A 72,089-nucleotide genomic window follows, 5' to 3' on the forward strand; every position below is an offset into this window, starting at 1 on the left:
AGCAGTTGCGAGTCCACGTTTGACTAGAACAGGACATGTCACGGCTGTCTCCGCGACTTCGTGGGGCAACAAAAAAAGACATGCTTAATGCTAGCAATGCTAGTAGTAGCTATCGTTGGTAGCTGATTCAGCAGTCATCAATCTCCATGAGTCAAAAATTGTACATTCTTCAGCTTTAAAATACATCCCATGTTTTACACATTAGCTACACGTCTAACGCTAGCCACAGACGACAGGCTAATGACAAGCAAGCACTTTTTGAGGAGTCAGAGTCCCCGTTTGACGAGAACACGACATGTCACAGCTCTCTCTGCGACTACGCAGGCCAACAAGAAAAGACATGCATATGCTAGCAGTGCTAGTAGTAGCTAGCGTTGGTAACTGATTCAGCAGTCGTCAAGCTCCATGAGTCAAAAACGGTACATTACATTGAGCACTTTCTGCGTCTAACTTTCGACCGCATTAGGCTCGCCATTATTGCTAGCGTGCTCTCGTAGTCTTGCCCGTAGCCGTCATATTCTCGCGCGCTCTCCCAGACATTTCATGTATCCAAAATTTGGCACCGATTCATTGAATGTGAACCAATACTCGGTAGTACCGACGCAAATGGGTACCAAGTACAGAAACTACCGGCTTTTGGTAGCCAACCCTCGTGCCGAGTCATGGTCCATCTGAATTTAGTGCCCAGCTTCACTGCAAAGTTGATGCAGCACTCGCTTTCAAAACTGAATAGTGGTTCCTGTGCCGGTTCGGGTTTTCCACAACAGTTAACCAAGTCATGACATTACACCAGAGAGAGACGGCTTTTTAATTAGGACCTAAGGCTTCCTAATGAAAATCTTCAAGCTAATTCGATTCATGCAGCCTTAGCCTGACATGAGTGGCTTGGAAGTGTGTGTCAAAAAATAACTGCCGCACTCCGGAGCGTAAGGGAATTACTCCGAGTTTGGATTATGAATGCGTTGAAGAAAAATAAAGACGTGCAGTGACGTGTCGAGAGACTTGGTATCATTTGCCGCGTGCTAACTGTGTGCAGATGCTTCCGCAAAGCTAATTTCTTCCATTTTTTTCATTTTTTCCACCCAAGAAAAATGCACATAGGGGGAGGTTAGCATCGCTGCAGCCCTGTCCAGGTTCACCTCCCTTTAGCTACCACAGTGGACACTTAAACTAATATTTCTGTAGGTGATGGATTACCCGTTGGAATGTCTGTTCAGATTATTTTCTACTCTTCTGCTGGTGTTTTTTAGTCTTGCGTCAGCCTGGATTTTTGTAACTCCTCCTCCTCCTCCTCCTCCTCCACTCTCCTCTTTTATTCCAGGTGCTGAAGAAGATATCGGGCTACGTCCAAGAGCAGAACGAGAAGATCTACGCTCCTCGAGGTCTGCTGCTCACAGACCCCGTAGAGAGAGGAATGAGGGTTGTATCCTTTACTCAACAACTGCTGCTGCCCTGGCAGCAACGAACGCCCCAGAATCAAACATAAATAAGACTTAATGCATGGTGGCAGTAGTTTAGACGCTGGTAACTTCGGACTCAGTGAGTGGAAGTAAACAGTTAGGACCGAAATAGCACGAAACATCTGAATCAGTCAAAGGAATGAAGACACTTTAACTCCAGCTATGCTTCATCAAATGTCCTGATAAGAGAGTGTAGAGCAGGAGTCTGTGGTGAGTTATTATTATTATTACCAAAGGAGGAAAATTCTGTTTGTCAATTAGACTGAAAACTAATACAGTTGCTCAGAAAGAGAGAATGTGGCTAATGGAGCGTCACATTGGGCCAAGCTAATACCAGTTTTTATTATTGATTAATACAATCCTATACAACACAGTCTTCATCACAGAGTATGTTTGGTGTCGTTTGCATGATCTTTTAGTCTGATATTCCATAATATTCTGACAAATTTGAGTAAATCAATGCATTATTTGAAGCTAGCTGTAAAATACTGTAAATAAAGTGTTATCAGCGGTTACAGTTCAACAAGAGCTGATAAATAACAAACTGATTGTCGTTAATGGGGACTATACTCGTTAGCGCTGGTGATAATAACTCATAAACTGTGCGACTTGTGTGTATCTGTGCATGTGCTTCCCTCCTGGGATGTAAAGATAACTTTTTGTCGTTAGCCATAAACCATAAATAAAGGCTAACAATCAAGCTGCGTGACAGTCAGGCGACGCTTTACTGTAAAGCTGTCTTTACTGTCCATCAGGTCATAGGCGTCAGTCATTTGGTTGTTATCAGTAGCGACTTGGGACTCGTCTCTGTGTGTAGCTGTAGCTAAGTGTAGAAGAATGTACACACACTTCTTTGAGTGTGTGTGCCGAGTAGGTTTAGCTACCGTTCATAATTAAAACGATACGATACTGATACCAAAGGGTACCTTATTATATTAGGGGTCGTACCTATGTTCCCCGGGTCCTATGTTCCCCGTTTTTCCCAAAAAAGGTCCTATGTTCCCCACTTTGTATGTGACAGGGGAACATGGGACCCTTTTTTTAAAAAAAGGGTAGGGTTAGGGTTAGGGTTAGGGTTAGAGAAAGGGTCCTATGTTCCCCGGTCACATACAAAGTGGGGAACATACGTTCCCTTATATTATTAGCCACACGGCTAATGCTAGCCACAGATGGCAGGCTAACGACAAGCAAACACTTTTTGATGAGTCGCGAGTGAGAGGCCCTGTTCTAGAACGCGACATGTCACGGCTCTCTCCGCGACAACGTAGGGCAACAAAAAGACACGGAAATGCTAGCAGTGCTAGCGTTGGTTGCTGATGTAGCAGTTATCATGTTCTATTAGTTAAAAAACGGTACATTCTTCCGCTTTTAAATAAATACCTTATTTGACTGATTAGCCACACGGCTATAGCTAGCCACAAACGGCAGGCTAACGACAAGCAAGCACTTTAGCTAGGTTTAGCTAGGTGCCATGTCCTCAACTAAAACCAGCAGAGATGAACGTGCTTTTTGTCACCCAGAGAATCTCCCACTGCGTTCTGCAGAACCAATTCCCCTTAGCTTTTCCAATTTGTTAGACGTTAGGTGACGAGATGCTATTATATTTAATTTATGGCTTCTATTTGTGCTCTGCAATCTTAAATTTCCAACTGGTTTGATGTTAAAGCCAAAAGCTTTTGCTTGAATATTGCAGTTTTTTAGCAGCAGGTAGGTTGTGCAACAGCTCATTAGCATGCAAACATTCAGACTTTTCAGTTTTTGCTTCCAACTTTACACTTTTTGAGTCGTGAATGGATGTGACAGGATCCATGGCTCTTGTTTGGGACTGTGGAAGAACTTAATCAGACTCTACGCAACGACCCTTAACCTCGATTCACAGCTGGAGATCAGCGTTTTTGAAGACCGGGGCTCGGGCAGCTCCAGTCCCAGCAGCAGCAGCAGCGCGTCGTCATCGGCAGGCAGCAGTGCCCGATGACTGGAGGGCCAGCACCAGGCGTACGGGTACCACCACAGGGGCAGCGGGACACTCACCAACATCCGCATGCTGAAACACGAGAGCACAAGATTCTAAACAAACAAATGTAAGAAGGTGACGGACAGCATTCACACACTCTCCCTGCAGCAGTCTACCTGGAAAACAGGAGCTGGCTTACACAAACACACTGGATATGTAACAGAATCAACACGCAGCGCAACAGAACCCACACATAGACTGCAGACACACGTCCAAGCCAACATTCACAATGTCTGTGAGGGAATCGATTTCACTTTCCAGCTGCTCTCCAAACCAAAATAATCTTTTTTTTTTTTTTTCTTCTTGTTTTCGGTTCCAATTTTTTTCCATTCACCTTTTCTCTCATTCCTTCACGTCTCGTTTCCACGAGTCACGCCGAGCCGAGTCGGCGGGTCTCGCCCTCGATTGGACTGGACGTCAATGCTCGATTGTTTTCCGAGCGGGGGTGTCACTGTCACCGCTTCTATCTCCCGTTGCATGGGAAAGCGTCGCTCCGAGGATCTGAGGGAGACCCAGTGTTCTCCCGTCTTCTCGCTGAATGAGCGCATTCATGTCGGGCGGTTCGGGGTCAAGCTGCTCTCAATGCCCCCTGCAAATTGGGTCTGCCGTGGTCCGGTGCTCCGTTCACATGCGTTTTTTTGGCTTCGGTATCAAACGGGACACAAGAGCACCTTGGATTATTTATCCCTCTCATTTACAAGAGTGGATGCTAGTGATCCACATCACAGCTGTAGGTCACACACACACACATCCAACACAAGTTGTTCAAAAGAAGACACATAGACACTTACCCTTACTTTAGCCACCGCAACTAAACGCACAAACCTTAACCTTAGTTTAACATAAAACCCTAAAACCTCCGTCTTAATCCCGACAAAGCGTGTAAAAGTTGTGATTCTGTTGACGCTGCAGCCAGACACTGTTCTGTTCTCTGTGGTCTCAGCTCATTGGGTAAGACAAGCAAACCCAGGCCTGGTTAGACCTGTGCTAGTCTCCTTAAAGGCAGAGTACGTCTGTTTCTGCACACTTAATCACATGAGTATGTTTGCATGAAGGGACATTTACAGTGTTAATTACTCTCAATATATCTATCTATATATATGTTATATGTATATATATATATATGTGTGTATATATTATACACACATATTATATATATATATATATATACGTATAAATATATGTGTATAAACATATGCTTATATACAGAGGGTCATGCACTTCCTCAGTCGGACTCTAGAGGGAGCTACAACTGTGTTTGAACGACAAAAAAATCTCTCAATATATGTATGTGTGTGTATATATATATATGTGCATATATATGTATATATATGTGTGCGTATATATATACATATATATATATGTACATGCACTTCCTCAGTCGGACTCTAGAGGGAGCTACAACTGTGTTTGAATGACAAAAAAATATCTCAATATATGTATGTATGTGTGTATATATATATATATGTGCATATATATGTATATATATGTGTGCGTATATATATACATATATATGCATATATCTATATATATACACACATGCATAAATATGTTTTTTTGTGTGTGTATGTATACAGTATATATAGATATATGTATATCTATATATACACACACACATATATGCATATATATATAGCTATATGCATATAGCTATATATATACACACACATATATGCATAAATATGTATATATATATATATATGTGTGTGTATATATACAGTATATATATATATGTATATGCATATATATGTATATATGCATATATATATACACACACACACACATATATGCATATATATATGTGTGTATATACATATACACCTATTGAGTTTAATTAACATTGTATTGAGCTGATAAACAATATTGTTGTCGTTCAAAGACAGTTGTAGCTCCCTCTAGAGTCCGGCTGATGAAGTGCACGACCCTCCTCATCAGAAATCCACCCAAAGGGGATTCAGTTTAAAAATGCAACGCTGATATGATTCACACAATTGTTCTCACTCCTTAATTAAAGTCATATCCGATATCTGAACGCTAATTATGCACATTATGCTGATTTGCTCTGTGGGTAAACTTCACTCTCATCGTTCGAAACATCAGCCCTGAGGAGGAAAAACACTCTGTTAGGAAAACAGTGCGTCCTTTGTGCGATTATCGTGATGTAAGTGAAATAATGACGCTGACGGCAGAAGACAGAACACCCACGTCTAACTGAAGAGAAAACATTAACCACGTCTCACTGTCTGCATCGCATTACGCTTTCCTTTTATCAGTTTGATTTATTTTTGTCATCTCTTATTTTGCCACTTCATTAACAACGAGAGCCCCTGCTTTACCTTAAGTGATGAGAAATGAGAGACACACACACACACACACACACACACACACACACACACACACACACACACACACACACACACACACAGCTGATTTCAGTCGTGCTCGTTGTTCAGCCTCCTGTGCCTTTTTTCTTCGACGCCCTTCATGTTTCACATCCCAGTGGAGTGGATACCCGACCTGGGGCTGACGGACTGACTCCCCAGCTGCCAATAAGCAGAAAATCAAGGACAGAAATAGAGATAAAACGATGACTTTATACACGTCAGAGTGTCCAGTACGGACGAGCTGTAACCCTCTATACGTGCTTGTTAGTCTTTATTTGCACTGACTTTGTAAAGTATGAGGAACGTGAGGTTTGTGCCGTCAACTCACAGAGCAGCGAAAGAAATATATCATGTTTTATTTTGTCCAAAGTGTTGCTGATGTAGCTTGTGATATCTGTAATAGTGGGAGGTAAACAGAAGGGGGCGTATACGTGCAGTATGTAATGTGCCAAATTCAAAGGTTTACTTCTTAACCCTGAGAACACAGAGCATTTAAACTGCATTTTTACTTCCATTACTATGTTTAAACATATACAGTATATACAGAGGCTATTAGTGCACTATAGAGTGTTTTATATCCTTTTTTAACTCTTTAAGGTACGCACCAAGAAAAAAGCAAAGGGAAAATTATTTGCATTTGTTATTATTTTATTTTATGTACTTTAAAATGTACTTTTATGACCCTACAGTATTTCAGATACAGGCCTCTACCAAACGGTTGAGACGTCTGTTCATAACAAACCTGGTTTGCATAATTCATAAAGTAAAGTTAATAAATTAACATTGATAAAGTGACATTAAGTGTGGTCGACCAAATGGTTGAGTTGTACCTTTAAGGGTTATTAACACAATATAGGCAATCTGATGAAAAAAAAAAAACCTGAGCAAAAAGTACTCGAAATGTTTTAAAATCGGATTGAATTTGTGAAATTTGGAAATATGTCATAGGTCAGAGTTCACATGGCTCTTTTTTGTGAACGAAAAGAAAAGAAAAAACAAATATATTTTATGTGACTTCAGCACAATCATTGCTACTTTATAGCACAACTAAAAAAAATGCTATGTATATAACACATAAACACATAAGAAGACAAAGAAAACCTGCATTATTTAAAGCCTTAATAATATGTGACCTATAGCGCCCAGGATGTCCATATAAGGAGTTGTGTATTATTCCCACAGCACATGACCAGGTACAGTAGCTGGGTTTTTGTTATTTAGTTTTTTGTTTGTTGCTTCATTGTCCCCTATATTTATCAATAATTGTAAATAACTTTTGCAATGACTTCTTTCCCCCTATTTTTAGTCCCGTCATCTGGTCAAAGTTGTAATTTGTCCAAAACAACAACCTGCAGAGTATAATAATAATGCTATTTTAATTAGCATGTAGCCTTTGCCAATGTGTGAAAACACTTTATTTATAAGTCTCATTTTTAAGTTTCTTTTAAAAAACACTTTTTGGCCAAACTGTAGAGACGACCTCACAATAAGTATTCTTAACCTTAAGCTTTAGAGATTTAGAGGTTATGTAACGGTCCAGAGATTGAGGATTCTATTATTATTATTATCTTAAAAGATGTATATTGTTCACACTGGGTGCAACTGATGATGTACAGTTTATTTCAGCGTACAAATCCTCAAATGCCACATATATATATATACACATATATTTATCCAGTACTGTATTTTCCGGTGCGTTTAGACACACGAGTCACGACACATGAGCCTCAGTACTGTACACATATATTACGCCGTCACGAGTGAGACGTTGGTCATCGTGCGCGATATCATGTCTTCCTTTAAAAATGAGTTGTTTTCAGTTCGATGTTTTAACGGCTGCGTAAACAAAAGAGAGAAAGAGGAATCCTTGATATTTATGTGTTTACATCACATTTTATTGATTTTTTTTCTCCTTTTTTGTTTGTAAATTGAAGCTGATTATTATTCAAAGCGATGATGATGATGATGATGATGAATAAAGTATGAGATGAAGTGGAAGCAGAGAGAGAGAGAAGAGGATTCTTGTGACTGCGATCTGCTCTTTTATTCATATCTGACAGGCTTCAGTTCATGTATTCATTCAGACTGTAGAGCAGCACAGAGGACACCTGCTGGGTCTTTACTCTGAAGTTCACTCACTCTCTCGCTCGCTAACGTACATTTCTCGGAAAAAAATGCTGCAGTGAAGCCAAGTCATACAAGCAGGAGGCAGGAGCTCCACAATCTCCTCTGCCTGGAAATGAACTGATGGGCGGTTTGGTTGTGATTTAATATTATATTTACAAATTGGTTTATAATAATTTAATGTAGTTGTATAGAGTTTACAAGCCTCTGTTTGTCTGTTTATTCTGTGCAAGTAGCCTTTAACTAACAAATATGTTAGTTATGGAGGTCTACTTACGTACATTAACTTGTTTTTATGCTCAAAAACCTCCTCGTTGCTGTAAACGAGCCGATATAAATCTCTCCTAACTGAAGCTCTCCTCAGCCGCACTGTTTCAGACTGAAATCTCACCCCCAGAAGACAGGACTGTGTTGTGATTGGCCAATACCTGGAAGTGATGTAATTAGCACAACCGCTCTCAGAAGCGCGGCTCCCCCCTCTGGAACGGTGGATGCACTGCAACTCATAATCAAAACATTGTTTTAACAATGTTTAAAAATAGCTTCTTCACGACTCCCCGCCTCAGTCCCTTTTACGACCTTTGACCCAGAGTCAGAAGACGCGAGTGAAACACCTCCACAACGGACGTTATTCTTCTTCTTCTACGGTTCAATGTACGCAACCGGATGTGCCCGGGCTAGTGCCTGGACCAGAAGGATCCGCTGTTTACGTAACTGGACCGGGTTTTTTCAGAAATCTCGTTGCAACAATACAACACAGCGTTCTCAGCAGTGGCTGAACTGTTTGTTTAGAACCTTCAGGGCTTCATAAATGAGGTAATGACGCAGATACACACTAAAAAACAGCGTTAATTGGTACTTCCGTTCTATGGGAGCTTTAAAGGCGCCATATGTAAGAATGTGGCCAAAAACAGTTACTACACTCTAATTCAAAATACCGAGGGTCTTTTAGGTTTCGTTTTCTCCCGCCATTGTAGCTCAGACGTAACTGGCAACCCGTGGTTGCTCGGCAGCTGAGACTCTACTGACTGCAAATATTTGGGAAAGGTGTTTTTAAAGGGTTCTCTGGATCAAAATGGTTCTTACTGGAACCATTAGTGTTACCAAGAACCCTTGAAAAACCCCTTTCTTCTGGAAAAGGGTTTTTCAGAAGCAAATGGTTCCAGGTAGAACCTCAGCCCTTGCAGAAGAACCCTTTTGGAACCCTTATTTCTAAGAGTGTAGCTAATACAAACACTCATGGGTGGTTTATTCAATTCCTGCCAATAAATCAGCCTTAATGTCACACACTGGACGTTTAAAAGTGAGCTGCGCTATTTCATTACCTTGTAAAGTCAGTTTACGGCAATTCATGAGAACCGCAGAGTCGGGTGAGATCCTCTTTCCCCAAACCACGTTGAATTTGGGAATCAAAGGATCGATTACAGCGCATTAAAGGCTTATTTAGACACTTTATCACCATGAGAAAAGAAAAGCAATCATCGAGTGTCATGTAGTGTACGGTAATTATGTGTACGGTAGCTCAGTGAGCTGCCCTAGAGGAGGAGGAGGAGGAGGAGGATGGAGTTCACCACTGGATTTGCCCAAAGTGGAACCAGACTGTACAAATAGATCACTGTCTGTAAACAGTGTGACGTCCAGTAATCAAAGTGTTTTGCCGGGTCCCTCGCCGTCATTGTCGTCGTTTCGCCAAACTGGCCGTTGAATAATCTTCAGAATTCAAAGAGAGAGAGAGAGAGAGAGAGTCTAAAAGTGTGAATCATGAGTATGATTGATGGTTTCTGTAACTGGATTTTATGGAACTTGGGGGCAAACGCGTTCGGTTGTGTGTGGGAGAGAGAGACCACCAACACGGCTGTCAAAGGACGGAATTTATAAGAAGTTGAATTATTTGGCCTCAGTGGAGATAAAAAAAAAAACAGAGCTAAAATGTGTGATTTGTCAGTTTCACACTGTCTGATAGAGCACGTGTCAAACTCAAGGCCCTGGGACCAGATGTGGCCCGCCACGTCGTTTTATGTGGCTAATTGTGATTAATTGGTCTTAAAAATCGGTGTAAAAATAGGTCTTTGCTGCTTTAAGGCGTGCGTTGAACATAAACTACATTTCCCACAATGCATGGCGATTGTGTGACGGCACCGCCACTAGATCACAGTGTATCATTATAGTATATGCATCATGTGACGAGTGAAACTGAATAAGTAATAAATACATAAAGTTATTTAGCAATATGTTACGTAGTAGTTAGCGTAGTTAGCTTAGCTTAGTTTACATTATATTTGGTTACATTTAGTTACATTTATTCTGCATGACAGTTACATCTGGCCCTTTGAGGGTCACAATTATGCTGATGTGATGTTTGACACCCCTGCGATAGAGGCTTAAATTGCTAAATCGTCATGTTTTCATCATCAGTGTTGACTTTACAGGTTGTTAGACCGGCCCCTAGTGGCCAAAGACGGCCTTAACACGTTTTTTTTTTTTTTTTTTTAAGGATGTCCACTTGTGATTTTCACAGCGATGACAGTCTATATTGTGTGTGTGTGTGTGTGTGTGTGTACAGTAGATCCATCACAGCCTCTTCATAAGACCGTGTGATGACGTTCCATCACGTATCAAAGCTTTAATTGAGATCACAGACGTGGACACGGAGGCCAAAGTGCACTGATGTTTTCCCAAAGAAGGCAGAGGAGTGAAAGAAATATGTCCACACCTGCCAGGAAAGGTCACTCTCTTCACTCTTCTCTCGCTCGACAAAGACCTCCTTTCTTCCATTTGACATCTTTTTCCCTCCATCCCTCCATCCTCGCCTCCCGGCTCTGTGCTTCAGGGTTGTTCCTCGCGATTGTTCCATGTTTTTAAAAATTCCATGTTCTCTGGCTGCACGACACTTTTCGCTCTCTCTCTCTTCGACTTCCTCCACACCCTTTCCTGACCTCACATTCCTTGTTCTCTGAACATGGGAGGGGGGAAAAAAAGTGTGTGTTTCCTTTTTATTATTATCATTATTTCGACTTGATTTTTTTTCAAGGACGTGGGTGCAGAAGAGGGGAAAACTGTCACTTTCTCACGATGAATTGCTTGAGAATGTTTAAAGTGACAGAAGGCTCGGTTATCCTGCTGCTGCTGCTGCTGCTGCTGCTGCTGCTGCTGCTGCTGCTGCTGCTGCTGCTGCTGCTGCTGCTGCTGCTGCTGCTGCTGCTGCTGCTGCTGCTGCTGCTGCTGCTGCTGCTGCTGCTGCTGTGTTGTGACTGGCGCTGGTGTCTGGCGTGTGCACGGACCAGTCGTTATGGTGTCGCTAACAGTTTGCTGCGCTTGCATATAACGCAGCAAATGCTGACGTCGAATGAGGATTAATTTATATGGTGACGATTTGTGCTGGCGTCTCTCACACACACACAAACACACATACATTCATTCAATTGATTCCCCAGTTTCAACTCTGGTAATCTTTACCACAGAGTCTCACGAGGCCCCAAAAACATGTATTTCGTTCACATCTGTTGAAATTCAAAATCACATTGACTTACACTGCCGTTCAAAAGTTTGGGGACACTTAGAAAAGTCCTTATTTTGTCAATGAATATAACATTAAATGAATCATAAACACACTCTATACATTGTTAATGTGGTAAACGACTATTCTAGCTGCAAACGTCTGTTTTTTAATGGAATGTGTACACTCTTACTAGAACCATATAAGGTTCTTCGGCTTGTCCTCATATGAGAACCCTTTTTGGAGGGTTCTGCCAAGAACCCTTTTAAAACACTTTATTCAGAAAAGGGGTTTTAAAGGGTTCTCTGGATCAAAATGGTTCTTACTGGAACAATTAGTGTTACCAAGAACCCTTGAACAATCCTTTATTCGGGAAAGGGTTTTTCAGAAGCAAATGGTTCCAGGTAGAACCTCAGCCCCTGTAGAAGAACACTTTTGGAACCCTTATTTCTCAGAGTGTACATAGGTGTATAGAGGCCCATTTCCAGTGTTCTAATGGTACATTGTGTTTGCTAATGGCGTTAGAAGACTATTGGATGATTAGAAAACCCTCGTGCTATGATGTTAGCACAGCTGAAAACAGTTTTGCTGGTTCTTTCTAATCTTGTCAATGTCTCGACTATATTTTCTATTCATTTTCCAACTCTTTTGATGAATAAAAGTCTGACTTTTAACGTAAAACACACAAAAAAATAGTATAGGTGAGCCCAAACTTTTGAACGGTAGTGTATATCTTTACCACGGCGTCTCACGAGGCCCTAAAACATGTATTTTATTGACATCTGTTGAAATTAAAAAAAAAAATCACATTGACCTTATATGACCGTGCATCAAAGCATCAGAGCCAACTTTGATGGCCTGAAAACACAGACGTTTTTGTACACAAACACAGCTCACACAGACTCTTTATGGCTTATTATCTGAACACGATCTGATTTTGAATATTTGTGGAAGAGGAAAGACATGAAATCTTTGTGTGTGTGTCTGTGTGTGTGTGTGTGTTTGACCACACTTGATTTATTGTGCTCCTCTTGGTTTTGGAGATGTTCCTTAAATCTTTGATTTTTCTTTTCCACCCCAGTGCTGCTGCTGCTGCTGCTGCTGCTGCTGCTGCTGCCGCCGCCGCCTGTTGGCTTTGGCAACGGTTCTCCGTTCCGTTTATTTAACCTCCGCGTGATTGACAGCTGTGATTGTGTGTGGTGTTTTGCTGCTGGAGCTAAACCAAGTTTCAGCTCCACGATGATATACATTTAAAAAATAACACCGCGTTATAAAGTCATAAAGCGTCAGGGACCTTGTTTCACACGTGTGCTTCTCGTTAAAACGTCACTCTCGATTCGTCCTCCGCTAATTGTGAAACGGAGGATTGTGTTTCTTCTTCATCTGGAACTAAATCCTCTTCTTAAACAATGGCTCATATTAGAGTTTGCATGTTCAAGATTATTTTTTGCCTTGTGGTTGGGTGAGGTACTGCAGCATGCACTCCATTTGCAGCTACTTAAGTCGATGATATTAACCCTAGAACACCATTGCCGAGTTAAAACGCAAACAAATTCATTTGATTTTCATGAAAACCAAGTTTTCATCTTCATTATTTTTATTTTTTTAAAGAATATTTTTGTTCCCAAATTCCTAATTTTCCAGTAATTTTGGTATTATGGTCCCCTCATGAGGCTTTTCTATCATCATGTTTTGATATATTTTGATGACAAGTACCTTTTATTGGGTGTATTTATGGTGTTTTGGATTTGAGCGATAGTGTTCTAGCAGGGGTTCTCAAAGTTTTGATACCCGGGGGCCAATTTAGGAACCCAACATTGGACTGAGGGCCGTCAAAGGAAAAAAAACCAGAAAGAAATCCCATTTGTAATAATTTTAATGACCAGATTGCAGTTCTACAGTTTAGCGTTAAGTAATATAAGCGTTAATATAATAATGCTTTATAATTTACTGGGTAATTACCCAGTATTTTGGCCATTGTTCTTACCTTCTAATTACAGGTTAATACCAAGTAACACATTTCTGTTACCATATATTTACTGGGTAAATAGCTAGTAATTGGGGGCTGTAGCTACCTGCTTATTACCAGCTTATAACACAATAATACACTAAAATTCACCATATAGAAACCAGGTAAATACCCAGTATTTTTGTTTACACTTATTGGTCTGTATCCAGTAATGTCCAATAAACATTTAACAAGTGTAGTAGCTCCTGGATAAAAACTATCAACTGTAATTCATTGCGGGGCCGCCAGAAATGTTTCTGCGGGCCGCCATTGGCCTGCGGGCCACACTTTGAAAACCAATGTGTTATAGGGTTAAGATAACATATTGACCACTTTCACGTTGCCATTAGACAGCATTTTCTTACAGTTTATCTTGCTTTATATTAATGTGAAAGGAGTGTTTTTTTAATCCAATGTTTCCTCCGTCCAGAGCCGGCAACAAAACATAAGCGAACTAAGCGGCTGCTTGGGGCCTCCAGATCACCAGTTGGGCCCCCCCAAATAGTGTGTGGAGAAAAAAAAAAACATTATGACCATCATGATTTGATTTTATAGCTGTAGAATTATCAAAAAATTAGCGAGTGCTTCTTTCTGCCCCTTTTTCCCCAAGATAACGTTCACTTTCCATATCTGGCACTTATTCAAAGGAATTAAGGAACTGAGAAGCTGAGGTCGAATCTCGTCTGTGATTGGACGGTCGTTCCGTGGAAGGAGGACTTTGAGTATGTGGACGCTCCATTTCTCTACTTCCCGTTATCCATCCATCCATCTTCTACCGCTTTACTGAAAGGGGTTGAGGGTCACACCCTGGATAGATCGCCAGTCCATAGTTTTTTAAATTTTCTAGATATCAAAAAACGAGTTACGTTAATGAGAAGTCTACGCGTGTCGTCAGAAATCGAAATCAATCATTGCATCGATGATAGTCAAGCACCGGCGTTATGGTCCCCATAAAGGCTTGTGCCGGCCCTGCTTCCATCAGTAGGTTTAATAGCTGTGTTATTGTGTGATTTTGCAGTTTAAACTCACTGATTCTCTTCGTATAGTCTTTAGGTTCAGAGAGAGTAAGCGATTTACACAAGATAAAGCCGATAAAGCTGCAAACTTATTGTTCGTAAGACGTCGTCCGCTTTATTAGACGAGACTTTTCTGTTCCCGCTGGCGACACGTCATAAAATCTCAACTTATCGCTTTATTTTCTGCTTAGCGAGTGACTTTTAACACTTTATACTGCGCTGGGAGAATACAGTTGTTGTTATTTACCAGTTGTTTTTTTTTCTGCTTAATTTAGTGTTTTAACACCAATAAAAATAGATTTATATATGAACCAGTCCACGTATTTAATGTTTTTAAAAAGCGTGACCGGAAAATAGCAGCGGCGACGATATTCTCTCAGCTGTTTTTACGGCAGCCGTGGAGCGTTCATGCTCACGTTGCTGCTGAAGCAGCTTAATCTCTTTTAATGTCACAGACTCTTTATTTTTTTTTTACTTTCAGTGTTTAATCACGGTGAAATTAGTCAAACTAATTAAAATCATAATTCCTTTAAATGTGCCGAGGCAATTACAAGCGAGGATGATGTGAGTGAAGCGGTGAGTACGTCAAACTTTGATGATCTGAAGACACTGATGAACCATTTTACTTTACTGGACTTTTATTTTGTAATTTGTGTTTTTTTAAAAATGCACACGGAGCAGACTGAGTATTGTCTTTCAGGTTTTAATTTCTACGTCTCTGCGTCTCTACATTCAAATTCAAAATACAGAGGTCTTTAACGTTTCGTTTTCTGACGTAACTGGCAACCCGTGGTTGCTCGGCAGCGGAGACTCTACTGACTGCAATGATTGGTAGACGGCGGTAGGTGGCCACCACATGCCAAAAAACATGATTTGCAGTCTGCAAAATATTTTTTCATTCTTTCATTTTACTAGCATAATGTTGCTCCATCTGTCTGTCTGTGTTTAAGCTAAGCTAAGCTAAGCTAAGCTAAGCTAAGTCCTTTATTTGTCCCACAGTGGGGAAATTGACATTGTTACAGCAGCAAAAGATAAAGATAATAAATAATAAACATTCAATAACCCCCCAAAATACAATATATACAGATATTAACACTAAGACTATATAAAAAAAGTGAAAGGTGCCATATGTAAGAATGTGGCCAAAAACTACATTCAAATTCAAAACACCGAGGTCTTTTAGGTTTCGTTTTCTGGCGTAACTGGCAACCCGTGGTTGCTCGGCAGCTGAGACTCTACTGACTGCAATGATTGGTAGACGGCGGTAGGTGGCGCCACATGCCAAAAACATGATTTGCAGTCTGCAAAATATTTTTTTGTTGTTGTTGGTGAGTTCAGTTTGTTATATGAACATTATTCCTGAGTCTCTGTGACATATTAGGAGGATTTTATGGCCAGTTGCTTTAGATTTATTACATAATGCACCTTTAAATAAGTTTAAATGTGTCAGAAAAATCCAAAATCATAGAAATGGTAACATTAACCCAGATAAGAACAAATGTGAACTCTCCACACGTCAAACCTTTAAGCAGCTGTAGAAGACCACGGTGTCCCGAGTACCTGATAAAGTGGAATATATATATATATAAATATATATATATATTTCCACATCTAGGTAAAATGTTTCAAGAAATAAATCATTATACCGTGTAAATATCGTGTTTTGTTTATTTTCTTCATCCCAGGAAGTCCAGTTTCCTCGGGCCACAGATGAAACACGTGAAGTGAGTTTGTCAGCTGTGATTTCTGAGCGTTAAATACAGTAAATACTTAAGAGTACACAAAAGTTGTAAAGTATAATTTCCTCTTCGACTCTTCGTTGCGTCGACCCATTTCAACGCCGCGTTCGCGGCGAAAAAGACAACAGACGACGACATCGCCCGTTTAGGACGGTGAGCGTTAGAAGAAAAACACCTGTTTTCTTGTTTGTTTGTTTTTTTTAAATCGTGCATTTCTTGTCGTCTTGTGCATGCAAACTGTGAGTTTACACATGGGACTGGAGTCTGATCCAAGAGTGTGACTGAAACTACAAAAATGTTTCCACTCCTGTCCTCAGAATGATATATATATATATATACATGTACAGAACGTTGAATCCAACAGAGATGACTTTTCCAGGCTCCGTTGCTTCTTTATTTTTCATTATAAATACATCGGAGAGAGATAAATGTGTTCAGTGAGTCTCGGCTGCGAATGTCGGAATATTTACATGTGGCATCTGTGGGTCGGCAGGCTGATGTCTGTGTCTGTGCTGCTGGTTCTTCTATGGAATGTGTCAGATTATTTGGGGGGTGAAAGAAAATGTCCAAAATGTACATTGTTTGCTTCAGTTAGAGTTGTGTTGTTGTTGTTGTTGTTGTTGTTGTTGATGATTATTGAGAGGAGGAGAATTGATGTAAAAGCAAATATCACGTCAGTCCCAATCAGCTTTCAACAAGTTCTCATCTCTGGGTAATCGATTAAAAAAACAAAAAAACAAAGCAGCAGCTTAAGATTTCAAATAAAATAGTGCATATTCACAGCTAAATAAGTCGGGTAATTAAGTTTCGATAAGTACATTCAGTAAAGGAATAGCTCTCTTCTCTTCTCTGACTCATGCATTCATAGTTTTGGTCATTTTATAAAGTGTTTGTAGTTTTCTGTGCAATTTAGCTCTAATGTTTAAATAATCCACGATAGATTTAAGTACAACTGTGCTTTAAAATGTAATATTTAAAAAAATCTAGCCTGTGTCGTCGCATCGTGTTCTTCTCTCATCCTAATTTGATTAATTAGGCACAAAAAAGGCTCTTTTTTTTTTTTTAATAGTTATTTAACAGAGTTATTGCACATACGCACATTTGTTCTCGGAAACTCGATAAATGCTCCTCGGTCTCCAGAGCCGTGTTAAAGTTGAACTGGTTGATGATGCTTTTCTTGTATTTAATATTCAGTTTATACGTCATTTTTATTTGAAACATAATGTGCTTTCATAGAGACAGACCTCAGTACGTTTGTATGAACGTTAAACCACAGGAAAATGAGTGAAAGATCTGCGTTGGCAAGAGAAAAACCCGCGTCAGTCGACGTCTACATTAAATATCATCGGTCGATAAAGTTCACGTCTTTACATTAAAATGAGTTTAAAAGCGATGGTTAAGTTGCGATGCGTTCAAGTGCACCTGCCCGTTACTGCATTTAAAAACACACTCACACACGTGTGTGTTTATCTTCTTTGTTTGTGTCCCTGTATTCTTCATAGATAACAAAATTGTGAGCTTACCATCAGAGGCAGATGGTTCTGGCATATGTTCCTGTGGCCTCTTGGATGTCGCGCACACATACACACACACACATACACACACACACACACACACACATTCTTGTAGTTGCTGCTTACTGAGGACCGGGTAAAAATGTTGACAAAGTGAGGACCAGCATTTCCACTTTATAAATCAACACAATTACAAATATCTACTTCATGAATGACATCTATATAGAACTACTGGATGCAGTACCATAAAATGTCTGCAGGTGGAGCCCCAGAGCAAAACGTGTTTCACACACGTTTTGTGTGGGTTTTTGTACCAAATTGAGGAGCTCTGTTAAAAACACAGTATAGCATGTTTACAACCTAAGGAAGCAATTTCAATGAAAACTAACTGAGGACCGGCCAAAATGTCCTCACTTTGTAAAAATGACCTCACTTAGTTGGTTAAAAACCCTCACTGGTCCTCAGTATGCCCCAAGTACAAGAACACACACACATTCTTGCAGTTGCTGCATACTGAGGACCGGGTATAAGTGCTGACAAAGTGAGGACCAGCATTTCCACTTTACAAATCAACACACTTACAAATATCTACTTCATGAATGACATCTATAAAGAACTACTGGGTGCAGTACCATAAAATATCTGCAGGTGGAGCCCCAGAGCAAAAAAGGTGTGTGAAACACCAGGGCTGGAAAACGGCTTTTTGTACCAAATTGAGGAGCTCTGTTAAAATAGCATAGAGTATAATATATATAAAATAGAGTATAGCATGTTTACAACCTAAGGAAGTGATTTCAATGAAAACAAAGTGAGAACCGGCCAAAATGTCCTCACTTCGTGAAAATGACCTCACTCGGTTGGTTAAAAACCCTCACTGGTCTTCAGTATGCCGCAAGTACAAGAACACACACACACACACACACTCATACGATCACAGGACTTGACATGTGGAGACCTGGTGTTTCTCAGCATCGCAGTGAGCCCCATATGAGAGTGACATTGTTAGCATGAATGTTGCAGCGCTGCAGATGAGGCCCCAGAGTGTCTGTAATGAACGTGGTCTGCAGAGCCAGTTCTGTACGTGCAGAGGTTGATGCTGCTGCTGCTGCTGCTGCTGCTGCTGCTGCTGCTGCTGCACCACTCAGTGACTTATTGGCCTCAGTTCACGTTCCGACCAATTTAAAAGGTGCCAGGTGATGACGTGACGACTCAGTTTAGTTCAGAGCTCCCAGCGAGCATGCTCCCCGTGTGTCGTCTGTATAGTCCAGAGGCGCTGGGAGCCGAAGCAGCGGCGCAGAGGGGTTGAGTCTGCAAAAATTACTGATGGGAAAAAAAAAATCATAGACATCCATAGAGGAGAAGAAGAAGAAGAAGAAGAAGTTTGAGTGAAAAGTTTTCTCTTGAGAGTTTTTGTACATCCCCGCTCAGCAGTGGAGACAGAGTTAGGACGAGGGGGGGAGGAGATAGTGACGGCTACAGTGTTCCTGCGAGCAGCGCTAACACAGAGACGGGAAGCAACCAGAACGAAAGGCGAGGCCACTTGCTTTCCCCAGAGGAATGCGCTCCCCCAAAGTAAGCCACCTGAGCTGCAGAGAAAGAGAAAGAGAGAGAGAGAAATTAGCCAACATCTGCATCTTTACGGCCGTAAGAAAGAGCTGAGTTAAGGCCACGTTATACTTCTCCGACTGCGTAACCACGGAGACCCCTCCAGCCTTCACACTTCTCGATCTTGGTGATGGATACGCACTGCAATTTCTCGCCCGATCAGTAGGGGTCGCTACGTAAGGTTGTTGTGCATTTGGCTACAGTGAGCAATGGCGTCCGAGAGAGAAAGACTGTTTTCTGTGTCACTGAACGCAGTTTTAAGATAATTTGAGGCGAGAATTTAGCCATTTAGAGTCTAAATATGTGCTGTCAAACAATTAAAATATTTAATCGCGATTAATCACATTGATGTCATAGTTAATTCACGATTAATCACAATTAATCGCACATTTTTATCTATTCTAAATGTCCCTTGATTTCTTTTTGTACCATTATTTTTCCTCATTTTAATACTCTTATCGACATAGAAAAGTGGATTGGCTTGCTTTGTGTAAATGTTATTTGCGTATTTTATGCATATACCGTAGTGTAGGGCTGAACAATTAATCGAAATTTATCTAAATTGCAATACAAGTTACTGCAATTTCAAGACATAATATTTATAATGTAATATTTGTTCAAGCCAAAATCTAATTTTGGATGAATTATTATTACACGTCTTATTCTACAGACTGAACAACGCTGTCAGACAAACTAATCTATTACAGGCTAAGCCTGGCGTGTGTGAGGAGCCTGTGTATGTGTGTGTGGGGAGCCTGTGTATGTGTGTGTGGGGAGCCTGTGTATGTGTGTGTGCTGTTGGTGGTACGAGAAGTTCGCGTCATGTGATGTCAGCGAAGCAGGAAGTAGTTATTTAACGCACAAAGTCCCGTGGTTTAATGTGTTGTTGCCGTAACGAGCTAATCCGAGCTCAAGGAGCTAGCGGAGAAGCGCTCGCCATCCGCTCAAAACGGAACGTTTACTCTTTACTTACGCGAGCCGACCACTCTTTGACCGGGTCACGCAGCGTGTCTGATGTTTTGTTTCCGGTCTATCTAGATCCGGTGTGGTGTCGTAGTTGTTCTAACATTGCTAGTTGAGGCAACAGCATGTGGATAAAAACTAACAAAGTTGGCTCTGCCAAAAAGAGCGTTAATCGCACTTTACGCAGGAGGATAAATTGGGCTTTAGTCATTGCAGAGACAGCAGGGTGCAGAGCGGCGACATGGTCAGAGGAATGTTAGCACCTCTAAGCTTCGACTCCAAACCAGAGTCATTAACGGCAGCTTAAAGGAATCTCGCTCTCAGGCAAGCGCCTCCTTTGTTCTCCGGATCTTTAGTAATCCCACGTCCAAGTCCAGCCTGACTCTGCCGGCACCACTTACCCACGCAGGCTGACCCGTCGTCGCTGGGCTCAAAGCCCTGGTTGCATCTCCTCTTGGCACGACACTTGTAGCTGCCATAGGTGTTGATGCAGACGGGGCGATCAGAGGGACAAGCAGAGGGGAACTGGGTGCACTCGTCCTGATCTGAGCGAGAGGAGAGACACGAGTTTCTCAGGACAAAAGGGTCAACGGGTACAGACTGGATATAAACATGGACGTAGTCTTCCAAGAAGCCTCGAGGTTCACACTTTGACACCGAGTGGACGAGACCAGCTGTCAATCACACTGGTGTCCACTCATATTTGTCCCGTGCTTTATTGTCAATTGGGTTCTTCAGGTTCTTCAAGAATACCTGAAAGTAGCGATTAAGTCCATTAACTCCTCATGAAAATGTTATATATCCACTGAGATATAGGTTTATTTTCCGATAGAAAATCATTCATCCTATGTCCATGGGCTTCACTTGACAAACTGGAGGACTTGCATCCATTTTTATATACATTACAGTCAATGTCGGACAGTAGAGAGTCAAAAATCCTGTACAACTCACCAGTGCAGCGGCCATTTTCATTCAGAGCAAACCCATGACCACACTGCAAGAAACAAGAAGCTTTAAAAACCAAACGTCACGAGAAAACAACTACAGATGCTTTTATGCTCCCACTGCATGTTGGGGTTTACCTAGTTATATAAGCTAACACCTATCTGTTTGTCTAAACTATCTATCAAGCTAGCTAGCTAACATCTATCTATCTATCTATCTATCTATCTATCTATCTATCTATCTATCTATCTATCTATCTATCTATCTATCTATCTATCTATCTATCTATCTATCTATCTATCTATCTGTCTAGCTGGGGGTCGTACCCGGGGAACATAGATACGGTCCCGTCTAGCTGCTAGCTATTTATATAAGCTAGGTAGCGAAAACATTATCTATCTATCTATCTATCTATCTATCTATCTATCTATCTATCTATCTATCTATCTATCTATCTATCTATCTATCTATCTATCTATCTATCTATCTATCTATCTATCTATCTATCTAGATGCTACCTAGTTATATAAGCTAACACCTGTCTGCCTAAGCTATCAAGCTAGCTAGCTAACATCTATCTGTGTGTCTGTCTAGCTGCTAGCTAGTTATATAAGCTAGGTAAACCTGTTGTGTTTTGAAATTAACTTAGTCATCTGCTCCTGTCTCTACATGTTTGACATTAAAGGTCTAGGGTTTACAAGCAACAATTGGAATATTCTGCCCATTAGTATGTTTTTATTGCGTATAACGTGTCTAAAGTGTAGAATAGCTTTCAAATAAAAATTGTTTTAGCATTCCTGGCTTTAGAGTAGGCTGTTTTATAAGTACTTTTGGCAAGAGCCTCTCTTTATAGACGCCGTCATATTACGCCACCATGTTTCTACAGACGTCTGGAGAGAGAGGCTCCTGTGACCGTAGCCTCCCTGACACAGGTGTGAAAGTCACTTATTCTTGGAATAAGCTGCACTTTTAATGCCAAAAATAGCAACGTACCTCTATTTCTGTAGTGGCAGTGATTTCTTCTTCGTCCCTCGGATAGTGGATTTCCAGCACTGAGTTCATCTCTGTCGGTTCCAGGGGTCGAGCCACCGAGCGGCCGTCTGGCCAGTAGACCTCCACGTTGGTGGCCACGTCCTTACCTGGTCAGAAACACAGGACATTATTCTCTTTACACACAGAGACTCAGGAATAATGTTCATATAACAAACTGAACTCACCAACATCAACAGTACAGACAAAATATTTGCATTAAAAAAAACATTTTGCAGACTGCAAATCATGTTTATGTTTTGAAATCATGTTTTGGCATGTGGCGCCACCTATCGACGTCTACCAATCATTGCAGTCAGTAGAGTCTCAGCTGCCGAGCAACCACGGTTTGCCAGTTAGGTCAGAAAACGAAACCTAAAAGACCTTGATATTTTTAATTTGAGTGTAGTAACTGTTTTTGGCCACATTCTTACATATGGCGCTTTTAAAATAAGATTCCTGATTGTTTTAGCTTCTTAAATGTGAATTATTTCTCTGTTTCTTTGCTCCACATAACAAAGAAATCGTTCAAATCATTTTGGTTTGTGGACAAAATCAAGACCCTGGAGAACATCGTCGTTTTTAGGTTTGACAACGTTTTTTAAACATTTTCTGACATTTTATTGACCAAACGATGAATCGATGAGTTGCAGCTCTATAATAATAACTCCTTGAGTTTCAATAGGGTCCCTGTGCACTTTGTGTGCTCGGACTCTATTATTAAAAGAAATAATAATAATGAACAATGATGAACAAAAAGGTTAAAGTTAAATTTTTGATTACCTTGTAATTTGCAAAGAACCAAATTCCACTTTTTTTTTCCATCTTAACAATTTAATGCTGTGATTCTGAAAATTAAATACAGCAACATTTCTTTATCATTCAAGCATAAGGTATGGTTAGAAAAAAAAGACAGATGGAATAATTCAGTCAGTAGAGTCTCAGCTGCCGAGCAACCACGGGTTGCCAGTTACGTCTGCGCTACAATGGCGGAGAAAACGGAACCTAAAAGACGTCGGTATTTTGAATTTGAGTGTAGTCACCGTTTTTGGCCACACTCTTACATATGGCGCCTTTAATCGAGCATATATAGAGAGGATCCCTCTGCAGAGAGCTTGAATCCGAATAACTTCACCTGTCCTGTTCCTGCTCCCTCAGACGACCTCTCCTTCAGCGGTGGGTGGGAGGTGCGGTTTTTTCACGTCTCTCGCTCACACTGACGCAGTTCTGCGAGTGTGGAGGTCTGCTCCGATGCCACGGCGCTGTGGAAAGTTTGCTCTCCGGAGTGTGTCATGAGTAATCAGGGCATTAAAAAAAAAAAATCGAGGGCCTCTGGAGCCGATCTGCGCTCGCACACAGTCGGTCCTAACACAGAACAGGCTCAGTGAGCCGTGGGTGGGCTGCAGCAGGCTTGGATGTCCGAGCGCGGGGGGGGGGGGGTGGGGGGTTTGAACCAGGCCGGCTTCCAGCTGCAGCACCTGTCCCACATCTCCTTCCTCCTTGTCCACAGATATCTTTACCCTCCCGTGGGTTTCCAATCAAGCTGGAGGTATTAAAGCTTTTTTTTTTACTCCGTTACCGCAACTATTTTTCCCTAAAAAAGTTAGGAATGGCTATTTTGGCTTTTGGATTCAGTTTCAGAAAGCACCCAAAATGCACTATAACCTTTACAGGTGAACTTAAGCTAACCTTCTGTAAACGTTTGAACGCACACGTGTCCTATTGTTCAATGTTTCAGTTCTTATTGAATAACATGCTGTTCTCTATAACACAGTGTTTCCTAACCCTGGTCCTGCCATGTTTTAGATGTTTCCCTTATCCAAAAACACCTGATTCAGATGAAACATTACATTTTTTGAAGAAAACGGACAAAAAAAATTTGGGGGAAAAACCCACACATTATTTTCAAAAGTGTGATGTTTCAACTTTTGTCCATTTTTAAAATAATTTTATATTTCGACTTTTGTTATTAAAAAAAAAAAAAAAAAAAACTTTTGACAAAATTATTCCTTTTTTTTAGATCACGTTTCAACTTTTGTGATATTTTTTTTTTTTTTCAAAAATGTGATGTTTCAACTTCTTTCAATTTTTAAAATAATTTTATATTTCGACTTTTGTTATTACAAAAAAAAAAAAAAAACTTTTGTCAAAATTATTCCTTTTTAAAAAAATCATGTTTCAACTTTTGTGATTTTTTTTTTTTTTTTTTTTTTTCCAAAAATGTAATGGTCCATCTGAATCGGGTGTTTTTGGAGCAGGGCAACATCTAAAACATGGCAGGGCAAGTGTTTCCTGAGGACCAGGGTTGGGTGATTAACCACAATCACAACTGTGTGATGTAGTGGTTCAATTGTTCAAGTGTTGACATCATGAGACCAAGACAACACTTTAAAATTGATCAAGTTATTGAGACATTGAGATGTTTTGTTGTGGTTTTTTCACCACTGTTGTTAGCTCTTGTTTGAGTTCAAGAAATGACCACTGCATCCTTTTACTTAAATAACCTGCTTTCATGCTAGAATAGCACTGTACACTCTCAGAATTAAGGGTTCCAAAAGAGTCTTACACATACACTACCGTTTAAAAGTTTGTGCTCACTTAGAAATGTCCTTATTTTTAAAGGAAAAACACGTTTTTTTCAATGAATATAACATTAAATGAATCATAAATACACTCTATACATTGTTAATATGGTAAACGACTATTCTAGCTGCAAACGTCTGTTTTTTAATGGGATATACATGTACATAGGTGTATAGAGGCTCATTTCCAGTGTTCTAATGGTACACTCTTAGAAATAAGGGTTCCAAAAGGGTTCTTCTACAAGGGCTGAGGATCTACCTGAAACCATTTCCCGAAGAAAGGGTTTTTCAAGGGTTCTTGGTAACACTAATGGTTCCAGTAAGAACCAATTTGATCCAGAGAACCCTTTAAAACCCCTTTCCTGAATAAAGGGTTTTAAAAGGTTTCTTGGTGGAACCCTCCAAAAGGGAACGTCCCACCTGGAGCCAAAAAAGGGTTCTCCTGTGAGGACAAGCCGAAGAACCTTATATGGTTCTACTTAGCACTTTTATTTCTAAGAGTGTTGCATGAACTTCTCATGAGGATATTCTTGTCAAATATCCCCAACTTTGTGTGAGTCGTGCATATCGTAAAGTAAACAACGTACCCTGAGGTTTTTGGCTGCAAAGTCGGTGAGAATGAGTCGAGCAAACCAGACCTGTCACCATGACTCCTTAGAAATGTCACTGTACTTCTAATATTTTACAGTTCAAACACTAAATCTATTCATATGCACAGGGGAAAAAAAATGTGCGTATGTAAGAATATATTAGATGTAGAGTTACCGAGGCCAAAGTGGGCGACCGGCTCCATCTCGCACAGGTATCCCGAGCCACCGTCGATGATCCGCGTGTGTGGCCCTGTCCTTTTGGTGTACACCACCACTTTAGCTCCTCGGGCGAAGGCGCCAAACTGGGTGCGGGGAATGACTCGCAGCCACGAGTTCGCGGAACCCTGAGACACACGGAGAGACAAAGGGTGGATTCCAATTCCTTGCTTAACCTTCAATCTTAACCCTCAATCTCAAAAATGCGCTCCCTCTAGTGCAAGTGCTGTCCTGATTCTCAGAAAAATTAAGTTAAGGGGTGAGTTTAAGGGCTGTATCGCCCTCAATATTGAGATTTTCTGAGACCACCCTTGGGAGCAAGGGCTACCCAGAATGCATTGCGTGTTTTGACATAACAAAGATGGCGCCGAAAGCAGTGAAACGAGTAAGCAAGTATTTTCTTTGTTAATAGAGATATAAAAATGATGAAAACCATTGTATTTTCTTAGTTTAGGCCCATATTATGGATTACTGACGTCATTGTTGCGTAACATTTATTTTTTATTTTACGATATTTTGTCAATAGCCGGCCGGTGCGGACGAGCGATGGTTTGCTATGGTTTACTTTTCAATAAGTCGTGGTGTGTGGTAACTGTCAGCTGAATATGTCCGTGGTTGTGGTATTTGTATGAGTATCATCTTATAACTAACTGACAACCTAATAACTTGACTGACAAACGGATCGTAATAAATAATCCTGATGTAAATGTGTTCTTCTTCTTCTTCTTCTTTTTTGGAGTTGACAGACTGGACGCAGCTTTTCGCGTTATTCTGCCCCCTACAGTCTGAAGACGTATCTGCATTTAAGGGGTGTCCCATTTCTAAGTGACAGAATAACCCTCAACACTTGGTTTTGAGGGCCAGTTAAGATTAAGGGTTGAGCTCGAGGGTTAAGATTAGGAATTGGAATTGGCCCAAAGACCGAGGAAGGGTTTGAGTTGGGTTGTCAGTTCGCCTGCTGAGGCGTCAGATGTCTCAAATGAAAGGAAACTCACCTGGTTGACTTTGTAGACAGAGAGCGGCTGTGCGGCGCTCTCCCCGTGAGACACCAACAGCTCCAGGTGGCCGTCGCCGTCAAAGTCTGTGGCTACAGCTCCTGCAGATCCATCACAGTCACATGAATGACACACACACACCTTTGTGTGACCGTATATATAACGTGTCAACAGTCATAAATGTCACTCTTTTGTGGGACAAAGCTCATGCATGATGAGAGACTCTCCTGGAGCGGAGCTCTGGTGCCATCTCATGGTCAGATGTCGTAATAGCAGGCACGAGGTTCGCTCTCACCTGTTCCTCTGCCTTCAGGCTCCGATGCATCGCCGATATTCAGCTCTTCTATCTGAGGGTCGCCGTGCTCTCTCCTGCTCACCCTGTCACAGTGTTTCAGTATTTTAGAGCAAAACAAAACATGGTTCATTTTGACAACAGTACATCAAATAAGCAAAATGGCAGGTTCCTATTGTTTATTTTAAGCAATTTTAACCGATAATATTAACCTAATAGTGCACTATAATCTGGTTTTAAGTGAATATAATCCGTGGATAGAGGCCAGTGTTTAAGCAGACAACGATAAAATACCTCTATGTGAGGAGTTACGGTTGTAAACTCTTAGAAATAAGGGTTCCAAAAGTGTTCTTCTCCAAGGGCTGAGGTTCTACCTGGAACCATTAGCTTCTGAAAAACCCTTTTCAGAAGAAAGGGTTTTTCAAGGGTTCTTGGTAACACTAATGGTTCCAGTGAGAACCATTTTGATCCAGAGAACACTTTAAAACCCCTTTCCTGAATAAAGGGATTTAAAGGGGTTCTTGGTGCAACCCTCCAAAAGGGTTCCAGGTGGAACCTTTATAAAAAAGGTTCTACCTGGAGCCAAAAAGGGTTCTCCTATGAGGACAAGCCAAAGAACCTTATATGGTTCTTCTTAGCACTTTTATTTCTAAGAGTCTAGACATCAACTATACATCCACAATAATAGAAAAATGCTGCTTATTGTTGCCAAAAAGTGATCCAAAATTGCTAAACAGTTTTCAATCATGAACAATAATGAAATATAACAATATCACATCTAAGAGAGGGAAATCAATGCTGGTAAATGAACACTTCCTCACTTTAAATACACAAAACTGCGAGTCTTGTGTGAGTGTGAATGATAAACGTCTGACATCATTTTCTCTTGTACTCATAAATCTTAACCGTTATTTTTTACTACATTTCATCCTGATACCTGTAGTTATAACTGAATAGATGCCAGTGTTTAAGCCGACAAGATAAAATACCTCTATATGATGAGTTACGGTTGTAGACGTCAAGTATACATTAACAATAATAGAGAAATACTGCCTATTGTTGCCAAAAAGTGATCCAAAGTTCCCCCTAAACTGTCGTCTGTTGCATGACAATACATTAGAGACAACAATCTCATAATGAACAATAATGAAATATCACATCTAAGAGAGAGAAATCAATGCTAGTAAATGAACACTTCCTCACTTTAAATACACAAAACTGAGAGTCTTGTGTGAGTATGAATGATAAACGTCTGACAGCTGCACACATTATACTTTTCTCTTGTACTCATAAATCTTAACCGTTATTTTTTACTACATTTCATCCTGATACCTGTAGTTGTCAGTGAATAGAGGCCAGTGTTCAAACCGACAAGATAAAATACCTCTATATGAGGAATTACGGCTCAACTGTACGTTATTACTTATTGTTGCCAAAAAGTGATCCAAAGTTCCCCCTAAACAGTCGTCTGATGCATGACAATACATTAGAGACAACAATCTAATAATGAACAATAATGAAATATAACAATATGAGGGAAATCAATGGTGGTGAATGAACATTTCCTCACTTTAAAACAGTTTAAATACATCTTGCGTGAATGATAAACGTCTGACAGCTCAACACATTATCATTTTCTCTCGTACACATAAATCTTAACCGTTATTTTTACGACATTTTATCCTGATAAGTGAATTGAGGCCAGTTTTTACGCCGACAAGATAAAAAAACCTCTATATGAGGAGTTACGGTTCAACTATACATGAACAATAATAAAGAAATACGGCCTATTGTTGCCAAAAAGTGATCCAAAGTTCCCAATTCACGACAATCCATGAGAGACAACAATCCAATCATGAACAATAATGAAATTTAACAATATGAGGGAAATCAATGGTGGTAAATTAACATTTCCTCCCTTTAAAACAGTTTAAATACATCTTGCGTGAATGATAAACGTCTGACAGCTGCACACATATCATTATTGCTCTTGTACTCATAAATCTAAGCCATTATTTTTATGATATTTTATCCTGTTACCTGTAGTTGCAACTGAATAGAGGCCAGTGTTGAAGCCGACAAGATAAAATACCTCTATATGAGGAGTTATGGTTCAACTATACATGAACAATAATAGAGAAATACGGCCTATTGTTGCCAAAAAGTGATCCAAACTTCCCAATTCACGACAATCCATTAGAGACAACAATCCAATCATGAACGATAATGAAATATAACAATATGAGGGAAATCAATGGTGGTAAATGAACACTTCCTCACTTTTAAAACAGTTTAAATACACCTTGCATTAATGATATGACAGCTGCACACGTGATCATTTTCTCTTGTACTCATTAATCTTAACCATTATTTTTTGCTACATTTCATCCTGATAGCACATTAAAAAATAGTGAGTTGCGTGTGAATAACAGTAAAGTGTCAAAGTCAAACACACGAGAGTTTACACGCGGAGACAAAGCATCGATATCCAACTTATTATCATTTCATTTCACAGCGTGCACTAATGTGCTGATCCTGGCTCTTAAAGTCCACAGCTCAGCTAAATATTGATTAGGTGAATCTAATTCATTAGCGCGGGGCACAAAAGTTTCAGCTTTTTTCTTTTTTTCCCCTTGTTGCTCCAGAGCCAAACGAGTCAAATGAGCTGATTCATCTTCATAATCAGACAACGGCTGAGCCGCCGCGGATCAGCGGAGCAGTGACCCCTGCAGGTCAAATCGCCGTCCAGGAGGAAATGTGATTATTGGATGTTTCACGTTTGAACTGAGCCACCGGCTCGTGACCAGGAGAAAACGACGCCAGATCGGATTGCGCTTTCATTAAAGGAACGGGTTTATTATACTGTTATAATATAGTCCTTACAATTGATATGTATCATGTATTTTTTTTGCATTTTGGAGAGCGAGAGGAGTTCATTAATATTATCTGGAGAGGAAAGGGAGCCAAAAAAAAGAGACCTAAAACTGTCTTAATGAAAGATTCATTCATGTGTAGAGGAGGAGGAGGAAGAGGAGGAGGAGGAAGAGGAGGAGGAGGAGGGGGAGGGGGAGGAGGAGGCGCTGGGATGCCAGACAAGATAAGTTTCCCCTGGCTGGGATTTTTAAATTCTTCTCAGCTTTCAGCCCAGTTTGAGAGCATTAAATCAAGACGCAAGAATAGTCCATTAAGCTTCATCATCAAAGCGCTGTTAAAACTTACTGCCAGTCTTGTACAACATGTGCGTATGTGTGTGTGTCTGTGTGTGTGTGTGTGTGTGTGTGTGTGTGTGTGTGTGTATTCTCTCCGGTCGAGTACCTAAAGAGCCGGTTGGCAGAGGGCCCTCTGTACGCGATGTTGTTGAAGAAAACCTCCAGCTCGTTGTCGTTGTCGAAGTCGGCGACGATGACGGTGCGAACCGGAGACGGCATGGCAAACTTCTGCGATGCAATGTCCTGGGAAGGAAGGGGGAAAAAATTTTAAAAGAAAAGAAAAGAAAAGAAGCCAAGTCAGTCAGCGATGCGTACAGTGTGTGTGCACACGGAGGTGAAAGCAAAGCAGAAAACTCAACCGATTGGATCACAGAGCACACGCTCAACCAGGCGTAATCACAGTCAGAGTGGGACAAAACCAATCATTCTTCCATCTATCCATCTTTTTTCTGGATAATAACCTCAGTTAGTGTCACTCTTACGTCCAAACCTGCAATAATACATACAGTAAACTCATAAAAATGGAACAAATCAAGCTATATTTATGATATAGATTGAGTGTTTGTGTGCTCTTTAGGTCAGAGTAGTTTATTTTTGCATGAAATATGAAAAAGATGCAGATTTCTGAATTCTATACACTACCGTTCAAAAGTTTGGGGTCACCTATACCATTTTTTTAGTGTTTTCTATTAAAAGTCACACTTTTATTAATCAAAAGAGTTGCAAAATGAATAGAAAATTTAGTCAAGACATTGACAAGATTAGAAATAATGATTTTTATTCTAAATAAAGAAGCAGCAAAACTGTTTTCAGCTGTGCTAACATCATTGCACAAGGTTTTTCTGATCATCCAATAGCCTTCTAACGCCATTAGCAAACACAATGTACACTCTTAATAAATATAAGTCCTAAGTAGAGAACCCTTTTAAAACCCTTTATTCAGGAAAGGGGTTTTAAAGGGTTCTCTGGATCAAAATGGTTCTTACTGGAACCATTAGTGTTACCAAGAACCCTTGAAAAACCCTTTCTTCGGGAAAAGGGTTTTTCAGAAGCAAATGGTTCCAGGTAGAACCTCAGCCCTTGTAGAAGAGCCCTTTTGGAACCTTTATTTCTAAGAGTGTACCATTAGAACAGTGGAAATGGGCCTCTATACACCTATATACATATTCCATTAAAAACCAGACGTTTGCAGCTACACTCTTAGAAATAAAAGTGCTAAGTAGAACCATATAAGGTTCTTCTGCTTGTACTCGTAGGAGAACCCTTTTTGGCTCCAGGTAGTACCTTTTTATGAAGGTTCCACCTGGAACCCTTTTGTAGGGTTCCACCAATAACCCTTTTAAAACCCTTTATTAAAAAAAAAGGGGGTTTTAAAGGGTTCTCTGGACCAAAATGGCTCCATTCAATGTACCATTAGAACACTGGAAATGGGCCTCTATACACCTATGTACATATTCCATTAAAAACCAGACGTTTGCAGCTAGAATAGTCGTTTACCACATTAACAATGTATAGAGTGTATTTCTGATTATTTATTCTGGTTATATTCGTTGAAAAAAAGTGCTTTTCCTTCCAAAATAAGGACATTTCTGAACAGTAGTGTTTGTGTGTGACCACAGACGAAGATAAAAAAAGCTGCTTCCATCACCACCGTCATACTAAGGTCACAAGTTCACTCTCCACCGCTGTGAATCATCAATAACCTGCGTCTCTGTCATGTGTTTACTCACTCACACATGAATCTGAAGCCTGAACTCAAAGAGAAAAGACGTCAGAGAAAAGAAGACGAAGGTGACGGCTGCTGCTGCTGCTGCTGCTGCTGCTGCTGCCGCCGCCGCCGCCGCCGCCGCCGCCGCCGCCGCCGCCCAAAATTCTCGTCAGCAGAGAAGTTTTTTTTTGCACGAGAAAGTAACGGATATCTCCTCGCTTCAGTGACACGGCGATAAGTCGGGTGAAGAGTTATAGAGCAGCCCTTCACTCCCTCCAGTATTTACTCCCTGTTTTAATTATAAGGCTCATAAAGCTGCAAAGGAGGGGGTGGTGGGGGGGGGGGGGGGTACAGTGACCTTCTGCTTCTCAGGTGAAGGAGAGGCGATGGCCGACTGAGGCTTTACCAGGGAGGGAGAGCACGCTGCTTATATGCATTTACTTTATTATTAGCTGGGCCATAAGATGGTGCCGCGGGAGAGAAAGTGCCAGAATATAAATATGGAGCTGAAAAACATGACAAAAAAGTCATCGTCCACGATGCGTGAAGTTTCCTAACATGGCATTTGGAGCTTTTCACAACTTCATAAAAAGTAAATATAACAGAAAAAATATAATATTTTTTGTTTTTTTCAGAAACCTTTTAAAGACTTGTTTTTTTTTTCCAATATAAATGCTGCTTTAGAGTTTGGTTTCATGGTTTCTCTGTGGAATCAAATGTATAATAATATAAAGCTGAAACAATTAATCTATTTTGATGATTGATTGATCGGTTTGAATTTAAAACAAGATTTCTGATTGTTTTAGCTTCTTAAATGTGAATATTTTCTTTGCTCCACATAAAGAAATCATTCAAACTGAATTTATTTAAACTGTTTATTTAAAGGTGCATTATGTAATAAATCTAAAGCAACTGGCCATAAAATCCTCCTAATATGTCACAGAGACTCAGGAATAATGTTCATATAACAAACTGAACTCACCAACAACAACAGTACAGACAAAATATTTGCATTAAAAAAATATTTTGCAGACTGCAAATCATGTTTTTGTTTTGAAATCATGTTTTGGCATGTGGCGCCACCTACCTCCGTCTACCAATCATTGCAGTCAGTAGAGTCTCTGCTGCCGAGCAACCACGGGTTGCCAGTTACGTCAGAAAACAAAACCTAAAAGACCTCGGTATTCTGAATTTGAGCGTAGTAACTGTTTTTGGCCACATTCTTACATATGGCGCCTTTAAAATAAGATTGTTTCTGATTGTTTTAGCTTCTTAAATGTGAATATTCTCTTTGTTTCTTTGCTCCACATAACGAAATCATTAAAAGTGAATCATTTTGACATTAGACACTGGAGATCATCGTCATTTTCAGATTTGACAAAGTTTTTTAAACATTTTCTAACATTTTATTGACCAAACGATGAATCGATGAGTTGCAGCTCTATAATAATAACTCCTTGACTTTCAATAGGGTTCCTATGCACTTTGTGTGCTCGGACTCTAAAGGTTAAAGTTAAAGAGGATATTTTTGATTACCTTGTAATTTGCCATGAACCGAATTCCACTTTTTTTTTTCATCTTAACAATTTAATGCTGAGATACTCTAAAAATTAAATACAGCAACATTTCTTTATCATTCAAGCATAACTTATATGGTTAGAAAAAAGACATATAGAATAATTATATACATATATATATATATAACATATTATTTCTAACACCCAACATCTCACTCACTTATTCAAGCTCATATTCCATCTTGTTAACCAGGACCTCTTCCCTCTGACGTGAACCCTCTTTAAAAACATATTTGATATGTGTCGCTGCGTTTCTGCATGTGTGTGTGTGTGTGTGTGTTTAAACCCCTTTTTTCACGAGGTGGTGGAGGGTGATGGGGGGGGGGTGGTCTCTGCAATACATTTTAATTAAAGCACAAACAGACCTAATCGGCACTTTCCACTCCGCGCAGCAAGCTGCTGTTTCAGCCCAATTTAATTAGCGGTTTACTGGAGTGATACAGCGGCTTCATTATGCACGAGCAAAGGTCAATACAGGCGAGCAGGAGTGTCAGTGGGGGGGGGGGGGGGGGGGTGTGGGGGGGTCTTAAACGTGTTTGTGGGCTCGTGATTTAACAATCTTGGTTTAAAAAAGATTGGCTCGCTAATTCACTTTGTCTTCTCGTGTGTGTGTGTGTGTGTGTGTGTGGGATTGTCTCTTCGGCGCTAAACCGTCACACATTAACCTCTCACTTGACCCTCGTAAACATGTCTGCCGCGACGTTTATCTCTATGGTAAAAGATGCGGTCGCGGGGCGCCGACACATAGATCAGCGAGTGTGCGAAACCTGCGCAGATTTACAAAGAGGACGACGTCTCTCTCTCTCTCTCTCAAACGCGAACACAAACACGCCGACGTCTCGCGGGTGTCGTCCACAGAGCGGCGGTTGATTTAGTAAATCGCCGGCCCTCCGTCTTTAAATCCCGCTCGGTCTCACGGCTGACTCTAAATCTGTCGGCGAGCATCGATACCTGTTTGATTCTCCGCGTTTCAGCGAGTAAAAGAGGGAAAAGCACAACATTTAACGATATCTGCGCGACGCGTGTTTACTCGTCATCATCCTAACATTTAAGTTTGACCTTTAGAAACAAGCATATTGTAGTATGCACTATTTTAAATGAATAATTTACTACCAAGTAGCTCTTTTGTTCATGGACGAATCAGTTTGAGTGTGTGACATTCACTGAGGGAGCATTTGTGTGTATACAGCAGCAGCAGCACGGGTGGGCGGAGACAAGAAATCCTTGAATTTAACACTTTAAACTGCTGAACAAACAGGTTTTTGGAGGAGAAACATCCAAATTATACTTTTATTTCATTTTACTAGCATAATGTTGCTCCATCTGTCTGTCTGTGTTTAAGCTAAGCTAAGCTAAGCTAAGATAAGTCCTTTATTTGTCCCACAGTGGGGAAATTTACATTGTTACAGCAGCAAAAGATAATAAATAATAAACATTCAATAACCCCCCAAAAATACAAATACAGATATTAACACTAAGACCATATAAAAAAGTTAAAGGCGCCATATGTAAGAATGTGGCCAAAAACGGTTACTACATTCAAATTCAAAATACAGAGGTCTTTTAGGTTTCGTTTTCTGACGTAACTGGCAACCCGTGGTTGCTCTGCAGCGGAGACTCTACTGACTGCAATGATTGGTAGATGGTGAAAATATATATTTATTTATATATATATATTTTTTAATATAAATATTTTGTCTGTACTGTTGTTGTTGGTGAGTTCAGTTTGTTATATGAACATTATTCCTGAGTCTCTGTGACATATTAGGAGGATTTTATGGCCAGTTGATTTAGATTTATTACATAATGCACCTTTAATATAGAATCTAAACACTGATAGAGTCGTGTGGAGCCTTAATCAGTGCTGTGTGAACTCATGTGACAGCGGCTTTAATGTAACAGGCAATTGCTTATATTTAAACGTTTTAAACAATTTTAATATTCTCCGGGTTCCTTTGCGCCTCCATCTTTGCTTTGTGGACAAAACACAACATTTGAGTGTCATTAAATGACTATTCTGCTCATTTTATGGGCAAATAAAGTCCCTGATTAAGTGAAACACAATCAACAGATTAAACATTCATTCATTTTCTACAACTTTATCCTCCACATGAGGCTTGCGGTACCAATTCCGGGGAGAGTGGGTCACACCCTGCACCCTAGAGTGTCCAATTCGCACCTAATCCTCCCCCAAATCTGCAATCATGAAACCGGAGAAAACCCATGCACACACAGGGAGAACATGGACACTCCATGTCTTCTTGCTGCAAAGTCCAGAAAGACAGCAGCGCTACATCCTTTAAAGCATAAAGAGACACTAGTTTTTGGACACATAATTGAACTCACCTTGAACTTCTGTTTGCGGTTATTCTGCTGCATGTACAGGCGGTGAGGTCCATTCCAGTTCCCGTACACGATGTCCGTCTTGCCGTCGCGGTTGAAGTCTGCCAGAGCCACGCCTCGTCCGTGCTGCATGGGGTCCTCCACGCCTGCGCTCGCAACGGTAAGATGCTTTATTAAAACACTATTTATTATACATTATCCCATTAAAAGTCACACTTTTATTCATCCAAAGAGTTGCCAAACGAATAGAAAATATAGTCAAGACGTTGACGAGATTGATGATTTTCATTCATTTTGCTTTGGTCAAAGAACCAGCAAAAGTGTTTTCAGCTGTGCTATCACTGCACAATTGTTTTCAAGGGTTTTCTAATCATCCAATAGTCTTCTAACGCCAATAGAACACTGGAGATGGGCCTCTATACACTTATGTACATATTCCATTAAAAACCAGACGTTTGCAGCTAGAATAGTCGTTTACCACATTAACAATGTATAGAGTGTATTTATGATTCATTTAATGTTATATTCATTTACAAAAAGTGCTAACATCATTGCAAAAGGGTTTTCTAATCGTCCAATAGCCTTCTAACGCCATTAGCAAACGCAATGTAGCATTAAAACACTGGAAATGGGCCTCTATACACCTACTGTGTACACTCTTAGAAATAAGAGTTTTGAAAAACCCTTTCCCGAAGAAAGTGTTTTTCAAGGGTTCTTGGTGGCTCTAATGGTTCCAGTAAGAACCATTTTATAAAAAGGTTCTACCTGAAGCCAAAAAGGGTTCTCTTATGAGGACAAGCCGAAGAACCTTATATGGTTCTACTTAGCACTTTTATTTCTAAGAGTGTATGTACATATTCCATTAAAAACCAGACGTTTGCAGCTAGAATAGTCGTTTACCACGTTAACAATGTATAGAGTGTGTTTCTTATTATTTTAATGTTATATTCATTGAGAAACAGTGATTTTCCTTCAAAAATAAGGACATTTCTTAGTGACAGTATTGTATAAATCTTAACTTATTAGCAGCAGATTGACATGACTTGATCACATGACTGCACACATGCCTCTCACCGGCCTGCTGCGCCACGTCCGTGAACGTTCCATCTCCGTTGTTCCTGAACAAGAAGTTCGGTCCGTACTCGTTGTCGCAGAAGACGTCGGACAGCGTTTGACTGACAATGGGCCCCACCACGACGCCTCGGCCTCCTGCCACCACAGACACAGAGAGACCAGCGAGCCGCCGCGGTGAGAGAAAATTAGACGCTTAAAAGGAAAAAGGTTAAGCAGACGGCGCTGGAAATCAGCGTAGGTGAAATAACAAAGCGCAGCGAGAGCGCGGGGAGATCAGCTTGAGATCATTATCACCTATTCGGGCAATTTCCTCCGAGCCGGGCGGATTCAGACACTAACTGGTGAGCTTTGAAAAACAGACAAATACACCGAGGCGGGAACACAAACACAAAGGCGCAAACACACGCTGGGAGCCTTTTGCATTAAGCAAAGAAAAAAAGAAAAAAAAGAAGCAAACAGTGATTTGCCTGTTGATGAAAACATGTTTGCGACCGCTCAATACACTCAATATCACTGCAGGGTTTTTTTTTTTTTACATTCTATGAAGTCAAGTGTTCTGTTAAAGTGTCTCATCTCAGAGCAGCGGCGTCTAATTATGGAGCTGAAAAGGGCTTTGATTGCCCTTTCAGGACGCGGAGTCACTGCTGCGCGCCAGGGCTCAATCCTGATTTACTGGCCAGACAAATACCACTGGCCCCTCATGGCCATAAAGCACTAATGTCTCTCCAGAGATATGTAACCATTAGATATACAACTTCATTCACTTGTCCCGCTGACGCTGATTCATGGCAGGGCGGTAAAAAAAAAGCCATCTCCTGTGCGTTATTCACACATCCATTCTGCACCAGCTCACTCTGACAGCTTCAATGACATCTGGAATTCAAAAAAATATACAAAAAAAATGGATGAAAATTGATTAACGCAAAAGTCATACTTCTAAAACTTACCTGGTCGTCAAAGTCAGTGTCTTTTATTTGACTTAAGAGGAATAAAGTCACAAAGAAGTCGTTCATTCTGCACGGAAGAGGATTAGGCCCACACAGGAAAATACTTATGAGTTCTGAGTTTAAAGTTTGAATTCTGGAGAATAAAGTCAGAAGTTCTGAGTTTAGGTAGAAAGTCAGAATTCTGAGAATAAAGTCAGAATTCTAAGAATAAAGTCAGAATTCTGAGAATAAAGTCAGAATTCTAAGAATATAGTCAGAATTCTGAGTTTATGAATAAAGTCAGAATTCTGAGTTCAAAGTCAGAAATTCTGAGTTTAGGTATAAAGTCAGAATTCTGAGAATTAAGTCAGAATTCTGAGAATTAAGTCAGAATTCTGAGAATTAAGTCAGAATTCTGAGAATTAAGTCAGAAATTCTGAGTTTTAAGTCAGAATTCTGAGTTTAAAGGCAGAACTCAAACATTTTTTTTTTCCTGTGTGGCACTAATCCTCTTCCCTAATTCTGGCGTTTATTTTTTTCGCATTAAAATATTTTATGCCTTCAAGGTCACAGACATTCATTTAATTTTCAAAAATAATAAACTTCTTTCACAGCAGTCAGTTCATGTAAAAACAACACCTTAATCAAATACTGCATCTATTTAAATACAATAAATGGTCAAATTAAAAAGTGAGGCTGACAGTTATGAGAGAATTCATATGAAATATAATTCCAAAGTTGTATTTTTCTACCTTGGTACGTGACGATCCTTAAAGGTACAGTGTGTAAAATTTAAAATCAACGTCCCTTCTCAATAATGTTGGAGAAGCAAAACTCAGAAAGATGTTTTACAGTAGTTTGTCCTCTGTGGGCTCCTGTAAAACCACGTGGCGGTCCATTCATCCATGTTATCATGTGAATGTACACTCGTAAATATTAAGTATGATTATTATTAGAATATAAATCACCTTTTTAACAATGACACTGACGCTCACATAACAATAAATCACCAGCAGCTTCCGTTTAACCTCTGTGCGCGGTAAAGCTTTTGTCCTTTTTCAAAGCCGACTGAACTAATAGCATATAAAACTACAAAGTGCTGTATTGGCATCAACATAGTTTTATTAAATTTGGAGGGAACCACCGCTGGTCGGACAGAGACGGATACCGCGCGTCTGATGTATGTGTGAGTCGTCCTTCCCCGAGGATTAACCTGTGACTTTGACTGTTGGAGTAAACAGCTGACGAACACTTCTCTGTTCCGCACTCATTTCTGTTTTCTGTCTCACGCTTACACTCATCACACTTTCCCTCTCAGCTGGCCCTGGTCCAGCAGCAGCAGCAGCAGCATCATTATCATCAGCAGCAGCATCAGCAGCAGCAGCAAAATCAGCAGCAGCAGCAGCAGCTCTCTCCTTTACACCCTTCCTCTACGTAAGTCCTATATTTGACGGACTGCTCGGGTACAGCGAGCACATGCTCTGCTCTGCAGATGTCTGCGTAAATCAAGAGTGAAGGTCCAGAGCTGCTCAATGATCTTACATCACTCACACATGCACGCACACACACACACATGCACACACACACACACACACACACACACACTCTTGTACTTGCCGCATACTGAGGACCAGCGTTTTCACTTTATACATCAACACAATTACAAATATCTATTTCGTGAATGACATCTATAACAAACTACTGGGTGCAGTACCGTAAAATGTCTGCAGGTGGAGCCTCAGAGCAAAAAGGTGTGTGAAACACCAGGGCAGGAAAACGGGTTTTTGTACCAAAATGTGTTAAAAACCGAGTATAGCATGTTTACAACCTAAGGAAGTGATTTCAATGAAAACAAAGTGAGGACCGGCCAAAATGTCCTCACTTCGTAAACATGACCTCACTCTGTTGGTCAAAAAAACCTCACTGGTCCTCAGTATGCAGCAAGTACAAGAACACACATATACTCACACACACACACACACACACACACACACTCTCTTGTACTTGCCGCATACTGAGGACCAACGTTTTCACTTTATACATCAACACAATTACAAATATCTACTTCGTGAATGACATCTATAACGAACTACTGGCTGCAGTACCGTAAAATGTCTGCAGGTGGAGCCCCGGAGTAAAAAGTTTGGAAACAAGGTTTTTGTACCAAATTGAGGAGCTCTGTTAAAAACAGTATGTTTAGCATGTTTTACAACCTAAGGAAGTGATTTCAATGAAAACACAGTGAGGACTGGCCAAAATGTCCTCACTTTGTAAAAATGGCCTCACTTTGTTGGTTAAAAACCCTCACTGGTCCTCAGTATGCTGCAAGTACAAGAACACACACACACACACACCCATGTTCTTTACTTGCCGCATACTGAGGACCAGAATTTTCACTTTATAAATCAACACAATTACAAATATCTACTTCGTGAATGACATCTATAACGAACTACTGGGTGCAGTACCGTAAAATGTCTGCAGGTGGAGCCCCAGAGCAAAAAGTTTGGAAACAGGGTTTTTTCTACCAAATTGAGGAGCTCTGTTAAAAACAGTATGTTTAGCATGTTTACAACCTAAGGAAGCGATTTCAATGAAAACACAGTGAGGACCGGCCAAAATGTCCTCACTTCGTAAAAATGACCTCACTTTGTTGGTTAAAAAAACCCTCACTGGTCCTCAGTGTGCGGCAAGTACAAAAACACACACATTCTTGTACTTGCCGCATACTGAGGACCAGTATTTCCACTTTATAAAGCAGCACAATTACAAATATCTACTTCGTGAATGACATCTATAACAAACTACTGGGTGCAGTACCATAAAATGTCTGCAGGTGGAGCCCCAGAGCAAAAAGTGTGTGAAACACCAGGGCTGGAAAATGGGGTTTTTGTACCAAATTGAGGAGCTCTGTTAAAAACAGTATGTTTAGCATGTTTACAACCTTAGAAAGTGATTTCAATGAAAACGGCCAAAATGTCCTCACTTCGTAAAAATGACCTCACTTTGTTGGTTTAAAAAAACGTTAATATTAACCTTCACACCTACCTGTGAACTTGTTGACCCCGGCCTGCTCGGCGACGCTGGAGAGGGCGATGACGCCCTGCGAGAGGTCGCTGGCCGCCTCGTCCATCTCTATGAGGGCGTGAGGGCCCACGGTGCCGCTGGCGTAGTTTGCGATGTAGATGGCGTAACGGCCCGTACCCTGTCGGGGGGAAAAAGAATTCATAATACAGATAATAGTTTCATACACTTGCGTTGTTTACTTCATGAAGTGTGATATCGTGCTTGAACCCTTTACTTCCTTTTGTGTTAGTAAACAGCAGAACTCTCATACGTCGACGTGTGCTGCATCATCACATGCCTCCATATCACAACAGGTAGAGAGGAACATATGTTACTGTTAACTATGGTGAACATTTATTTAATTAGTGGACTCGTGAACAAAAAGCCACCAGTCGCGTTGGAGACTGTTTCTCTGCAGGGGAGGAGAAAAGAAAGGTATAAAACAGCTTGGGCACAACAGCTTTTCATTTGTTTCTGTTGTCTTTTCTTTCGTTTTTTTTTTACTCAACCTTCTTTCTTTCTTTCTTTCTTTCTTTCAGTTGTGAATAAATACAAACTGAATATTTATCGCAGCATCATTTTTATTTCACTTTTTCCCGATAACATTATAGTTCTGCGTCACTGCGGAGAAAGATGCGTCGGGCTTTTATCTCCACAGAAGTTTGCAGGATTAGCTCGGGTTTTTATTTAGCATTTCCATTTAATTTGGAGGCTATATATTTTATAGAAAATATATATAAAAACACCTTGCTTCAGCCTTTTTTTATTATTGCATTTATTTCCTATATCTCAACTATGCATAGTTTAACCTTTTCGCAATCAAATCTTTTCTCCACACCCCACCCCGTTATCTACTCTCACCCTATTCCCTACCCTTTACCCCCCTCTCTCTCTCTCTCTCTCTCTCTCTCTCTCTCTCTCTCTCTCTCTCTCTCTCTCTCTCTCTTCCTCTGCCTCCCTTTGGAGATTAATTTCACACTCCATTATCAGTCAGAGTCCCTGCAGACACAAACTCACAGACGGAACCACGCTAATAGACTACACACTCGATTCCAATGAGCTTTCTCACCAGGACTAACATATTTCAGTCAATACAAACACACACACACGCATAAACACCCCCACACACACACACGCACACACACAGCGGTAGAATTTGTGTTAACTTTACCATATTTTTTCTACAAGACAAGAAAAGTAAATGAGTCTAGGTGATGTAAATGTCATCAAGCGACACTTTATGGACCGCTGAAGTGGGAGGAGTGTGTAGCTCACACACACACACGCGCGCACGCACACGCGCGCACGCACACACACGCACACACTAAGAACTTGACGAAATGTGACTGAACTACAGTGAAGGCCACTGGCAGTTACTTAATAAACTTAAAAAGTCAATGATTTTTCAATAAGTCTTCACCCAAGGCTGATTTCTGTCAGGGGAATTGGCAGCGGACTGAGTGGTTGTGACATGCATGCCTGCAGAGTGCAGGGTCACTTAGAAATGTACTTATGTTTGAAGGAAAAGCACTTTTTTTTTTTCCCTCAATGAATATAACATTAAATAAAATCAGAAACACACTCTACACATAATGTGTTAATGTGGTAAACGACTATTCTAGCTGCAAACGTCCGGGGTCGAGTGTAAAAAGGCCCAACAATTTGGGCAAAAATGAACGGTTTAGTGATTAGAAATTAAGATTATATCTTCATAATCCATCAAATAGAAATATCGAGGATGACGTTGCACGCCATTTCAAAGTGAAAGTGTTTTCGTTTTGATATTTAACTCACAACAGCAACAAAGCATGTACAGTCCTCACATTAAAACACTAGACGAGCATATACACTAGCGTTCAAAAGTTTGGGGTCACTTAGAAATGTCCTTATGTTTGAAGGAAAAGCACTTTTTTTTCAATGAATATCACATGAAATAAATCATAAATACACTCTATACTTTGTTAATGTGGTAAACGACTATTCTAGCTGCAAACGTCTGGTTTTTAATGGAATATGTACATAGGTGTATAGAGGCCCATTTCCAGTGTTCTAATGGTACATTGTGTTTGCTAATGGCGTTAGAAGACTATTGGATGATTAGAAAACCCTTGTGCTATGATGTTAGCACAGCTGAAAACAGTTTTTTGGTTATTATTATGAATAAAAATCATTATTTATAATCTTGTCAGATATATTTTCTATTCATTTTGCAACTCTTTTGATGAATAAAAGTGTGACTTTTAATGGAAAAAACAACAAAAAGTGTATAGTTGAGCCCAAACCTTTGAACGGTTGTGTATTTCACTCATTCTGGATTCAAAATGCACCGTTGCAGACTTTTAATAAGGCGCCTTCATCCGTTTGCGTTCGACTAATAATGACTGATTAGAAAAGACCAAACTTTACAACGCGCTCCGGTTTTGGCTCGTATAATCCTCTGCTGCTGTCTGTCGCCCGTAACCTGCTCAACAATAATAAAATGTAATCTCTTTATCAGTCCGCTGAACTAGCGCGGAAGAACACACACACACACACACACACATACACCGGGGTGTTTGGCTTCCTGTAAAACCATTAACCATTAAAAGCAGATATCTGTCCAATCGCGTTTGGCGGCGGCATCACCTCGCGGTGCTCAGTGAGATGGCACTGTGGTTAAAAGACATCTATTGTCATCCTCTTCTTTTTTTTCCCCCTCTTTCCTCCACCTTTTACCGTCTTTACCCCGTCGCCCGATTGGAAGTGAGAAGAGAATGTCTGCGTTTGAGATAAGAGACAAAGGAAGAGGTGTGTGTGTGTGTGTGTGTGTGTGTGTGTGTGTGTGTGTGTGTGTGTGTGTGTGTGTCAGAACTAGAGGGAAAAGAGGTGGAAAAGATGGAGGAAAGCAGTTTCCATGCAGAGTCAAGTCAAACTATGGCTGTAGCTCAACTCTGTTAAATTAGACTTTTGTCCTTGTTCCAGTATTGCAGCTGTAAACTGTGGGTGAATTGATTTATTGAATGGAGTCTGCTTTTACTGCACCACGAGGCCAAATGTCCCTGATCTGTACTGTACCTGGAGGCACCATCGTTTCTGCGCATGTGCTAAATATGTACATAAAACAAGTTCATTCCAGAAATATAGGAATGTCTCTATTTCAGCGCTTAAATGGGGATATTTAAATTGACTTTCACTGGACCATTTGCCAAATAATGAACTTTTTTTTACTACTGGAGGAATCACATATTCACAGTTTGTCCATTACACGTTGAAAAAATAGAAAAGCAGTGTTGTTGTTCAATTTAAAGTCTATAGTTTTTCTTCAATAAAGTAAAAACTTCCGGGTACAGATGTTAACATTTTCTGGTTTAGCATGCTGCTAGTTGTTAGCGTGTTAGCAAGCACTGTTCCATAACTTTGCCTATAAATATTTAGATACCATTTCATATCTAATATTATTGGATAAACAAAGTCACAGAAGCTTTAGAACCTCCGACACTTTTCAGACTAAAGTGACCAAAAACCTTATTTCACTCTAGCATTTTCTGATTTATCATACTGCTAGTTGTTAGCATGATAGCGAGCACCATGTTCTCTAATTTTGCCTATAAATATTTAGATCCTATTTTATATCTAATATTGTTGGATAAACAAAGTCACGGCAGCCTTTGAACCTCCTAGACTTTTCACCCAAAAGTCTGTTAAAGCATTGTCTGGTTTAGCATGCTGCTAGTCGTTAGCGTGTTAGCAAGCACTGTTCCATAGTTTGCCTATAAATATTTAGATCCCACTTTATTTCTAAAATGTTGGTTAAACAAAGTCACAAAACCCTGTAGACTTTTCAACCAAAAGTCTGTTGAAGCATTTTCTGGTTTAGCATGCTGCTAGTTGTTAGCGTGTTAGCAAGCACAGTTCCATAATTTGCCTATAAATATTTAGATCCCATTTTATTTCTGATATAATTGGTTAATCAAAGTCACGAAACCTCGACAAAAGTCTTGATTGTCTTCTTTCAGTCTGTTAGCATAAAGCATTTTCCGGTTTAGCGGGCTGCTAGTTGTTGTCGTATAACATTCCAAGTCTCCTTTCCTGCACATAAAATGAACCGGCCTGTATTTTACCACGTTTAATCACTATTCTATTCTTCTTTTGTGCGTTGGCTTCTTTTATTATTCCCAGGTATTAGCCGTGGCGGTGGGTTAGGGTGGGAACAGTAGCCAGCTTGAGTCCGACTGAAGTTTATTCATGCGGTCGACTTCCAACTCGACTTCCACTCGTAATTTCTTGATGTTTACATGTGTTTTAAGAGTCCGATATCTGTCCGACACTATCGTTCCCCCCCCCCCCCCCCCCCTCTAAAGTCATGTAAATGAAACTGAATGTGAAAAAGAGCGAGAGGATAATGTAACCGGGCAGAGACACAGTAAGTGTGCAGTCATCACTCTTCCCTCACGCACGACGTTCTATAAAACAAACGAGCCCTGGCTCCTATAATTACACTGGTGCGATGGACAGGAGAGAGAGAAAATGGCACACACACACCATTCCCCCAAATGAACTGTCATAGCACATGCTGAGAGGGGCGGCGTAGGCAGGCCGTGAGTTATCGCTGGTAAACAAACAGACGCAGCCATGCGTGTGTGCACGGAAGACGTTCTGCGGAGTGTGTGTGAGTGTAAACGTGGATCTGCGTATACTCTCTGTGTGTGTGTGTGTGTGTGTGTGTGTTATACCTTCCTGTCCACACAGGCCACTGAGCGCCCAGCCATTCGGTTTGCCACGTCTCTGTGTTCGTTAATGTCGTCGCTCAGTAGATCTTCGAAGCGTCCGTTGCGGAACTTAAACAGCTTGTCGGAATATGTCGCCCGACCTTGATGTGGAGAGAGAGAGAGAGAGAGAGAGAGAGAGAGAGTGGTCAGCAGGAAAGGCAAAGATCACGCTCACGCTTTCACGCTCGACACAAGAGTCCTCGCTTAGTTTACCGTAGCTGAAATATGGCCTTTTTTTTTCATAAAAAGATGACAAAGGTGAGGTGTTGCCGCTGTGGCAGTGCACGCTCTGTAGTTCCCCCGATTGATTAATAGCCACTCAAAGCTTAACTGTTATCTGATGAAGACTCAGAAAAGGGATGAGCTTAACATCTGCATACTGATTCTCCTGCTTTTGTCTTTGCACAAGAGACAAGACCTCTACAACAACAACAACAACAACAAAAAAACCCCAGCATTATTATCAGTCTATATCAAGGCTATTCAACTTAAGGCCCGGGGGCCAGATCAGGCCCTTCGAGCACTTTGGACCGGCCCATTAACCCATAAATAATGAATGTATTATTAAAAAGCCAATAAAACCATAGCTGTACATACAGCTGTAATTGTACGCAGCCTATGTATGTACCAGAATATTTTGCACTATGAGCCAACTGTAGCGGTTGTACCTGAATATTCTCGGTAATGTTACTTATATTTCTGCAAAAATAGCCTTTTGTGGCCATTGCACCTTAAAGGCGCCATATGTAAGAATGTGGCCAAAAACGGTTACTACATTCAAATTCAAAATTTGAATTGAGGTCTTTTAGGTTTCGTAACTGGCAACCCGTGGTTGCTCGGCAGCAGAGACTCTACTGACTGCAATGATTGGTAGACGGCGGTAGGTGGCGCCACATGCCAAAACATGATTTCAAAACATAAACATGATTTGCAGTCTGCAAAAGATTTTTTTCCTGGTCTATATACTGTACCAGAGAAGGCGTTATTGGTGTTCAGGACGTAAATCTCCTCGCGGCCGTCTCCGTCGATGTCGCACGCCGCCACTCCGATGGCGTTGCCTTGGCGGTCTCTCAGGGCGTAGAACGGGGAGCTGCGGTCGTCGACGGCGATGTTGACCAGCCTCTTCCTCTGCTTGTCGTACTTGAGCACCAGGTTTGGTCCGTTGTAGCTGTCGACAGAGCACTTTCAGCAATTTGTGCTAAAAAAAACATTGTGAAAAGTATCGTTTGTGGCGATCAAACCTGGCTTTCTGAAGCTCCTTGAACCTTTGGTTCCACCAAGAACCCTTTTAAAACGCTTTATTCAGGAGAGGGGTTTTTAAGGGTTCTCTGGATCAAAATGATTCTTACTGGAACCATTAGTGTTACCAAGAGCCCTTGAAAAAACCCTTTCTTCTGGAAAAGGTTTTTCAGAAGCAAATGGTTCCAGGTAGAACCTCAGCCCTTGCAGAAGAACCCTTTTGGAAGCCTTATTTAAGAGAGTACTAGACCAAATACTGGCTTAGGAGCCTCTCAATCAAGATTTATTTAAAAAATAACACGTACTTAACATAGATCTCTTGGAAATGTCTTGTTTGTGGCAGAAAAAATTGTCAGAAATATTGTATTTTGAATAAATTAGGGATATATGTGATATACCTTTCGTGAAGAAATGGTTTTTCAGAAGCAAATGGTTCCAGGTAGAACCTCAGCCCTTGTAGAAGAACCCTTTTGGAACCCCTATTTCTAAGAGTGAACTGTTTTTGTCACTGCTTTCATGCTTTTATGACTTGCATTGTGTCACCATTTATGTGAGCCACACAAAAAGTGCATTCAGAGAGAGAATTGGGTTTTGAGGACCTTTAACCTCACCAATCTGCCAGAGTGTAGCATTTAGGATGCTTTAAAATGGAATAAGTGTCTTAGTATGTCCTATAGACTAGAGGCCACCATTTTGTGCCGGGATGTTTCTGAAAGAGTGGGAGAGTTTCACCATTAGATGTCACTTATTCTTACACACTAGCTCTCGATCTATCTCATACGAGTGGAAAAACAGAAGCTTTTGAGTCTCCTTTTGTCACACTGGACTTTTCAGACAGAAGCGCTGCACCCTGGCGACAGTGTCGTAAAAAACGACGATGCCGTGCTTAAGTACTAAAGGTCAGCATTGGCAGTATAACATCAACGGAAACAGTCCGTCCTAAAAAATTCTTTTTAATCACTAATGAAATGAAATTACATCCTCTATGAAGTTTTGCGATGCCCTCCTGTCCAGGATGCTCGCTGAATATGATAGCTGGTTAAGCAGGGTCATTTTGCTCCATTTATATTCTGTTAAGCGCAGAGAAATTCATTGCTGCTTCACTGGACAGAGGCAGGCTTGCCAAACTGTTCCCATCAATGGCGCACCATCCAATCACATCCATTTTCATCAGCCGAGTGAGCTTCAGGGCACCATCCCACATCTTTTTAAGTCTTTTGCCTTTGTCTTCAACCTTTAAGCTCGGAAAATGACAGTGCACTTTTTAGCCTGCGCTGTAGAATTAGCTCGGTTAATTATAATCTGATGTTAACGGGGGGCCGCTACGATTTCTCGAGCGATTTGAGTCACTCGATTACAGAAATGTGTTTAATTCCTGTTCAGCGCAGGGATCATTGTTCCACACGGACCGTTTTAGCAGACGCACATCCGGATTTTAGCTAGCGCGATGGCGGAGACGGAGAGTGAAACAGTCCGTAAAAAGGCAGAAAATGTCCATTTCACGCTTAAACAAGAAGCCAACAAGGTGCAGTGTAATCACTGTAAACTACAACAGCACGTCCTCAATGATTCAGCATCTGAGCCGATAGCATTCAGTTGCTAACGCTGCCGGCACACGCTAATGTAGACGTTGATGTTAGCTGATTTAATGAAGCTTACTCGGGCTGCAGCTATTGAATATTTTTGTGATTGAGCATTCTACTGATTATTCCCAGATTAATCGGATTGTAAAGATAAATTCATAAAAATACATTTTTAAATTAAATAATAATAATGCCGTATTTTACGGACTATCTGTCGTACCGGAGTATCAGTTGCATCTGTCAAAAAATATGTCACGAAGAAGAAAAAAACATATATAAGTCACATTGGTCTACACTCTTAGAAATAAAAGTGCTAAGGAGAACCATAAGGTTCTTCAGCTTGTACTCATAGGAGAACCCTTTTTGGCTCCAGGTAGAACCTTTTTATAAAGTTCCACATGGAACCCTTTTGGAGGGTTCCACCAAGAACTCTTTTAAAACCCTTTATTCAGGAAAGGGGTTTTAAAGGGTTCTCTGGTTCAAAATGGTTTCTTACTGGAACCATTAGTGTTACCAAGAACCCTTGAAAAACCTTGTTTCAGAAGCAAATGGTTCCAGGTAGAACCTCAGCCCTTGTAGAAGAACCCTTTTGGAACCCTTATTTCTATTTCGAGTGTATAAGTCGCATTCCAGCAGCGCTCTATCCAAGAACCCATTTCGCTCCAGCTCTGGCCATTGCATTTTCAGTCCGCGATTAGCCTTCTTTGATTTCCTCATAGACGTTAGCGTTACCTCTGCTTTTACGCCAGTCCCTGACGAGTTTTTCACTCATTCCAAACGTTTTTTCTACCGTTTTCAGCTGCATACTTTATCATTTGCAGTTTCAAATTCTGCAGCATAGCTTTTCCTTTTCGTGTTCTTTCTGTTTTTATGGTTTCGTTTTTTTGGTTTAATTATTTCGGTGGTCACAAATATGGACGATGCCCTCTTGTGGTCATAGATGACATAGCAAATATTTTTGACAAACAAGTCGCTTTCTAAATATAGGTCACATGGCGTGACTTATAGTTCAGAAAATACGGTAATTTTGCGTTTTGCACCCTCGATCAATCGAAAAATAACTGGTCGAATACGCGATTACACAGATATTAGATGACAGCTAGCTCACCCGGCGACAAAGATCTCCAGGTCTCCGTCTCCGTCCACGTCAGTGACGGCCACGCCGTAGTTGAGCTGCGTGGGGTTGTTGTCGTAGTCGGGAGGGAGCGCGGTCTTGGTGATGGCGGAGAACATGGGCTCGGATCGCTGAGCCAAGGAGTGGGAAAGCAGCAGCAGAACCGCCGGCCACAACAACAACAACATCCTCACCTGAGGGTTTGGGAAAAAGCAACACGTGAAGGTCACAGAGCAGCGTCGTACTGTATAATATCGTCGAGGCTGTCGAATTAAGGAAAGAAAACCATCCCTGTTCTTATCTCTCAAAGAAATCCCCCCCCCGAGGTATTCAACTTTCACTTTAACAGTGGGGCCCTTTATCACCGTAAGTAAACCACCTTACAGGCCTTAGATCAGCAAAAATGTCGCTTTCACACCCCGCAACCGTACCGGAGCACACACATTTGTCCTGGGAGGAGCAGGCGAATGAAAATGTAACACGTGCGAGGCCCCGCCGCAACTCACGTTGTTGCTAATTCTCAAAAAAATTCACTGCGAGGCGTCGACGTCGGCGGATTCTTTCTGGCACGCGATGCCCTGGACAATAAAGATGAAGATGTAGCGCCGCAATCAGCAGTATTCTGCCGGATAATATCTGAGCCACCGATCACATACAGACAGGTGTGAGAAATGACTGGACAGGAAATCTATACGTTTGGAGCAGGACATTAGCCAGAGGCCAAGTGAGCACGGAGGAAAAAAGCGATATGAGCCGAGGGTACGGTGACCAGCTCTGAATTAAGGAAGCTTTTTTTTTTTGAGAGCGTGTGATGTATAAGTGTGTCCTCTCGCAGTGGTCAAGCGGATAAAAGGCGGGGGGGGGGGGGGGGTGGGGTGGTGGGGGGGAACCACAGAGGGATTGATCCAGCGGGTGAAGTGAAGTGTGCGGGGCCAGGTAGAGAGAGAGAGAGAGAGAGGTGGGAGTTTGTGATGAGAGAGGGAAGAGAACCACGACCACGGAGGGAGAGGAAGTGAGGAGGAAGGAGGAAGGTCACCTTCTTAAGGCTTAAATAAAACACTCGTCATTAAAAAAAAAACTTTATACACACACACGCGCGCGCACACGCACAAACTAAAGGGTGTTTACAAGCTGACAACTTGATTTGCAATGGCCGTGGATTTATGAACATAGCCTTCGCCGGCGTGTGCTCCTCCCTTCCTTCCTTCCTCCCTTCCTTCCTTCCTTCCTTTCCTCTCTACCTGCGCTGCCATTGGTTTGTTCCCATTCTGCCTCCACACTGCTGCAGAATGTGTTCCCCTTTGTGCTCCGAGGTGATTCAGCATCTCCCTCAACTATTTCATTTAAGATAATAATAATAATATATATATATATATATGTGTGTGTGTGTGTAATTGAGTGATATTCTCAAAAAGTGCATAGCTAGGATATAGGAAGCACCACTGCTATAGAGGTGCAGACTTTAAGGGTTAATTAACAACAGTTGGACTCTCCAGATTAGGCGGTTTCTTTCCATTCGAACAGGGCCGCGATGACAAACGAGCAGACGACAGAGTATCTCGTACACACCGTGTGAGATTGATAGAGCTATAAATTTAAACTTGGAAAACGTGTGCAGGAAGGAAGATTTAAACAAACAAAAAAAATCCCCTTTTGTTTTTACCTGATTTTTATTCCCACTTTATTCAGATTAAAATGGAACAGAATAACCAGACAGATGAGGACGGTAAAGAAAAAGGACAAAATGAGTGACTGAAACCATCAGGGAGCACATTATCCAAGTCAAGGACAACGTGCAGTCGCTTTTTGTCACTGCAGTAAAAAAAAAACAAAGACTCTCCAACCTGAGTCGTCAAGTTTACGTTGGATTGTCGACTTTTCTACTCGAGCGAGAATTTAGAAAATAATCTAGAATTTGAGGTTTTTTCTCCAAGATCTTCAGGGCCGACAAACGCACTCTTTGAGTCGTCGCTCGTCTGAAGCGCGAGGAATGTTTTTTCGATTTGGTTATTTATGGTGTGGCGTTAAGAGGCCATTATCAAAGCGTGCAACATCAGCATGTGCTTTGTGGAGCGTTCATGCTTCGCCTCTGATCCTGATAACACTGCGACAAAGAGCCGGCAACATCTTCACTTTTCTAACACACACACACACACACATACACACAGACACATTTCCAAAAAAAAGGGTGTGAAGGACACTCACTGCAGAAAACACACACACACACACACACACATCGTATACCAGTGAATTACACCGAGCAATTGCTCTCTCCCTCTCTGTGTGTAATTAACAATTAAATGCCAGTGCATCCATCACTTGCCACAGTGAATATTAAACATTAAGATACAACAGTGCAACAGCTTACACAACAACAACAATAACAACAACAACAACAACAACTTATCTTTACTGAACAGCATGGACAAATTCAATGTTTGCCATGAAAACTTCCCTAGGAAAACTATTGTAGTGTTTGTAGAAAGTTACACATCATAGTGAATCTATCTATCTATCTATCTATCTATCTATCTATCTATCTATCTATCTATCTATCTATCTATCTATCTATCTATCTATCTATCTATCTATCTATGATATTTGTCTTAAAATCGTGTTAACTTAAAGCCATATCACTAAATGCATACACTAAAACTAAATAAAAAGACTATACATATACGTGACAAAGTATTTTACAAACTAAAACCACATTTTATCAACTGAGATGATTAAGTGACGTCACCGTCGTTATCGCTTAATCGGATTAAACCAAAAAGGACAAGGAAAAAGGAACTTTCTCTCGACTCTCAACTGTGCGCATCAGATCCCAGCGGATCGCTGGATGCAGAAGTCTCGAGGCAGCATCAGCATCAGGACCAACATCAGGACCAGCATCAGGACCAGGACCAGCATCAGCATCATTATCAGCAGCAGCAAAGTGACATAAACTCGGGTTACTCACAGAATCTCAGAGGCTCGAAAACTCCCGACAAAATCCTCCAGCGACCGAGAGCCCGCAGAGGCAGAGGAGGAGAGGCAGAGCCCGGCAGATGACTGAGGCTGTCCGCGGTTATCTCACCGGTATTATTTCTCTCTTTCTCTCTCTCTCTTTCTTCCTTACTTTCTTTTCTTTTTTTTTGCTTCCACTTTACACAACTTCCAAAAAAGATTTAGCTTTATGATTATCGCTGCTGCGAGGTGTGAGCCAATCACGGGGAGCGCGTGCGGAATATTTAAACAGGGAGCCAATGACGACGCGAGGGGGGGGGGGGGAGTGGGCGTGTCTCCAGATGTTGACGATGATGATGATGGTGGTGATGATGATGATGATGATGGTGATGATGATGATGAGATGGCAGCGGGGAGCGCAGATGAGAGGATGCAGCAGAGGATGTTGTCGTTGTCCTGAAACCGTGTTACAGTCATGGAGATTCAGGGACTTTGGTTTTAAATCAAAGTCCCTGAAAAACAAACAAAAAAACATTCGAGTTTTCCAGTCTTTCCAGGCTCCAGCAGCACTTGCACAGTGGTTGACTTGGTGACTGAGTGCCTTGCTCAGAGGCACTGAATCAGTGACCTCGTGACAATGAGCCCAGTTCCTTTCCTCTTGGGCTGAACCTGAACGATTAAAAACCATCAGAGCTGTTACAACATTACTACATGACTGTGGTTCTACAGGGAGATTTTTTTTTTTAAAAAGTTGATTTTATTTAGTTTGAGGTATTGACTCTACCTACGTCAACCATTATTCGATTGTTAATCCACGACTAAATTGATCGTCAACTATTCTGACGGTAGATTAACTGGTTTTAGAGATTTATCAGCTTCTTAAATGTGAATATTTTCTGCTTTTTTTGCTCCAAAAAAATCATTAAAACTGAAAAGACATTTGAGAACATCATGATTTCCACGTTTGGTAAACACTAATCTCAGAATGTGAATATTTTTAAATCTCTGAATGTGAATATTTTCTAATCTCGAAATGTGGATATTTTCTAATCTCAGAATGCTAAAGTTTTGTAATCTCAGAATGTGAACGTTTTCTAATCTCGGAATGTGAACGTTTTCTAATCTCGGTATGTGAACGTTTTCTAATCTCAGAATGTGAACGTTTTCTAATCTCGGAATGTGAACGTTTTCTTATCTCGGAATGTGAATATTTCCTAATCTCAGAATGCTAACTTTTTGTAATCTCCGAATGTGAACGTTTTCCAATCTCGGAATGTGAACGTTTTCTAATCTCGGAATGTGAACGTTTTCTAATCTCAGAATGTGAACGTTTTCTAATCTCGGAATGTGAATATTTTCTAATCTCAGAATGCTAACTTTTTGTAATCTCAGAATGTGAACGTTTTCTGATCTCAGAATGTGAACGTTTTCTAATCTCAGAATGTGAATATTTCCTAATCTCAGAATGTGAACGTTTTCTAATCTCGGAATGTGAACGTTTTCAAAATCTCGGAATGTGAACATTATCTCCGTAAACTTACGTAGAGCACTTCACGCAGGAGTATAAACTGGGCTTAAGTGTTGAGTTCAGATGAATCAATCACCTGATTTTTCTTTCTCTGAATTCACAAAAATCACAAAATGGAAAACTCCTGCCTGTTTTTTCCTTCTTTTACCTGATCTGAGCGGCTCCACAGAGCTGCCTCTCTCTCTCCCTCTCTGCTGCTCCCCCCGTTTACAGGAATAAAAATAAAAGAATAAAACACTGCGTCACATTCACATCGGGATCAGTCGCAATGATCCTCGACAGTAATAAATAATTCTCTCTCAGACTGATGAGCAAAAAGTTAGTGTTCTGTCCCACAACAGTCACAGTGTGTGTGTGTGTGTGTGTTAGAGAGAGAGAGAGTTTGCAGGTTTACTGCTGCCAGATGTATAATTCTTATGTCATGCTCCACTGAGTCCAGCCTCCTAGAGACCCCCCCCCCTCCTCCCAATGAAATTAGGTGTGTGTGTGTGTGTTTGTGCGTGCGTGTCACCGTGTGTGTGTGTGTGTGTGCGGTTGCCTGCATGGTGAAATGAGATGTTCACATCCCAAGGACGTCTCCCACCATAATTTAAAGTCAGTGGTGCTGGAAAGACTTGAGAGTGAAAAGTGCCCCGGCGTCGTAAAGCAGTGCACTTCTGTCTTTACTGTTATTGTCCGTGATCTGCTGGTGTAAATCCACACACACACACACACACACACAGCAGGCAGGTGCAGGTGCAGGTGCAGGTGCAGGCGGCTGTGACTCAAACAACGCAAATACGGCGACGAAACACGCTGTAAAATCAACGTAAAGAGCCCCAAAAAAAAACAGTCGAAGACACTCTTTGCTCTCGCGTCGCCGTTTATCTGCGTCGTTTGATTCATACGTTGCAGAGTGACTCGAATGTGAAAGAATGGAGGAGGGGGGGGGGAAATGCATGATACCTTCAGCTATTTACTGGCTGATCTACAGTCTTTTGCAGCAGGGACCAGTGTTTTTATTTACGAGCGACATGGAAGCATCTGTCAGTGCTCACGCGCTGAAGCCTGGCTGTGACTTTGAGGTGCAGGAGTGAATTCCCCTCCTCTGAGGCCACGCTGGGACAAAACCGACCAGGTTTGAGTCCGATTTTGGCCTTTCCAAGGTCACGCTCCTCCTCTTCTTCTTCTTCTTCTTCCTCCATCGGTGAAATTATCTTAAAAAAGAACCTCTTTAAGTGAAGATGAGGAATGTACAAAAGCTCAAGGGAGGAATGGGGAATTTTTTACTACACCAAACGAGGAAATGTCCCCCTTTTTTTTTTGGTCTTTAAGAGCCGCTGGAAAGATATAGTGCTTCGGCATCATGATAAATCCCCTCTGCGGTGGATAGGAGAACACTTCTCATATCATTAAACTTTAGTAATGGTCTCAATGCTGCGTCCCCCTTGTCAGGGTTGCCTCTCGCGTTCTCCCTGCTCTGGCTAACAGGCCTTCAGGATACCTGCAGACTCCTGCAGACTCCTGCTGCTGCTGCTGCTGCAGCATCACCTCCACTTCACCTCATAAAGAGCCTATTTCATGAAGCTTTCAAATAGCTCAAAATGACCAGGTTTCACACACACGACTTTGACTCCTGTTCATTGTTGCACAGCCTCACAAAAAAAAAACTTATTTTTAACCTCAGTTCAAGCAGGAAAGACTAAAGAGTCTTATGGAAAGCTAAGTGCATCTCCTTGTTCATATAACAAACTGATCTCATCAACAACAACAGTACAGACAAAATATTTGCATTAAAAAAATCTTTTGCAGACCGCAAATCCATCCATCCATCCATCATCTACCGCTTTTTCCTCCACCAGAGGGTCGCGGGGGGTGCTGTGCCTATCTCAGCAGACATTGGGCGATAGGCGGGGTCACACCCTGGACAGTTCGCCAGTCCATCACAGGGCCACATATAGAGACAAACAACCATTCACTCACACACTCACTCCTACGGTCAATTTAGAGTGACCAATTCACCTAATCCCCATATGGCATGTTTTTGGACTATGAGAGGAAGCCGGAGAACCCGGAGAAAACCCACACACACACACGGCGAGAACATGCAAACTCCTTGCAGAAAGGCCCTTGTTCCGAAGTTGTTCCAAACGGGGCTCGAACCCAGGAAAGGCAAGAGTGCTGACCACTACACCAACCGTGGGCCCAGACTGCAAATCATGTTTATGTTTTGAAATCATGTTTTGGCATGTGGCGCAACCTACCGCCGTCTACTAGTCATTGCAGTCAGTAGAGTCTCAGCTGCCGAGCGACCACGGGTTGCCAGTTAGGTCAGAAAACGAAACCTAAAAGACCTCTGTATTTTGAATTTGAATGTAGTTACAGTTTTTGGCCACATTCTTACATATGGCACCTTTATATATATATTTCTATATTTATATTCTTTATATTCTTTACCTATAGGCAACAAATCTACTAATAATAGACTAATAATAAGAAATAAAAACAGCACACATGTTCTTTCTTTATCTGCAGTTTAACTCTCGTCGTGCAGCCTCTGCTTCTGTTTCATTCCCCGTTTCATCTCGCGCTCAGAATAAAGTCCAAGCTCTGGTCTTTAATAAACTTCCAGTTTGTGCACATACGTGTGTTTACAGCGCTCTCTCTCACACACACACACACACACACACACACACACACACACACACACACACACACACACACACACACACACACACACACACACACACACACACATACAGTATACTATGGGATGCTGGGATGCTCGTGGCTTTAGCCAACAGGGTCCTTCATAGATCAGCCTCCCCCTGACAGCTCTCTTAAATGTCCTTGGCAGCCCCCCAACCCTCGGCCATCGTCCCCCCCCCCCCTCACACACACACACACTTGGGCCAAGCCTCTGATAGATGCTGCCATATTTCTCTGCCCTCTCTTCTCGGGGGGGGAACGCTCCCCATAACCGTGCTGTGCCCTGTAATGCATGACACAATCTGTATATATCCCATTAGGTGTCACTTTGTGAATGAACCTGTTTCTCCACACTCGGTCCTCAGTTCCTGCAGAACGACATGCAGGAGGACAGAGGCCTTTTTTATTTTAAAGAAGTCAAGATAAACAAATAAATAAATGGAGTTTTTTGCGCTTTGTTCCTGACAACTGAGCGTCGCTAAATATTTATATGATGTGCTTCCGAGGCTGCACACACACTGTCACTGTTCAACGTCCTCAGAAGACTGTGAAGAATCTGTTTCCTCTTCACCCTCGATAATTCCCGACTAATATTGCTTTTTTTTTTTTTTTTGTCTTCTTACATCGTGAAGTTTTGTACACGCTGCTTTGCTATCAATCATGTTTTTAATTTAATGTATGAATATGTGATTAATGTTGCTCAGGCAGAAGATATAAATCTATTTTGCACACAGAGAGAGAGGGAGGGAGGGTGGCGGGGATAAGAGTGCTGATGGTCCCTTATTGATTGGCTGGCTTAATAGTGTTTGTTCTTTATAGCTGATCTCAGGAAATAAAGCAAATAAATAGTTGAGAAGGAGTTCAGTCACAAGGATGAGAGCGAGATGGAGTGCGGAGGGAGGAAGAGGAGGGAGGAGATGCGACGAGGAGGAAGCAATAGACAAAAGAATCAAACGGCGACTGATGAGCAGAGTCATCGTAAAAAACCACAGAAAGGATCGAGATTGAATATCAGTAAAGGTCGTCCGAGTCCTGCACATCTGCAGCAAAACATGTGACAAACAAACAAACACGAGGTTTTCCTCGTAAAAAAAACCCACGAGCACTCGAGCGTCTCGTCCTTCCCGCTAATGCAGAGTGTCAGGCCCTGATCTGCTCGCAGAGCTGTTGTCAAACGGATTTGGAAAATCGTGACGAATCAGGTTTGACTGGACGCGTCAAATGAAGTGTCTCTAGGTGACTCAAACGCGTTAATCGCGCTCGACTCGGCCAGATTGCGCCCCCCAAAATAAACGATTCTGCAAACTTTTATCAAAAACCCGGAGAAGAAACGCTCAAAAGTCTCACATCAGTGACCTCTCTGAATATGAGGAGGAGGTGGAGGTGGAGGAGGAGGAGGAGGTGGAGAGGAGAGCATCAATCCAGGGCATTAGCCCGCGAGACCCCTGCGTGACAGTTCCCGCCCCCACGGCTGATGTAAAACAAACTTCCTGTTTGTTGAGATAAAGAAGACTGTCAAGCGGGCTGAAGCCACTCCGGCCCCTGTCGCACCTCCTCCTCCTCCTCCTCCTCCTCCTCCTCCTCCTCCTCCTCCTCCTCCTCCTCCTCCTGTGATGCCCTGACATTAATATCAAATCGATTCTAAATAAGGGCTGAAAGAAAGTGACAAACAAACGGATGCGGCCATCTCCGGGTGGAGGGATGTGCCGCGAGGAAGACGCTATAGAGGAGGTTTATTAAAAAACATGAAAACACGTTTTCCGACAAAAGGCAGAACGTTAACTCTCACTTTTCATGATGACGAAGAGCAAAAGCCGGTAATCGTCAACTATTTTGATTATCGATTCATCAGTTTGTAGCTTTTTTCATCATTTAAACAACATTTCTCATCGTTTTAGCTTCTTAAATGTGAATATTTTCTTTGTTTCTTTGCTCCACATGAACAAAGAAATCATTTAAAACTGAATCATTTTTGGTTTGTGGACAAAAACAAAGACGTTCAAGAACATCGTCATTTCCAGGTTTGACTATCAAAAAACTACTGAGTCGCCGAGAGGCGAAGTGAAGGAACTTTTGGAAGCTCATTGCCGGACGCGCTTCTTCTGGCAATAAACACTGTGGACTCCATATAATTTTTTGTTTTTTAGTTATTTATTGAGGCAAAGGTCAATCAACAGTGCGTTTCTTACATACTGGGTTCTTGTCAGCGTGTAAACTGTATAAGCGGTCAGCAGAACAGCTGATTTCACTGGCTCCTCCCCCTATGTGACACCCAACCAATACCACTGCCTGACACCTACACAAACCATTCATCGATTATGAAAATAATCGTCAGTTGCCGCTCTAATATTATAGCAAAACTTTGTTCTGTCGTTCTTGTTGTTGTTCTTTTAAAGATCAATACAAACAACGACCTTCTTCTTTGACTGAACCCGCTCTCCTTTCTTCTCCCGGTGTTTGTGCAGTCGTCGTGCGAGCGTTCCTTCGTTCCTTCGCTCCTTCGCTCCTTCGCTCCTTCGCTCCCCTTCCTCGACCTCACATCTCCGTTCAATTACTTGTGCAGCTGTTGTTGCAGCTCATCACTGGAGGTTTTTGCCACGTGTGCAAAGTCTCTCTCCGTCTTCGGGGCTTCGTCCAAACGACTTGATGCGAGGAGTAATGAGCACTGTTTCATCTCATCATGCCTAATAGTGTATTGATCTCGGGGCCTGGAAAAAAAATGACTACATCATCTCCTAAGTCGGGCCTGTGTCACACAGTGTTTACAGCCCAGACTCACTGTGTTAGATTTTTAGAAAGCCCGGCACTGAATGCATCGAAAAATATTATAATTGTAATAACGATTTGGCTTATGAGGAACGTTCAGACAAATACAGACCAAAAAAAAAGATATTATTATACGTTTTCTTGCATAAAATCCATGTTACACATTGTTCTCACTCACCAAAAGAAGTATATACACTCTTAGAAATAAAAGTAGAACCATACAAGGTTCTCCGGCTTGTCCTCATAGGAAAGGTTCTACCTGGACCCTTTTGGAGGGTTCCACCAAGAACCCTTTTAAAACCCTTTATCCAGGAAAGGGGTTTTAAAGGGTTCTCTGGATCAAAATGGTTCTTACTGAAACCATTAGTGTTACCAAGAACCCTTGAAAAACCCTTTCTTCGAGAAAGGGTTTTTCAGAAGCAAATGGCAACATATTGCTAAATAACTTTCTGTATTTATTACTTGTTCAATTTCACTCGTAGCGTGATGCATATACAATGATACACTGCGATCTAGTGGCGGTGCCGTCACTTTGCGGGTAACGCAATTGCCATGCATTGTGGGAAATGTAGTTTATGGTAACATGGTAACACACACCTTAAAGCTTAGACCTATTTTAACACAGATTTTTAAGACCAATAAACCACTCGCAGGGCCACATAAAATGACATGGCGGGCCACATCTGGCCCCCGGGCCTTGAGTTTGACACATGTGATGTAGACAATTGTATGTTAGACACTAGACAAGCGTATATATAATGTATAGTTTAATAGATGTATGTATGCATAATTAAAAGTGCCATATGTAAGAATGTGGCCAAAAACGGTTACTACATTCAAATTCAAAATACCTTTTAGGTCTTTTAGGTTTCATTTTCTGACGTAACTGGCAACCCGTGGTTGCTCGGCAGCTGAGACTCTACTGACTGCAATGATTGGTAGACTGCGGTAGGTGGCGCCACATGCAAAAAAACATGATTTCAAAACATAAACATGATTTGCAGTCTGCAAAAACATTTTTTTAATGCAAATATTTTGTCTGTACTGTTGTTGGTGAGTTCAGTTTGTTATATGAACATTATTCCTGAGTCTCTGTGACATTTGTGATTTTATGTCCAGTTGATTTAGATTTATTACATAATGCAACTTTAAATCTTAAAAAAGGTTGTTTTAATTTGTCCACTTTGGGCTACTGTAGTGACGACCACAGTCCATCAGATCCAGCTCATGAGTTAAATATAAAAAAGTTTCATTCAAGGAAACAGCAATTCATATATGTACCCTATAGGTTTCCTATAGTGTGTGTGCACGTGCAGCGCTAACACAGTGAATTCCTGGTCCAGTGGCTCTGAAAAGAAAAGGCTGTAAAATTACATTCACACTGACGAACACTTCTTCCAGCGCTCCTGTTCCCTCCTCGCGCGCTTTTTTTTTTCTTTTTTCCGCCGTCTCCTCCTCACTGGTGTAATCAGCCGTCTCCCTGCGAGGTAATTCCTGCTCGGGGAGCGCATGTGGCAGACGCTGCGGAAATTCATTTTTTGGGCTTTAATTTCAGGCCTATTGATCGTGGAGCGCTTTACGACTGCCCGACATCCATAATCACAACAATGCTGTGACAGCGCAGATAAATAATGTGGCAAAGGCATGCGGGAGCAGGAGGGATGTAAGGACAAAAAAAAAGAGTAGAATTGGAAAGAGGAAAGAAATAGCCAAGTTCCATCTTTTACTGCATTCTGTATTAATTACCGAACCCCTCCCCTGCCTGTGCCCCGACCCCTTCACCTGATTGATCTCCTCTCACCAGGCCATAAATTAGTTTTCCTCCCCAAACCTGAATCTGAAATCTGTTTGTTTAAGCATCCATTAAAAGAATAGAAGCCACTGCTCTACAGTAATTATGACAGCTACTGTAATATCTATAATTATTATGATTGGTGGAGCAGAATTAAGTCACTGCCATAGAAAACAACAGGCATGTGATTATCAGGGTTTTTGCATATATATGTACGCGACCGTTCAAAAGTTTGGGATCACCGAAACAATTGTTTTTAGTGTTTTCCGTTAAAAGTCAGACTTTTATTCATCAAAAGAGTTGCAAAATGAGTAGAAAATAAAGTCAAGACATTGACAAGATTAGAAATAATGATTTTTATTCAAAATAAAGAACCAGCAAAACTGTTTTCAGCTGTGCTAACATCATTGCACAAGGGTTTTCTGATCATCCAATAGCCTTCTAACGCCATTAGCAAACACAATGTACACTCTTAGAAATAAAAGTGCTAAGTAGAACCATATAAGGTTCTTCCGCTTGTCCTCATAGGAGAACCCTTTTTGGCAGATTCCACCAAGAACCCTTTTAAAACCCTTTTTTCAGGAAAGGGGTTTTAAAGGGTTCTCTGGATCAAAATGGTTCTTATGGGAACCATTAGTGTTACCAAGAACCCTTGAAAAACCTTTTCCTCAGGAAAGGGTTTTCAGAAGCAAATGGTTCCAGGTAGAACTTCAGCCCTTGTACAAGAACCCTTTTGGAACCCTTATTTCTAAGAGTGTACCATTAGAACACTGGAAATGGGCCTCTATACACCTATGTACATATTCCATTAAAAACCAGACGTTTGCAGCTAGAATAGTCGTTTACCACATTAACAATGTATAGAGTGTATTTATGATAATGTTAATGTTATATTCATTGAAAAAAAGTGCTTTTCCTTCAAAAATAAGGACATTTCTAATTGACCTCAAACTTTTGAACGGTTTAATCAGAAAACAATGAGAGAATCCTAAGGAAACTAGTGTCTAACATCACGCCGGCTTAACTCAGAGCTGCCGTGGCGTGATTTAACGCTCCCTTAATGCGATGTTTTCTGGGAACGCGGTCGCATTACCGTGTCGCTTTCTCTTCGGCGAGCATTAACGTCGGTTTTCGTTAAAAAAAAACAGGCGAGGGGCAAGTGCGGTCAGCGTCGGCGTGGGCAGAGACTTTAAAATGTTCCGCACAGAGCTGGTTTAGCAGAGGCCACAGCATTTCACTGCCTCAACATGGTGTGTGTGTGTGTGTGTACACAGCGACTGTTGACAAGGAACTTGACCGCAACTTTAACTGCTCCCAGGTCAGAAACACATAAATAAAGAAAGTATATTTATATATATATATATATATATATGTGTGTGTGTGTATTTAATGAGATGTGTTAAATTGCAGTCCATACGGTGACCTTTTCCTAGTGTACATGCAGTTAAATGATAACGGCGTCTGGTAAGCAGCAGTGTCGGTGTGATGCAGCAGTGCATAAAGCATAGCTCTCTCTCTCTACACTTGTTGTGGGAGCCCGAGGGGGCCCGACAGCTCCTACTCATAAAATGTCTCAAGTCGGAAAGGCGATAAGGATGCAGGAGGGCTAATGCAGCTTGGCACACAGTTTTATTTGTGCGGAGGCGGGAAAAAGCCCAGCCCTCCTTCTTCTTCTTCTTCTTCTTCCACTCACTGATACTGTTGCAGGACAGGAAGTCACTGGGGCGATGGTTTCTTACCTGAAACAGCAGGTGTTTTCCTTTGAGGTAACACTTTATATTCAAGATTCATGAAGCTGTATTTATGCCGAAGGAAATTTGCAATAGTTAAAATCTTGAAAAAGTATGACTTGTTATAATTTACCCTCATAATAGTCGGCATCGGCCTGAATAAGGATCCGTTGAAAATATTTGCAAACTTCTTAAGGAATAATTTACACAAATTTTTTAAATTCAGGAAATGATCCATTTGCCCTGATGCACTTTGACAGTGAGCTGACTTTCTTCTCAAAAACAAAAAGTATCTCGGAATTTCTTGAAATTTACCATCATAATAGTCGACATCGCCCTGAACAAGGATGTGTTGAAAATATTTGCAAACCTCTTAAGGAATAATTTACAATAATTTTTAAATTTCATGAAATGATCCATTTGCCCTGATGCACTTTGACAGTGAGCTGACTTTCTTCTCAAAAACAAAAAGTATCTCGGAATTTCTTGAAATTTACCATCATAATAGTCGACATCGCCCTGAACAAGGATGTGTTGAAAATATTTGCAAACCTCTTAAGGAATAATTTACAATAATTTTTAAATTTCATGAAATGATCCATTTGCCCTGATGCACTTTGACAGTGAGCTGACTTTTTTCAAAAAACCAAAAAGTATCTCGGAATGACTTGAAATTTACCATCATAATAGTCGGCATCACCCTTAACTAGGATCCGTTGAAAATATTTGCAAATCTCTTAAGGAATAATTTACATGCATTTTTGAAATTCAGGGAATGAACCATTTGCCCTGATGCAGTTTGACAGTGAGCTGACTTTCTTCTCAAAAACAAAAAGTATCTCGGAATTTCTTGAAATTTACCATCATAATAGTCGGCATCGCCCTGAACAAGGAGCTGTTGAAAATATTTCCAAACCTCTTAAGGAATAATTTTAATTAATTTTTGAAATTCAGGAAATGATCCATTTGCTTTGATACACTTTGACAGTGAGCTGACTTTTTTCAAAAAAACAAAAAGTATCTCGGAATGATTTGAAATTTACCATCATAATAGTCAGCATCGCCCTGAACAAGGATCTGTTGAAAATATTTGCAAACCTCTTAAGGAATAATTAATATGAATTTTTGAAATTCAGGGAATTATCCATTTGCCCTGATTCACTTTGACAGTGAGCTGACTTTCTTCTCAAAAACAAAAAGTATCTCGGAATTTCTTGAAATTTACCATCATAATAGTCAGCATCGCCCTGAACAAGGATCTGTTGAAAATATTTGCAAACCTCTTAAGGAATAATTTACATGAATTTTTGAAATTCAGGAAATGATCCATTTGCCCTGATGAACTTTAACAGTGAGCTGACTTTTCTCAAAAAAACAAAAAGTATCTCGGAATGACTTGAAATTTACCATCATAATAGTCGGCATCGCCCTGAACAAGGATCCATTGAAAATATTTGCAAACCTCTTAAGGAATAATTTTAATGAATTTTTGAAATTCAGGAAATGATCCATTTGCCCTGATGCACTTTGACAGTGAGCTGACTTTCTTCTCAAAAACAAAAAGTATCTCGGAATTTCTTGAAATTTACTATCATAATAGTCAGCATCGCCCTGAACAAGGATCTGTTGAAAATATTTGCAAACCTCTTAAGGAATAATTTACATGAATTTTTGAAATTCAGGAAATGATCCATTTGCCCTGATGAACTTTAACAGTGAGCTGACTTTTTTCAAAAAACAAAAAGTATCTCGGAATGACTTGAAATTTACCATCATAATAGTCGGCATCGCCCTGAACAAGGATCCATTGAAAATATTTGCAAACCTCTTAAGGAATAATTTTAATGAATTTTTGTAATTCAGGAAATGATCCATTTGCCCTGATGCACTTTGACAGTAAACTGACTTTCTTCAAAAAAACAAAAAGTATCTCGGAATGACTTGAAATTTACCATCATAATAGTCAGCAGCACCCTGAACAAGGATCCGTTGAAAATATTTGCAAACCTCTTCAGGAATAATTTACATGATTTTTTGAAATTCAGGAAATGATTCATTTACCCTGATGCACTTTGACAGTGAACTGAATTTTTTCAAAAACACAAAAAGTATCTCGAAATTACTTGAAATTTACCATCATAATAGTCGGCATCGCCCTGAACAAGGATCTGTTGAAAATATTTGCAAACCTCTTGGAATAATTTTAATTAATTTTCGAAATTTAGGAAATGATCCATTTGCCCTGATGCACTCAGACAGTTAGCTGATTAGGCACATTTGTGTTGTGCGGCTACAGTCGAACTGGAGCGGTCTGTTTATTAAACGAAAAGAGCAGCGTACACCTGTAAGTGACTCGAACCCTGACATGTGTTTAAATGCCGCTTTATTAGGCACACTTGATCATTTTAGGGCAAAATATCTCTTGCAAATCCATTGTATTTAGGCCTCCATACACTGCTGAAGTTTAAAATGTGCATCAGAATGGGGAAAGAAAAGTAACTTAAGGGACTTTTTAATGTGACGTGGTTATTTGTGCCAGATGTGCTGGTCAGAGTATTTCAGAAAAGTGCTGATCTACTGGGATTTGAAGGCACAGTTACCTTAAGAGTTTACAGGGGAATGGTCAGCACGGGTAAAACGGAAATAAGAAAATATCCAGTGAGCAGCACGTCTCTGGAGGCGAGAATGCCCCGTTGATGCCAGAGGTCAGATGTGAACAAACTGAACTGGTTAGCGACACTCAAAGAACCACTCGGTATGCAGAGGACGCTTCGAACCTTGAAGCAGCAGAAAACCTGTGTGTGACCAATGAAGTTGTGTATTATGTGTGTTGAGTTATTATACAACGCTGCAGTGACTCATACATGGAGTAGAACAATCATCCAGGACTTACAGAAAAGGTTTGCGGGCCCCTGTAGAGACTCCCCGTGGTGAAAACTGCACTCATTAACGACTGAGTTAATGACTCAGTGTTGTTTGATGTGTGGAAACTTTATTATTAATAATAATAATAATAATAATAATAATAATAACAGTACTCCTGTGTGCTGTGTCCGTGGAGTTTGAAAGGCATTGAAGTGACAGACAGGGTCTGCTGTGGCTTCATTGAATTGAACTGAATGAATGAATGAATGGGGAAGGACGCGTGGGGGCTCAGCTGTGCCGAATTTCACAGTGCAAGTGCATCAAAGTCTGAAAATGACTACTTCAATGTTGTGTTATTGGTTTGAAAAAAAAACGACAAACAACTTTATCCTGACAGCCTTGGTTTGGCAATTTAAAAAAAAAAAAGAGCCACATTGTTCTTCTTCAAAGTTGCCGATCAATGAGAAGACCTTCAGTCACATTGCATGTAGTCATCGTGAAAACCTTTTTCCTGCAGGGCCGATTCTGCGCCGCTCTATACGCACATGCTTAATGAGACAACGCTCGGTAACAAAACTGTTTCTTGTTGGCGTTATGGACGAGCACCGCTGGGAGTGAACCCAACCCACGAGGTTTCACACCGCCGCTCAACTAAAGCTATTTGTACGTGACGGGAGGGCCAGTGACCCTATCGTGGACACGGCCCGTTAATAGAAGCAGCCCTTTCCTTATCTGCATGCCCTTGGAGTACGCGCCCATTGATATGCCACCTTGACTCTATCTTCATGCCAAGATGCTTCCAATTATGCAAGCCGCTGAAGTGAGGTGGAGCGTGGGGCTTCTGTACGAATAAAAACCGGTTCATAGTTAATGCGATCCTGCTGCCTTTTTTTTTTGCTCCCCCCACAGCGATGGTTTCCGTTCATGTGAGAGACGACGACGGGGGGGGGGATTAAAAGAGCCGTCGTTCCTCTGCTCAACACTTCCCAGCTCACCGCTTTTATCACAGTCTCGTGACCCCCGTAAGGTTGGAGCGATTTGTTAAGTGCGTACGGGGCCGATGCTAACGCGACAACGCCGCGTCTCTTACGCGCGCGGCGCTCACGATACATCATCACACCACGTGGGACGTTTTTTTGCTGTGACATCAGTTTTTACCGTGATATCAATCTCTGACAGCTTCAGCTCAGTGTCGGACAGTCCCAGAGAAAGTGAGGGATGGATCGAGAAGGAGAGCGTTTATAGCCCGAGAGAGAGCGCTTCTTCTTTCACCTGTGCCAGGATTTATGTGTCGCGTTAATGCTTCTCTTTTATGTCTATTATCTTGTCAGGCTTTCAGAGATCTTTGTGTACTTGCTTTTGTTATTTTGTTATCATTCCCGACTGTGGACGCTCGACCCCGCGGTGATTTAAAGGAGACATATTATATTCAGAGGCGGTTCTGGAGTCATTTGGGGCCCTAAGCAAAAAATTCCCAGGGGGCCCTTCCGACCAGTGTTCATCACCATTTAGTTATAAATAATAATAATAATAATAATAACATGGAAAAACCTTGTAATTTTGAAAATAAATAAAGTATGTGAGAATATAAATGTTTAGAACAATAACGTACTGTAAATAGCTTTTAAAAAACTAAATAAACTTAGTAAAAAACCCACATTATAAAACAAAATATAAATATATAGAACAATAAAATACTGTAAATAACTGGAAAAAACTTATATAAACTTAGTAAAAAAAAAAGAAAACATTACACTGCAAATAACTAACATTATAAACGTATAAACAAATGTTAGCATTAGCTTCAGCTAGCGTTCTGACGCTAATGTTAGCTGCTGTTCAAGTCTGTGTCAAGTTAGTTAGAAAAAGTAAAATTAACAGCAGTCGTTTACTGTTAATGTTATCATTATCTGCACCAGCAGCGCCACTTACAACTGTCTTTCTTTCTTTTTTCTTCATCCTTTTTTCTTCCTCTTCTCACGACCTGATTGATAACTCCTCTTCATTTTCCTTCAGCTTCGTTTCCAACCTGAAGAACGATAACTTCACACAGGTTAAAGTGAGGTGGGGCCCCTTTAGGGAGGTTTCCTACTGAGATGTCATTGCAAATGGCCCATTGTTGTTTAAGGGGGACTGTGATGCAGTCTGGTCACTGCACATTTCAGTAAAAACAGCCCTCAGGCTCTGAGTGTTGGGGGCCCCTATCGGTTCGGGGGCCCCTATCGGTTCGGGGCCCCAAGCAGTTGCCTGCCTTGCCTGTTCACAAGATGCGCGTCTGATTATATTTTTTAAAATATATACAACAGCAACCTTCGGTGTTATTTTCTTTTTTAACGGTCAATTCAAAACATTGTAGCGCTCTGTTGTTGAAGTTTCTTCACGTCAAATTCACGTCTGTCAGCAACAGGTGGAGAATGAAAGTGAGTTTGAGTCTGTGAAATTAGCACAAAAGAAGAACAAATGTAAAATAATGTACTATAAGCATAAAGAGGTAGAGCTAGAGCGTGTGAGTTTACCTTGGCTTTTGAGAGGGGTACTGAGGCTTTTTAGTCCATACACAAATTTTTGATTACTGCTCATCACTTCTACTTTCCCCCCCCCCCCCCTTCAATCTCAAGTTCTCATGAATATTCCCTTTATTTTGTTCCTCTTACGTCCAGGAGAGGGCAGCACCTCTTTACTTTACTAAACTGCATAGTACTCTACCTTCTCCTGCTAAATATATATATACAGAACGGTGTGGAAGTGTGTCATTTATTGAGGATGAAGGATGAAGACTGGGGGGGGGGGGGGGGGGGGTCATAATTTTTTTGATGCTGCTCGATCTCTGCGTCTTTCTCATCCCTCTAATTCTAACTCATCATTACTTTTTGAAAAAAGGACGCTCTTCAACCTTTTTTGTGCACACTGTGATTTCAGACAATACAATTTAAAGCACACACTTCCACAGAGGCCATTCTAGAGTCTGTAGGGGCCCGAGGCAAAAATTCCCAGGGTGCCCTTTCTTCCAACCAATGTTCATCAGCATTATGTTATGAATAATCTGACACCAACAAAAAATGTATGAATTCAAAATATTTTTTTTTCAAAATGAATGAAAAACCTTCGTATGTGAAAATATAAATGTAAAGAACAATAAAATACTGTAAATAGCTTTTATAAAACTATATAAACTTAGTAAAAAATGCATTACACTGTAAAAAAAAACACATTATAAAACAATATAAATATATAGAACAATAAAATACTGTAAATAAGTGAGAAAAAAAACATATTTAAACTGAGTAAAAAAGATCCTCTTCATTTTCCAACTTGCAGAACGATAACTTCACACAGGTTAAAGTGAGGTGGGGCCCCTTTAGGGAGGTTTCCTACTGAGATGTCATTGCAAATCGGCCATTGTTTTTTAAGGTGGACGGGGAGGCGGCTGGTCACTGCACATTTCAGTAAAAACAGCCCTCAGGCTCCGAGTGTCGGGGGCCCCCCTATCGGCTTGGGGGCCCCAAGCAGTTGCCTGCCTTGCCTGTTCACAAGCTGCGCCTCTGCACTTCCATCTCTGTTGTGCTTCTACTGCAGCCTCTCTCTCAGCTCGCCTCACTTTTTCATTGCCCCCCCTCCCCCCCTCACCCCCTCTCCCTCTTCCTCGTTGCTCCTGCTCCACCCTATAATCACGGCCAGTTCATGGCTCTCATTTGCAGTGGTATATATAGCAGTAATTGTCAGGGTGCCGTACAGAGACTGGGCAGAGCATGTGTACTCTCTCACACGGGGCTGTTTTGCTGTAAAAATCCCATAGTGAATGGAGAGGATCGGTGGGTGGGGAGGGGAGGGGAGGGGAGGGGGTTAAAGAGACGTGAGGAAGTACAAGTACACATAAAGACACGTTCGCTTACGCGCGGCGATCAATCCTCGCCGTAACAGTGCGCACAGTGAGGCAGATAAACCGCTACAAGCACCTATGAGGACAGCCTGCTTATTTGCAAGCGTCGTCTTTGCTCCTGTAAGTCATCATATCTCACTTCCTATGTATTTGCTCTCTTAATGGGCCTGACAAAGAGAAGTAATGTGTCTCATAATGTGTTTTTTCCCCCCCATTAAAAGAAGAAGAAAGGCAATTATGCAAATGAACTCAATATTCAGGAAAGCGTGTCCTTATCTGTAAATATTAACAGTCCCTGGTGTTGAGTGAGGGGCCCTCGTGTCAGGTGATCTGCGTGTGATCCATGAGCTCGCCGCGCCGCGCCGGGGAAAGGCATTTACATTCTGCACACGCAGGAAAAGAGGGGAAAGTGAGTCAATCAATTATAAGTGGAAGGGAACACAAACGAGCACTGGCGTCAGCTTCTTGAATTTTACAGCCGAGTGGTAACTGTCGAGATATCGCCAACAACAACAACCCTGAGGTCTCATTCTGAAGCCTTAAGATTGGTAATCTGGCTGCCTTCATATTCGTGTTGTGGTGTCACCTGCAACCAGGCACCTATTGGACAATATGAGCTGTCAATCACAGTGGTGTCCAAAAATACGTTTACAAAAACGACATCATGTTCTATTAAAGAAAACCTCAAACTAGTGACTAAGATGTTTACTGTAAATCAGACTTGTCTTTGGACACCATTGGAGCGGCCCCCTGGTGGCTGTTTAATATATTTTCACTTCCTATTTGGCCTCAGGAGGAACCTGGAAGGCTATTGGAAAACTTTGCCACAATACAGTTCTAGTACAACTCAGCTAAATGTTGATTAAAGGTGCCATATGTAAGAATGTGGCCAAAAACAGTTACTGCATTCAAATTCAAAATACCGAGGTCTTTTAGGTTTCGTTTTCTGACGTAACTGGCAACCCGTGGTTGCTCGGCAGCTGAGACTCTACTGACTGCAATGATTGGTAGACGGCGGTAGGTGGCGCCACATGCCAAAACATGATTTCAAAACATAAACATGATTTGCAGTCTGTAAAATATTTTTTTTAATGCAAATATTTTGTCTGTACTGTTGTTGTTGGTGAGTTCAGTTTGTTATATGAACATTATTCCTGAGTCTCTGTGACATATTAGGAGGATTTTATGGCCAGTTGCTTTAGATTTATTACATAATGCACCTTTATTGCATGTTTTCAGGATTATTTTTTATTGAACTTATCTACTGCATTTGGGCATTGTTCAGGTTTGATTCTTGTGTCGGACGTCGAGCTCATGACTCGTCCAGTGACGACGCTCAGTTATCAGGTCCTTTCCCTAATGGAAAAGCAAAGAAAAACCAATAGAGTGAAGCCGAATCTTGCTAGCGCTGTTTAGAGGAAATGTCCTTTTTTTTTTAAATATACCGTCTATGGCAGCAGCTCATCATCAAAAACGTGGACATCCCAGAAATAAGAGTTTATTGAATATCTAACAGGGGGCGACTCCATTGGTTGAAAAACAAAAAAAAACGAGTGCCGTGCAACAGGTAAACGCTCGTTAACGCACGACACGTTTCCATGACGACTGAACGGAAAATGACGCGCGTGACGTCCTGTTTACGTGCCGTGACACCGGCGTCCAGGCACCGTTTTACCAGTTAGCTCCGTTAGCTGCATTAAGATAAGATAAGATAAGATAGCTTTATTTATCCCACAGTGGGGAGAGAACAGGGTTCCAGCAGCTCAGTATACAGATAAACAACTACAAAATATTATAAAAACTGTACATGGAAAGAATGTAAAAAACCAGAGGACAAAAACTGTAGACAATAACTTAACAGACCATTTAAAAACAAAACTGTAAACCGTAAATTAGCTCCTTTTAGCGCAGTTAGCGCTCCTACTGTCGAACTGGAGCTGGTCTGTTTATTAAACGAAAAGAGCAGCGCTAACAAATAACCAGCGTACCTGTGTACTGCGTATGTGTGCCTCTGTTTTTAAAGTTTAGCGTTACTTTAGAGACTCATTTTAACAATCGGGATTCACGTAAAAAACATGAAGTCACGCGCGTCTTTTTCCAGTCAGTCGTCGTGGAAACGCGTCGTTTGACCGCACTAAAAAAAAACTACTTCTCACTTGATTTAAATCACCAGTGAACATTTTCCTGAGAAGTTTCTGGTCCCAGTCGTCTATAGTTTCAGGTCTTGCTGTCACTTTCATGTTCCCATTTAGAGGAAGTGCGTAATAACGACTCAGCCTTGTTCTCAACATGGGCACAGGAGTTCAGATTCTTACGGGCGACGTCACTGGTG

At 41.1% G+C, this 72,089-nt stretch overlaps 2 protein-coding genes across 2 annotated transcripts in view; one reads left to right on the top strand and one right to left on the bottom strand.

Moving 5' to 3' along the window:
• Positions 1 to 3,822, top strand: part of golga7bb (golgin A7 family, member Bb) — an 18,488-nt gene extending 14,666 nt beyond the window's left edge. Inside the window, exons 4-5 of the mRNA XM_083898138.1 lie at positions 1,322 to 1,423; positions 3,340 to 3,822. Coding sequence (XP_083754264.1) covers positions 1,322 to 1,423; positions 3,340 to 3,435 — 198 coding nt within the window. The 3' untranslated portion in view covers positions 3,436 to 3,822. The remainder of the gene's footprint in view (positions 1 to 1,321; positions 1,424 to 3,339) is intronic.
• A 15,406-nt stretch (positions 3,823 to 19,228) lies between these two features.
• LOC310933881 (cartilage acidic protein 1-like) lies at positions 19,229 to 51,686 on the bottom strand (the record flags this gene model as incomplete). Its single annotated transcript, XM_083897451.1, is given in 16 exon segments — positions 19,229 to 19,341; positions 20,725 to 20,868; positions 21,275 to 21,317; positions 22,262 to 22,407; positions 25,645 to 25,813; positions 26,681 to 26,781; positions 26,976 to 27,058; positions 30,288 to 30,424; positions 35,813 to 35,955; positions 36,884 to 37,018; positions 40,858 to 41,014; positions 45,588 to 45,724; positions 46,595 to 46,791; positions 49,554 to 49,753; positions 51,599 to 51,646; positions 51,648 to 51,686. Coding segments are annotated over 16 exon segments (1,992 nt in total).
• Between the last annotated feature and the right edge of the window lie 20,403 nt (positions 51,687 to 72,089).

The sequence above is a fragment of the Microchirus variegatus genome (genome assembly GCF_963457635.1).
Source record: "Microchirus variegatus genome assembly, chromosome: 11".
Taxonomy (NCBI): Eukaryota; Metazoa; Chordata; class Actinopteri; order Pleuronectiformes; family Soleidae; genus Microchirus; species Microchirus variegatus.